Source organism: Sebastes fasciatus, chromosome 1 (assembly GCF_043250625.1).
Source record: "Sebastes fasciatus isolate fSebFas1 chromosome 1, fSebFas1.pri, whole genome shotgun sequence".
Classification (NCBI taxonomy): domain Eukaryota; kingdom Metazoa; phylum Chordata; class Actinopteri; order Perciformes; family Sebastidae; genus Sebastes; species Sebastes fasciatus.
The window spans coordinates 4,931,532-5,003,620 of record NC_133795.1 but is presented as its reverse complement, the minus strand read 5'-3'; the positions used below and the strand labels follow the sequence as shown (position 1 = coordinate 5,003,620).

Genomic DNA, 72,089 nt, shown 5'->3' with positions numbered 1-72,089 from the left:
ACAACACAGATAAAGTCTAACATGGAGCCCTATAGCGATATCTCCCACCTGAATATTTCTATAAGTGATAAACACGCCAAATTCCACTACATAAATGTTCGACAAGGTGACATGACAGTTGGATATTTACAACACGGTGGGTGAGCGTTCAGGCATGCATGAACACTTGTGAAAACAAGCAACTTTTGGAAGGACACTACAGGTACAACCACAAAGCGAGACTTTCAAGTTACAACACACTTCGAGCGAGGAGGAGATCAGGTTAAAGTTAAGGAAAAGTCAACCTGGATCGCAATGTGTGGTATGAAAATGAATATTTGAGACACCGCCGTGGGATTCTTGTTTGAACAAACCTCTCATCCCACTCCTTATGTAAAGAAAGCATGGTGTTACACAGTTTTAACACTTTTTATCACTTTCAATCCCAGCAGGAGGCCCTATAGTACTGAATGTATTTGAATTGTAAATTGAACTCCAGTGGGCACACTGGATGTGCTCGGTGAGGGAAAAGGATAGCCTCCTCCGCTGCTCAAGCAGGAGCACGCAGCATCTGTTGGTTCGGACCCCGGCTTGATTAGACACCCATTCCTACTGGTTGCCTCCTCTTTCGGAAATCCAGTTTTATGCAATGCCATGCTCAATAAAACCTTTCCATATGTGCATTATCCAGAACTAAAAACAAGGGCTTATCAAAGACTTCATGGACAAAGTGTGACAGAGAGAGTCTGAGCTTCCAGGTAATCCTACACTGATGTTATGGGTTGTCTTAGATGGAGTGGAAGAAAAACTCCCTCAGCAGTCACGTCAAAGATCCTTGTAGCCATATGCAGCCTGTTTTTTATACTCACTGTGCGATTACATACTTTTCATAGCAGGCACTCTGTAGGCCATGATTTTTTTTTTTTAAAACAACCTTTAGAGAGATAAGAAACGCTTAAACATGTGGAAAAAAGAACAGATGAAAAATGAAAGAGAGGGCCGGTGTTTTACTTTAACACCTGTTTCTTGGGCCAAAGTAATTGGAGTTATTTCATGCTGATGCACATCAGCTGTACATGGCCATATATTATTTCACAGTTCAGAGGCTTGAGGCTGATATCAAATCTAGCACTTTTGTTCAGGGTACCATGGAAGTATTATCCGCGGAATATTGTGTTCAGCGCTGCAGAATCAAACCAGCAGCCCACCGGCTACAACCAGCCTCTCGACCTCTGGGCCAGCCTGCCGCCTGTGATTTATTATTTCAGTCCAGGAACAAACAACCTGCCTGTCTGTGTACGGCTGTTTACTGTGAGAGTGCCTCCGTCGGAGAAATGTTTGCTCTCAAAATGGAGTGAGAATAAATAAGCGGTTGTTTCTACAGAGCGTGTCGGCGTCAGAGCGAGCACGGAGCTTTGAGAGACTGAAGCTTTCGGATTTGTACAGTATGTTAGAGGAAACTGATACGCTATCGACCGGACTGGTCTGTTTAGGAATGTTTTCCATGAAGCTGGGTGAGGTGGCAACAGAGGGGGCTTAGACCAGTCCATATTGGGTTCAGCCCAAAAGACAGACAGCGTCCCAGTGGAGATAAGAGTTAATCCCAGTCCTCCAACCTAAACTGTGAGTGAAGGATCCAGACAGACAGGACTGGAAGGCTCCCCCCCCCAGACCTGCAGGTCAAAATAGCATCTGAAGATAATTTCCATGCAAGAATCCCAAGCTTCCAGTTCTTCTTCTTTGGCTGTATGACAACAGCTGATAGTGATTTAAAGGAATAGTTTGACCTTTTTTGGAAATGTGCCTATTCACAATTTTGCGAATTATAGAGTTATAAATTGGGCTATTTCTTGGCCGGAGGAGGTGACTTCTTGGAGTCTAGTTCTTGGCTTTTGTACAGATTAAACAAACAAGATGCAACATGTTAATTAGTGAGCTGTAGAAGTGCTGGTAGGCATTTTGTTACCTCTGGACTAGTCTTGCATAGCCAGACCTAAAGAAAGGTCGGGTTACACCCATTGTCATTCTGGTGTAGGGGAAAAAACGCGCTGGCTTGTTTGTATTTCTTTAAGCCAATCACAATCGTCTTGAGTGCATAGATAGGATAAAACGTGGACGTAGTTATCGTGATTGGTTTGTGGACTGCTGTTTTGAAGCCTCGAGTTCGGCATTTTGGCCGTTGCCATCTTGTTTTTTTGCAACCAGAAGTGACACGAGAGGGTGGAGTACAACTGAACGCTGAATAAGACATTTTTAGGTGACCAAAATGTTACAATTGACTCTCATGAAATGAAAACACACTGTGAAAGGGTTAAAGTTCTAAGACAAAGATAAGTCCCAGGCCGGACAACGCCGTGGTAGCAAACTGTCAATCACAAGGTAGCCACGCCCTAAAGCATCCCCTGCTTTATGGTCTATTTGACTCTAAATGGAACCATAATTTACTAAATGAACATCATGCTGTATTGAAGAAGACTTGAAACTAGCGATTGAGACCATAAACTCATGTTTACAATGTTTACTGAGGTAATAAATCAAGTGAGAAGTAGGCTCATTTTCTCATAGACTTCTATACAATCAGACTTCTTTTTGCAACCAGAGGAGTCGCCCCCTGCTGGCTGATAGAAATAGCGGAAGGGGAGGAGTATAACCTGTGAAAGACGCGGCCAACGGGAGGCTTATCTACCTCTGGACAGAGTCAGGCTACTTGTTTCCCCTGCTTCCAGGCTTTATGCTAAGCTAAGCAAAGCCTGCTGGCTGTAGCTTCATATTTAGTGTAAACCGAGAGTGGTATCAATCTTCTCAGCTAACTCTCGACGAGAAAGCAAGTACGCCTATTTCCCAAAATGTCAAAGTATTCCTTAAAGAGAAAATTGGCAAATGCCTTGTTTTCTTTTAAAACTAATTATCTATAATAGAAGTGATGCATGCTTTGAGTGACATGAACTGAGTTGTCCTGGGTTTCATTGTTGAACCCTCTCACTCGAAGCCTTTGTTGTAAGGCAACAGAGAGATCGAGTTTTCAGCATGTGCGATGGGGGTGTTTTGTGTATGGCTTTGGAGTTGGGCCATTTAGTAATCATCACCACTCTTCTTTAGATATGTCAAAGACATGAGGGCCATGTGGGAAACTGCAAAGATGAGTTATTGCTCTTCGGGATGCCTTTTCATGTTGCGCTGAAACATGATGTACTTACAAAAAGAATACACTATCCATCTCGCTGTGGTTTACCATGCTCCTGCGACTCCCTCGGGAGTCAGTAATATTGTCAAAACCAAGTGTAGCCCCCGAATGATTTATACAGCCAATAGTATGGTTTGTTTTTCTTGCAAACATCAGTGACTTATTGTGCCTTTCACGAGGGGGGGATTGGAGTTTTGTGGCTCCAGCGCCTTGAGTGAATGAGTAACTTTTTAAAGGCTGTTTGGAAAGATCTCAGGGTGACCTTATGGACAGGTTGGGTTTGTCACTGGGAACCAACAAGACTACACCGGCCTCTGCTTGGACGCCAACGACAGATGGTGTGAACCAAATAACCACTCCGGCCCTGTCGGTGTGTTATGACAGAAAACAGCAGCTCAACCGTCACAACCTCCTCACAGGCATAAACATGTGAACGTGCGATTGGTACTGATTGCACAACACAGGTCTTAATAGCAGGTATTTCACTCCTAATTCATTGCTAACATGTGGTGCCACACAAGCAACGTCTCACTTAACCGCAATTGTTAATCAAATGCAGAAAATCAGATCCACAGCAGAGATAGTGACGTGCAAAATATTTGCTTAAAAAGATCTTTATCACAAACTGCTGTGTGTACATGAAGAAAAGCCAATAAATATTTTGCTTCATCTCTCACAGCAGGCTGTTATGAATCCTCTCGGGGAGCTCAGAAACAGGATGTGGGTCAGTGGAACCCGGATTTACCCGACAGCGAAACTGCACAAGTAGAGAAAATCCCCATTTTATATGAACTATTTCAAAGTCTCAAAACAAAATCTGACCTAAATCTGGAGTCACACACAGTAGCTAATAAAATCGTCATGGCAGAGACGTGCAGACGGAGTACACAGACACTGTCCCTTTGCCCTCTTTGGCTGCACTGTCCTTCTGGACCAAACAGAAATAATAATTATCGTTACAAGTTTAATTGGTGTTGCCACTACGGCTGCTGCTGCTATTATTATGATAATTATTGTGATAATTATTGTGAGAAAGTCTGTCCTCTACACTTTTCTTTCTTGGTTTGTGCATGAATGAACATGTACGTCCTTCATTATGATGTAGGAGCTGTTTAGATATTATTATCTATTATTATGGTTTGCTTTGCATGTCTGCCTGAGACTAATTTATGACTGTTCAATATTTGTAGTTAGTATAAGTAAAGTGATGTAACCATGTACCAAGAGACTTTTCCCATGATAGGAAAAACACAACCAACCAACCCCAAAGAATGAAAGAAAAAAGTGGAAATAGAAAGTGAAAAATGGAAACTCCCCAGCTGATGCTGAGCTATAACAGCTTATATGCAATAATGATTGATGTCATTATTATTTTTGTAATGAGTATGAAGTTTTGGGGGAAATTCCCATTGTACAGAAACTGTCTTCCTGCATCAGCATTAGTTATCTTGTAGCTGATAGTTGCTTAAAGGGTAACTTTGGTATTTTTCAACCCCATTTTCCCATGTTTTTGTGTCTAAGTGACTAAAGGGGAACAACAATTTCTGAAATTGTTCCAGTAATGAGGGCTCAGATTGTTATTATAAGTGTTTGACAACATTATGAAAAGGACCCTACAGAGTAATAATACATTCTTCTTACCTTTAGTTTTCTGTTTGTTATTGTGTCATGTGAATTGTTCCCAGAAGACAATGGTGGAAACGTGGGTGAGAGGTGGAGAGAGGATTGCCGCGGTTATCAGAGTTTGTTGTGTTGAAGTACAGAAAGCACTAAGCTACTAGTGTTATCTAAAAGATTTTCAATGTCGTGGCTGAATATTTAGCTGGTTTCGACAATGTGGATGTGAAAGACTGGATCAAACGAAAGGTAAGAAAAACATTTTATTCAGTCAGTGGCAAAAACAAGAACTTTAACCTTTAAGGACTCGCGGCTCACTTAGACAAGAAAAACATGGTCGAATAGGGTCCAGGTTGAAAAATACCAAAGTTACCCTTGAACACGGTTCTAAAAGCTATTATTGACTGAGGTTACCTAAGGTCAATGTAGCTTTATAAATGAAACTACATTAACATTAAAAAAGAACTGCAACAGGTGATACATTATGACTGAAATCACAAGGACTGATAAAAATGATGAAATCTTTTGTATCCAAAGCAACAACCTTCAACAACACCTCACCTCTGGCTGACAGAGAAATCTCAGCTTTATACTTTCTGTCTCATACTTTATTCTGTTTAAGTCCTGTAATAATCTTGCACATGTTGAATTTGCACATCAGTTTTCATTTTTATTTTAAAACAAAAATTGGAACTTGCACACTTTGCTAATGTACATAGTATGTTATTGTTATTCTATGTTTACATTTTATATTTTATATTTTCTAAGCTAGTTGTAGTAGTCTGGTATATTTATAGTGTATTCTAATATATTCTCTATATTGTGTATACTATAGATATTTATCTGTTGATATGTTTATTACGTCCGCCAAGGCCGAAGGCCTAGGAAGGTTTGTTTGTTGGTTTGTCTATTTGCATGATTACTCCAAAAGTCCGTGATGGATTTGAATACAATGTTTTAGAAGGGTGGGGTGTGGCACAATGAACAATCCGTTAGATTTTGGTGGCGATCCGGATCATGATCCGGATTCAGGAATTTGTTTAAGGATTCCGATCAGCCAGATCATTAAGACCTCTGGGTATAACACATGGGCAGTGTAACTGATGACTCATGACCCCGCCTCCTTCCTTCAGAGAGCGCGACAGAGAGAGAGCGGAGGGGTGGGAACGACGACTGTAGAGTCTGTGTTTTTTCACATTAACCTCGTGAAATCACAGTTGACTTCGACCAAAGCACACTTGGTGATTTTTGGAAAGAGTAACAATGACGGTTTAGGTGAGTTTTAATTTGTTTCTGTCCAGTTTGAATGAAGTGTTTTACGATGCTCCGCTACGTACAGCTGATCTCAACATAAACAAGAATACACGTGGATGATGGCGCAAGCTGCACGGAGAGGGGGGGCAATCGTACTCGGGCACCTTGGCCATTCTAGTTTCCTGTGTATTTACTGTTCCTGTGCATTGCCTGGATATCCTGCTGCTCTAACATAATCATTTCTCAATTTGGGATCAATAAAGTACATCTGTCCATCCATCCATCCATCCATTCATCTAGTATTACCACCACTTCTTACACATTTTATCTCCATAAGTATGTTTGTCTCTGCATCTTTTATTAAAGTTGGGCATAAACCTAACATTCAGTTAGATATGGCTTATATTATAACTTATTTTGTCAATCAAGTGCATCTTTAACGACAATGTAAATAGACAGGGCTATACTACTGCATGTGGTGAGCGATAATATACTATACATTCATTGACTTACAAGAGGAGTAAATGTGTGTCCGGGGAGATGAATGAGTTCTGTGAATGGATGTAATATTTAGTAGCGTATACAGCAGCGATCTGACCTGCAACTAAAACTATGTGGCCCCCTGATGAAAGCTTAAGTTTCTCATTTCATAGTTTATGTCAAAAAAGTTCACATGACTTCTCATAAATCTACTGTAGATAACAGTGTATACACAAGGATCATGTAAATCCCAATAAATATGACCTCGTAACATCATCTCATAGACTGCCCCCACACGAAGTGAAGCACGCACACTGAACCATAAACAAAGTGGGTCACTGTTGCTGTGTGGACAACCAATAACTATCAAATGCATCTGTAGTGTCATACTCCAACGCAGAACCTACATTTATCCGTACGTTAGGAGTCATTGTTTTGCCAAATGAGTATTAATATAAGATGCTGTTGGCCCAAACTTACTAATGGAGAAAAACACTGGCCAAGGGTTGAACATAATAGCTGACCCTGATATACAGATATATAAAGATATTACACTTTATAATAAGTAGTAATGATAGTGTGTAATCGTGTGTTTTCTGGGTGAATATCTACCTGAAACTATCAGCAGAGTGTGATTTGCTGTATATGTTGTATAAAGCCTTCAGCATTTTTTCAGACGGACTAGCATAATGCATTAGTTACAGAGGTTTCCAAAGCACAAGTGTGTAATATTAGGAACAGATGAGTCCCTCTGCGGGGGGGAGGAAGGGTGGAAGGCACTTGAGAATCTACCAAAAAAAAAAAGTTCCTGTGAAGCACTGCTGATTTTCTGGAAGCTCCGTTCCCTCTGGGTCCATAAATATCATTCAAAGTATACTCGGCTCATTTTATCTCGGCTTATTAAAGACTAAATAAACACACAAGAAAGAAGTTAACAGATAAACCACATAGAGTTTAATAGATATCATATATGATTTCATAGCGATATGAAGCATTTTTAACGTTTAATACAAATTTTTACCATTTTAAGATTTGGTGGTGACCCCCTGATCTTTACTTTAGTGCCATCGTCAGCCCAAAAAATCTCACTTAGAATACAAGAAATATCAAAATCTAATATTCAATTCTGCTGAATACGTTCATGCTCCCCAGAAGATGGCATCTTTCCAGTATGGACACTCAATAAGCTTTCCTACTTAGCAAATCTAATGGGAGTATTAAATGAACTGAGCATGTATAATAGTAATGGAAAAAAATTTTTTATTTGATGACCCTGTGGCCTAAAGACCAAATTATAATTTCTGGATCTGCTTTGCTGCAAAGGTCTGCAAGGTTAAAGTGTGGCCAGTCAGCCCATTGGCCACTTGTGGTATTGCAACAAAAAAATCCCCTACTGCTTCAAAAGCATTTCCACAAAGACTACTGTAACACTAGAACTGAAAACAAGGTCAGTTATTACCCTTTGTATCGTGAAGATTTGTACCATGAAGGTTGCAAGCCGTCGTCACCGGAAAAACTGCCATATATATAAGTCGTCTGTTTACATTTGTTGTTAGGCGGCGACCTCTAGTGGCCGTAGTAATTATGACGGGAGCAAAGGAGGAAGGTCGTGTCTAGAAGGTAAACCGCAAATTTCGAAATCTAGCAAAAACTTGCAAACACTCTCAAGAGACTCGCTGCACGACGACTTATCCTAACCTTAACTATTCAAGATCAATGCCTAACCTTAACCATGTCGCGAGAGTTTCCCAACTCGTGGGTTACCTTCTAGACACAACCAAGGAGGACGTCAGGTGACGTACCGTAGTATAAAGAGCGACAAAGTCTGCGTAGGGGGGAGGAGGGAGATTTTCACCCATGAGGCTGCTGTTTGTGTCCCGTGTTAAACTAAAAGTGAACAAGTTGAGTTATTTTAAGTTACGTAGCCTACGTAACTACATTACTACGCAATTACGTACGTAACTAGGTTAGTATGCAACCACATAAAGTAGGTGTACTACGTCGTGCACTTACGTACGTAACAAATATACTTACTTTAACCCAAACCATGATCTTTTCCTAAACCTAACCAAGTAGTTTTATTGCCTAAAGATTACCAAGTAGAACAAGCAAACCAGGAAGTGAAGAAAATGTCTTTGCGTTGGGCGAGACATTTTCAATCAAATGAATGGGCGCCATCTTGGAGTCCGTTATCCTTTTCTTATAATACATTCATTAAGCAGACACAGACAGTGTAGTATAGCGTGCATGTTCACTTTCTGTTGTCCATGTTGGAGTATATTAGAGACTTAATTTCGCCCTCAGGACAAATATTTAATTTTAATTTTTTAATTTTTTTGATCTAATTAGACAGACATCTGTTATGAACATTGCAGCCTCTAGAGGGCAGTAGCATGGCTTTACTTCTTTAGTCTGGTGTGTAAATCAAGTTAGCTCATCAAATAAACAATATTTACCATTAAGCATGATGTTAATTATGTATAAATATATAATAATCATACAATAAGAGAGTTCCCAAAATCCATTGCCCGCAAGTGGCCAAAAAAATCAGTTATTGCAGCTTTAAATGAATGATTACATGCATGTATTTTGTGACGCTGTGTTGTTTTCAGTGTTGAAGGAACAATGTGAGGTTTTGGAGAAGCTGTTCTAACACCTGACGCAGGGTGACAGCACAACTGGAGCTGCAGATAAAAGCTGCTATGCTGAAAGCTCGTTGATAATGAGAACAGCAACCATGAGCCGGAAAGCTGTGACTATAGTGTCGACAGGTCATCCAACCGCCATAGTTCACACTTTCTCATGCATGGTTGATGAGCACGATACGAGCATGATTCACCAACCGCTGTTGGTTGTTTTCATACTTTAAACACCAACCCCTTAAAATCTGACAGTTAAACTACAGAAAAGTTTTGATTTAACAGTCGCAGGAAGCTTCATGTTGAGTTATCTACTACAACACATATCCTAAAAGCAGGCTAACGGGTTAAAACTGAGAGTGTAATGCTGATCGGTTACTTCAGCTGACCCAGAGAGGGTCTCATGAGTCCCTGCAGAAAGCGAAGCCAGATTTCAACTCAACCGAAACAGAGGATCTGACGGCGCAGGAGGAAGTCACATTTCTGTGCCACTAGCTCACTGCAAAGTCTCTAGGCTAGCTGTTCAGCGGGCCACTCTGCTTCCATTTGTGTCACATCGTATGTGGCCGATTGCCGACGAACATGACAGCGCGTCCCCTCTGTATAGCAGCCGGAGTCAACGGGATAGGACACAGATGCTTTTCCGTTTCAGCTCTGGCATGCAATTTTAATGCATCTTCGGCAAACAGAGACAATTCTGAATATAGTTACCGAGCACTGTCAACATCTCTCTGCTTTTATTATACAAGAAGTCTGCAAGCAGCTCATTAGATTACTTCTATTTGAATATGGTGATGGTAATATAAACAAATGTATTAAGACCAATGCTGAATACAAACACCGGCTGCGAGCTTCTGTTATTACATCTTAAATATGAAATCTCTCTCAGCCGCAAAAAAACACATTTATTTCTGAGTGTACATTAAAGTTTTTTTTTGGCTTGAGTTCACTTCACATTTGTCCTATCTCCCAGGTATGCAATAATGTTCCAAAATAGGCCAGTTCAATATTAATATTTGGAGACTCATAAATCTAGTGAGGAGCCTTTTTTTTTCACAGAGCTAAAAATGAAAATAGGGATATAGAGGAAATGTTCAGCCTGCTGGTATCGTTTGCTCCGTGAATCTCATGACGATGCAGAGGATACAAGAGTAACACGATGTGAACTTTTGTTTTAAATGAATGATTTACATAGTTGGCTCCGATGGTGACTGTGCTCACCGCTAAGTTATCAAGTGAGACACAAAGGTGAATTAGTTTGGTCGCTAGCGGGACAATTTCACGCAGTTTAATCAAGACAAGTATTTGTATCATTGACTCTTTCCTTCAAGATGCCTGGGAAATATCTCTCTTCTTTTTTAACCCAGAAGATGAGAGGTGAAAAAAGTGGATGGTGCAACACAGCTAAGCTTCTCCTGTTTTTGGATTCTCCGGCTCTCCATTTCCTCGTACCGCATTGCACAAGGGAGACGTTTGTCTTCGGGGGTTTGCTGCCGGAAATCTCCTTAGGTTTAGGCAACAAACATTCTTGGTTAGTTTTTAGGAAAAGATTGTGGTTTGGTTTAGAATAAACCATTTCTGGGCTGACAGCAAACTCATCCCGTGTGCTGCAACATTTCAACTGCATGGTACGGTACGGTACGGCAACTCCACTCACTTGGAACCGTTCTTTTTTGGTGTTTCCATTAGAAAAAATCGCGAATAGTAATTACTACTTCTGGTACCACCTCAGTCGAGGTTCCAAGCAAGCTGAGCGGATACTAAAAGGTGGAGTTAAAACACTGCAGACCACTGATTGGTCAGAGAGAATCGTCACTTGGGCGACACGAGTCATCCAGCACAAACCTGCCATTTTTTATATAGCCAAGCTACCGTCAATAGCGACCCGATTTTTCCTATTCATTCGACACAGATTTTTAAAAATGGCAAACGGGAAAACACTGAAAAGTGAAGTAAGCGCGATTGGAGAAAATATGATTAAAAAAAGTTATTTTTATAAAACGGTCGCTTTATCGTGACAGTAGTACATGAAACAGGTAACCTGAAAACAATCATGTGCCTCTGTGTCCTCCGGTGCTCCTAACGGCATCTGCAAGATTTCACATTTTCACTCGCAAACTCCGACCAAATGGTCACACTAGGCAGCGCTGATCAATATTCTGTTACATTAACGCCTATTTCTCTCCTCAAATGTTTTCAGAATTATCTTGTAGTGCACGGTTCAGCTGTAAAATGAGAACGTTTGTGACGTGGCAAACATTGTGAAATGTGTTGAAGGAACGCCAAGTTCTGGTCACATGACTGGGGCACAGCCAATAGGAACGCTCTCTCTCTGAAATGACCTGTGATTGGTCAAAGTAGATTTTTTTAAAGCCTGAAAAGAGGAGGTGCGGAAGTCTAGTTATCTCTCAGAACACTTGAATTACAATATGCTGAAAGGTTATTATGGAATTTTTGCCCAATGATGCCAAAAATATACTGACTACTGAAGCTTTAGGTGGTCACATGTATGTAAATAATGTGAGGTGAAGATAATTTTTGCCAACACTTAGGGAGGAGGTTGGGATAGATGATTGGGTGGACAAATCGTATGACTTAGCATATACTGCTGTTTGTCCAACCAAACATTGGTGTCTTTGAACCATGACAGTTGCTTCCTACGTAGATTTAGTTGCCTAAACACAGCCAAACCGTAACCATAAAGTCAGCAGATCAGAATACGCTCATGAATTTGTTATTCTTTTTTTTTTTTTCTCAGAACAGTAATTTGTTGCTCTGGCAAACACCGATATGGCACCAGGTCAGAAAACACTCATATAGGTTGTTTTGAAAGACAAAACATGTTTTGGTGGGTATGGAGGATGATTGCAGAAAAGTCCTTATATATTAATATTAGCATATTTATTCCTTGCATAATTAATAATTAAATGTACAGAAGAAAGCAGAGGGATTAGCCTACATTGTCCATCGATAAACAAGCATGAGACCAGTCACTTCTTCTCAGAATAATTAAAGCCATTCATCCGAATATCAGTTCTCCCTCCAGGGAGTTTCTCAGAACCATTTCAGTGATTACTTAAATCAGAAACATACATTAGGTGACAAATAAGCAAGAATAATGGACTGACATTGTGTCATTACTGTGTACGTGATCAAGGACGAAAACAAACAGCCTGATTGGACCAGTCAAACCAGTTACTCCAGCAGCACAGCATGCGAGAGGGGTTCACTGAGGGATAACTCAATATACACGGAAACAAGGCAATGGCCTGTGTAAGTAACATTAGGAGCTAATCGGAAACAAGCCCCTTCTAATTAGCCATTACCAAAATAACAGACTGAGGTCATAGTTATTGCTTTCCCTGATGGGGAACACTGCTCTGGGTTTGACTCGATTTGAACGGTTGCAGAAATAAAGTATTTTTAGACTCTTGACTTTTAAATACGGCTTGATCTGAACAGACGCCCTCATAATCAAGCGATTGTTGTCTCTGATGTTATTTATTGTCATGTGAGTAATTACAGATTAAAGAGTGAATAGATGTTAATTAATGTATTTTGATTTATTGTTCTTCTCTCCATCTCTGGCTCATAGATGTGGTTTGATTTGAGACATCAGTTGTGAGGCAATTAATATGTTTAGGAATAGAAAAAAACTAACTAATTTTCTCAATCAGCTTTGTGGTCCTACATGAACAAACAATCTTCTGCCAAAGTTCGGCTCAGTGGGGATGAATTGTGCATCACTTGCAATGGCTATCTGCCCCGCCTGAAGGTCCAATTCACAAAAGATATTGCACTAATTATATATATATATTACAGCGCAAACACGTCCAGGAATGACATATTTTGGTAGGCCAACCAGGAAGTTAGTGTCTTCCTGGTTCCCTCAACAAAAAGGTTTTTCCATTGGCTTTTGGATTATTGCAGAAAATAAGCTTTGCGGCAAACAAACGTTTATGATACTTACATGTTTTGTTGAGCAAGATAATCTTCACAAAGGAACACCACTTTGACGCCAATAATTTCAATGTAACTGCGTGAATTGGACTGTTTTTGCAATGAGACTCATTGGCATAGAAAGGGACCAATTTTGCACCAAATCTCTGCATATTACCTAATTTAAATACATGCGATGTGCAATAGTACAGGATAGCCAATACGCTATTTGTTTTGCAGTGCTGTTAGGGGTGCATTTAACCCTTTGTGGGTGCTTTGAGCATTAGACCGTTTCTTTTTGTCTTATTTGCGCAGGTTTCGCGGCCTGCAAAAGCTGCACAATCCTTTTGTCAATTCGCCCTTAAGTTCTTGTCCGTGTATCTCTCCTAAGAATGATTTTTTTCCCCCTGAACTTTTAACTTTTACTGTTGCTTATTTAGTCATGAATATCTGCATGATAGAGACATGCTTGAAATCTGAAACCAAGTCTGAAGGCGCTTTAAACTTTGTCTGTTTAGTCATGCTGGCTTTCACCACTGATGTTAACTACACAGTTATTCTTTGGTTTATTCTTGAGAAAGCACTGTTGCTGCTGTCGAAAATAATATAGACCAACCTACGCAAAAGAGGATTTCTTTAGGAGAGATCTACCAGATTGATTGACTTATTTATTATTATTTAATAAATAATTTTTTTTAAAATTTTGCAAAGAAAAGACTTCGAATCCCATGAGCGCAGGGCTGATTGTACTCCTCTCAAAGTCCTACTTCAGATGCCTGAGAGGCAAATACCTCGACTCCACTCAGTCCAAAGGAGTCTTCGCTTGCCAATGCTGCTGCTGCTCTACCTGGCCAGATCAGATGGGAATGGAGATAGCGTCTCTGCTTATATTCTTTGGAGCGGTGTGAAAACAAACACACCTCCACTCCACAGCTGAAGACTACCTTTGTGTAAACGCTGTCCAAAAAAAAATAAAAAATCCCACTCTTTTATTTGTCTATTGTAGATGCTGGTTGTTGTGCTGTGGATCACGGTGTAAGATAAACCTCACAAAGGGAACAGTGTGTGGGCTGGGCCCAAAATAACATGCAGTATAGCTTTGGTTCAAAAACACTGTGTGCAAAAAATATGTTAATTCTCAGAACAAAACACAAGTATCCTATTTAGCATTCTGGTTTCTGACCTACTTGTTACACACAAATGAGCAAAGCTTGAATAACTTCTGTATTTTGTAGAAGAATATGAAATTACTAACCTTGAGGCTGTCCTGGTTTGTGTCTCTGAACACATTGTGCGTCTCTTTTGGCTGCTGTAATGACATAATGTAGAGTAAATGTGTGGCGTGGAGTAAATATTGATAAGCTAAGTGCTTCACAAACAGTGAAATGACAAATGAAAGCTAGAAAAAATAAAAGAATTCCACACATGAATGGGAAAGCAGAGTTGTGGAAATTAAACTGGGACAGATTGAATGTAAGAAAATGAGGATAACATGGGTCAAGCAAATAGCACAGTAAAACGAAAATAAGACAGAATACGCCCCCCCCTTTTTGACAGCTAGAAACCCTTCAACAAGACGATCAATAGACAAGTTAATGCGTGGTCACTTCAGTTTTGAGATGAAGCCTGGAGCTGATCTGTGCCAAAGTTTACTAGCGGTCAGAACAGTCCGAAAATCAAATCAACAGTGTTTGTTCAATTGTGTTCAAATTGCAATAGTGTTTTTTGCTACTGCTCTAAACATCCAATAGTTTCCATTAATTTCTGCATTGCATGAAAATCTATGGTAATGCAATATAAGAGCAAATTGATTTAAAAGTCTGCTTTGCATTACATCAAAGCTATAATGTAAAATGAATGTAATCTTGATGTTCCCTGTGATGGATTTCACAACTCAAGCAAGTATAAAGAATCAGCATAGTTATTTTTATCCTGGAAACCAATGGTTGCCTGGAATGGGAGGAAAAATACATCTGGAAATCTAAAATTGTATCACATGTCATGCATTAAAAATGTATGGTATGGCCCATCAAATCTTAGAAGGTTAAAGAGGACGACACCCATTACATATCTGTGTTTGAACCAACAAGTCCTCCAAATTGAACAACAAATTATGTAGTTTGTCTATACCCTCTGGAACAACGAACAAGTGTTGCCTGATCTGACCGGTTTTAGGATATGACAACGCTATGCTTAAGGTTTGGTCAGGTTTAGGTCCAAAAATGACTTTGTTAGGTTTAGGGAAGATGGGTTAAGATAAGTACTTTGCTAAGATTAGGGAAACCTCATAGACTGTATAAGAAATGGACGTAGTCACTATGACGTCACCCATTGGTTTGTGGACTATGGTTTTGAGGCCTCGAGTTCGGGATTTTGGCCGTCGCCGCCTTGTTCCTTTGGAACCAGAAGTGACACAAGACGGTGGAGCTAAGTACAACCCAACTTGACCCAACCCATTTTTAGGCGACCAAAATGTTACAATTAACCTTCACTGCAGAAGTTGAAAACATACTGTGAAAGGGTTAAAGTTGTAAGACGAAAACAACTCCCAGACCAGACAACGCCGTGGTAGCGACCTGTCAATCAGAATGTAGCCACGCCCTAAAGCATCCCCTGCTTTATGGTCTATTTGACCCTAATTGGGACCATAATTTACTAAATGAACATCATGCTGTATTGAAGAAGACTTGAAACTAGCGATTGAGACCATAAACTCATGTTTACAATGTTTACTGAGGTAATAAATCAAGTGAAAAGTAGGCTCATTTTCTCATAGACTTCTATACAATCAAAATTTCTTTTTTGCAACCAGAGGAGTCGCCCCCTGCTGGCTGTTAGAAAGAATGCAAGTTTAAGGCACTTCAGCATTGACTTCACTCTTCAGACCTGGACGTTGCCCACTGGTTAAAATTACTACTTTGTTTATTAGATTAGGGGACCTTTGTCGTCATGGTTACAATAATAAACACATGGTTAAGGTTCAGGGACAATCGTGGTCAAGGTTTTTAAAAAAATTACTAGTTTGAAGGTTGGTTTGTTGCTGTCATAATTACTACAGCCACAAGAGGGCGCTGGCACTTGAACATAAACGGATGACTTACCACATATAAAGTTTAATTTAAAGAGGAACTTAACACCCTATGAAAATTGTGTTTTTGCTGACCTCCATTGGTTTAACTTTTCACTTAAGGTTAAGTAAAATAAAGTGAGGTGTACTCCAAGACTCCGACATCATTTTTGGGTGTGGGAGAGGGCAGAAAAACACAACTTTTCAGCCGGTTGTGTTAAGTTCCTCTTTAACAAGACGCAGACATAGCCTTTAAACATTACAATACATCTTTATGCTCACAGTTAAAGGGTCGGTTCACCCAAAAAAAAACAACAACAACCTCTCGTCACTTCTTACAGATAGTTTTGGTTTGATTTGCTCAGCCTTTGAAATATACAACTGATAGATTTCTGCACAATGCAGGTGAGTGGAATTATTGTATTGTTTGTAATGTATTTCAAAAACTCAACCGTGTTTCTCCTGAATCAATGTCGTGGTTACTGCATAATCCTCAAACCTTGAAATTACAGTGACACTGTTTAGAAAAGAGATGTGGTTGTTGAATATTTTGAACATGTATTATTTCAATGTTGTGAGCACCACAGACTAAATTCAGTTCACCAGCATTGTATTGTGGAGGCAGAAAAAACCTTGACAAATAAACCCCTGCATGGATAGACACCACTAGAGGTTTTTCTAATTTGTGTGAATTGACCCTTTAAGAGGAAACACAAAAAACATCACGAGCCTTGCTGCTAGTAAAAGTTTGTGTTCGATGGGAAAGAATAACCCAATCTATCAGAATCAGGTTGAATGCTCAGCTCAAGCAGCACTAACACTGCTCACAGAATCACAAGTCCATCGGGACATCATTAGTTTCTTTGAGAATGGCAGCTCGAGTACTGGGATGCTTTTTTTTTCTTTCTTTTTTTTTTAAACGATGTGTGCAGCGCTGAATCAATAATACACTATTCATCACACTTTATTATATGACACCTTTTGACACGCTTGAGTGGTTTTGTTTTCCATGTGAAAAAGATGAGCATGTAATGAGCTTGATAATGATCGTTCAGGAAGCAATCTACTCTAAAGGAGTCTCAGAACTTTTCCTTTTTTTTTTTTTGCATTTTGTGCGCTTGAAATTAAAGTTCCAAATGACTTCCTTTTGTTTTGATCTAAGTTCTGTTATCGACACATTCATATTCATGATCTTGTGATGTTATACCTGAGAGGTGTTTTTTTTTTTTATCTATGCTGTAAGATGATATGCAAATCTTTGATGCGGAGTATCTCACAGATTGTTTAGAATTTGCCGTTTCATTCGAAGCCATAAAGTACGCGCTGGTCTGTGTGAGCTGTCCATCTGGCTGCCCTGGTGCCCTCCAGGTTGAATGTTGACTCTGCAGCAAGTCCAAATCAGTGATCTTCAAGGAAGACTAAATAAACTGTTGTGCTGTAATCCTTTCATGCCATATATAATAAAGCTCTGAGGCTGCATACACAGTCCTCACACCAGATGGGGCTTAAATGGCTTGCATATCCTGCCACTTTTATCTGGACGTTCTCCAGCGTAACTCCAAGTTAGCCCATGATGTCATGCTTCTCAGTGTTGTGGCCAGACAAGCGCTTTTTCTTGTGCAATATCTTTGCTCATGAGAACACAGTGAAACCACAAGAAAGGAACGATTTTGACATAAAACAAGTTTTTACAAAGTAGAACAGCCTCCCATTCCTCCTTACAAATCTGCTTCAATTCATTGACTTTGTTCTTTGAGTATTGTAGCAGAGAACCACTTGCTGTGCTCAAAAATCATAACATCTGTGGCGAATTTAAAGTTTGTGGCCTATAATACGGAGCAAATTCCCACAATTCAGTCATCGTGATTGAGAAGCGTACTGGTTGATGGTGACATGTATAATGGGCCAATAGGACCTACATGAATACATGTAATTTGGTAAGACACGATTATACACTTAACACAAGATTAAAGCTGAAGATTAAAGGCACATTCCACTGATTTTACTCATCATAAGTCTACTCATCTTGGAAAGCACTACTCACCCTATTCAACAGCTGGATAATGTCGCTCTGGAGGTCTGAGTCTGAAAAGATAACCCTGATAACATCATAGTGATGTCATTAGGTTGATCTTAATTTGGAGACTACAAAAGCAGAACGTTACAAACTGGCAGTGTGGACTTGGGCATTTACCAAGAGCCAAATGAAAGACGTTATCCAGCTACATTATGGGAATTGTAGGATCCAGCACCCATGGATGTATAAAGAGAACTGGATACAGCGTTGGAGGCGGGCTCCGGTTCATTCCTATGAGAGTCGATCAGTGGTGCATGACGCCAAAATGGCTCGACTGCCAAGTGATAAAGTACCCGGATCTTCCGGCGATCTTCCACATCCATTGGGCCCATAGAGCAGGCGCAGTATCCTCGGTCTGGGGCTCATTCACATGAACGAGGAAGGAAAATAACTCTGGATTCGGCTGTTAGGGCATTTTACAACTTTTAGGATCTAATGATTTAAATAAGGGCTATTAGAGTGTTCGTCCCGATTTACCTCAAAAAAATGTATCTGCCAAGTCTTTTTGGGCCCAATGGTATCACGTGACAGATATGGAAGTTATAATTCCACCGTTTAACCAATACGAAACTTCACTTCAAAGCTTGGCGCTCTTCCTGGGGGCTCGGTTTGACCCATGTTATAGACTATATGTCGGGTTAACCTCTGCTGCTTCAAATCTGACCATTCTTTTTCAGCTTGTGGCGTTGACAATGTCTGTCAGTCAGTCCACCACTTTGGTCCAGACTGAAATATCCAACACGTTCTCACTCCAAACTTGTCAAATACGGCAGCTTGGTCAGTGGCCCTATGCGTCACAGTATGACGCTCTATACGCCTCTAGCATCAGTTCTGCACCTGTCAATTTTCCTTGTGTCAATTTCCGCCTGTTACATGAATACATTTTCTTTTCACAATAAACTTCCGTTTTCACAGGAAACAAGTTGGTTAGGTTAAGGCAACAAAACTACTTGGTTAGGTTCAGGAAAAGATTGTGGTTCGGTTAAAATAAGGTTACATGTGTGACGTAGGTAACATATAGTAGTTACGTAAGCAACGTAGTAACATTACGTAGAGTTACGTAACTCAAAATAAGTCAACGTTGACTTTTTGGTTTCACACGGCCACGAACTCCGGTCTCCTGAGTGAAAGTCCTGTGTTTGTTGGACCCATCCATCTCCCCGACAGCCATCTTTATACTACGTAACCTGACTTCCTCCTTCACTCCCACTATAACTACATGGCCACATAGAGTGTCATAGTTTGACGCATAGGGCCACTGACCAAGCTGCTGTATTTGATGACTTGGGAGTGAGAACAGGCTGAAATATCTCAACATCTATTGGATGCATTGCCATGACATTTTGTACAGACATTCATGGTCCCCGTAGGATACATAGGATTTGGTGACTTTACCTCTAGTGCCACCATGAGCTTCACATTTGTGGTTTTGAGTGCAATGTCTCATTTGCTATTGGATTGCCATTAGATTTGGTTCAGAAATGTTGCCCTCAAGATTAAATGTAATGACTTTTATTATCCCTTAATGTTTCATCTAGCCCCATCTAATTAATACTTTGGTTTATGACCAAATACTTGCGAAATTAGTGACATTCAGACAATCAGCCACAGCTTAACTTTGTGTTTAGTGCTAATTAGCACGTGTCAGCATGCTATCACACAAAGACGCTAAAAATGATACCTGCTATCAGCATTTTCATTATAAGCATGCTGTTGTGTTGCATGCTGATGTTAGCACACAGAAGCTGTGCCAAAGTACAGTCTCACAGAGCCTGAATGTGGACTCAAAAGCTGGGAGAGTAAAGGGCTGCTATTCACTGTGAATGGGCTGCCCGCTGAGCTACAGAGATTTATAAGAGGCCCAGCATCACTAAAACCGTTTCACAATGCGTACCGCATAAAAAAAAAGACAGCAAAAAAAACCCCACTATGCACTCGGGAAACAAGCTGCACAGTGAGAAAACGTTCTCGTGTGTAGTATGGTGGCTACGTCAGAACACAACCGTCCAGTCGGAGCAGAGTGTTTAAGTTACATGCTCAAGGCAACACATCCACAGAGCCTTGTTAGTCTTGTTGAAACTGTTTTTCACAAGAAAACTTTTTGGAAGAGCAACACTAAATTTCTGGAATACCCCTTTAAGCACATACCGTTGCTGTCAGTAATTACACAAGAAACAAGGTGATCACCAAACCAAGTCCACCTAATAAATAAATAAATACGTTGCACAAATAAGCCAATATGTTGTAAAAGTTTCATATTTGTGGGACACGCATGCTAGTTGTTGAGAACATCTCCCACCTCATGAGGTTAAAAAGTGAAAAACCTCAGGTTACAAAGAAGTTGATCTGTCAAAAAATCAAGCACACACTCACAAAATGAGAGATCCTCTCCAAAGCAAATCTAATATTACCCATCACATACTGCGGGTAGGATTATTCCACCACAATTTCTCCACTGTTGATGTTATTCAAATAAACATTCTTGCCTCTTTGATACTAAAAAAATCATCATCAAATGGTTTAAGTAAACCATTTTGCTTGAGTGTGTAATGGATTAGCTGACCAAAAATATAGAGAAGACACATCTGTATGTGATAGAGTCACATTTTGTAAGCAAACAAAGTAAGATATCGTATGATGTTTGAGTTATCGATGCCAGAACCAAAAGATGATCATTTTTCCAGTGATTTCAGAACTTGTGGCTTTCACTGATTCACCGCGGGGAAAGTTCAGCTCGGCTCGGGTCACTCACATGAAGATAGCCTTCACAAGCTCTGTTAAAGGGTCTTATTATATGATATTAGTTCACGTAAAGGCCTTTACACACTGGGGGCATTTTTTTCATCAATATATCTTTTCAAACTGTTGTTTTTGTCATGAGTACTTCATAACACGATGATTACGTGGAAAAAAATCGACGTAAGTTTTTTCAGAAGCGCAACGGACATATTCAACAAGTACACAATAGTGTACAACAACACAGAGGCTCCGTAGTCCGAACAGTGTCCAACCTCCGGGTCTGAGAAGTTAAGCCAATGCGGAAGTGCCGTAAACTTGCATTCTCTCTAACAGCCAGCAGGGGGCGACTCCTCTGGTTGCTAAAAGAAGTCTGATTGTATAGAAGTCTATGAGAAAATGAGCCTACTTCTCACTTGATTTATTACCTCAGTAAACATTGTAAACATGAGTTTATGGTCTCAATCGCTAGTTTCAAGTCTTCTTCAATACAGCATGATGTTCATTTAGTAAATTATGGTCCAATTTAGAGTCAAATAGACCATAAAGCAGGAGATGCTTTAGGTAATGGCTACCTTGTGATTGACAGGTCGCTACCACGGCGTTCACCGGTCTGGGAGTTGTCCATGTTTTTTCGTCTTACAACTTTAACCCTTTCACAGTGTGTTTTCAGTTCATGAAAGTTAATTATAACCATTTTGGTTACATAAAAATGTCAGCGTTTGGTTGTACTTAGCTCCACCTTCTTGTGTCACTTCTGGTTGCAAAAAAAACAAGATGGTGACGGCCAAAATGCCGAACTTGATGCTTCAAAACTGCAGTCCACAAACCAATGGGTGAAATCACGGTGACTATGTACACTTCTTATATACAGGCTATAAGTCCGAAGCAAGACAGAAAACTTTATTGCTCCTTTCTACCTTGACAAAGGCAGCGCAGACCAGATCCACTCCTTCTGTTTTTACCTTACACAACAAAAGCTCTAGACTAAAAGGAAACTAAAACAGTTTAAAGTAGATTAGGCTATTCGACAATTTACCTCAGACAGACTGCCAGATGCTGCTCTGGGTCGATAGCATACCGGTTTTGGCCTCTGCCCAAAACTATTCAAACCTTTTGTTTAAAAAGCGCTGCAACTTTCGCAAATTTGCATCGCTGCCGGTATGAAAAGTTTTGTTGCAAAATATTTGCAAGTAAGTATTTTGCATTTTCGTGTTGTTTATTGGTCATGCCCCCTGTGTGAAAAGGCCTTACAACTGTCTTGAAGACACACTTCTCTCTGCAGGAGGTGTAGCAGGTCTAATATACCTGCTGGATGCAAATCAGTGTTTTCTCACAACAGAGAAGGTTTACTTTGTGGAATCCTAATTAGGTCGTTAAGAATATTTACACGTATCCAGGGACGCATGAGATTTTATTAATAGTAAATTAGTGTATATTGAACATGCCTGGAGAAAATAGATGCAAATTAAAGAAAAAAAAGGTCAGACGTTATTAGACCGTAACACAAGAAAACTCTCCCTCAAATCAATTCCTTTCAATAATCCCAATCAATTTAAATATCAACACCAATTTCACAGATGTTAACGAAACCGTACAAAACCATCAGTCACGCATCAATTCTCGAAGCGAGGAGTGAAGAGAAGAGGAAAAAGCGTACTGTTCTTCAACATACTGTAGATGCTGCCCTGCAATTAGTGTTTGAGATTTGGCAGCTGCATGGTTCAATGTCCCCCCCACCAACACACACACACACAAACACACACACACAGTCCCTTCTTTAATCTGCTTGTGCACGCTGAAACCACTTCAGCACTGAACCGCAGAGGAAAGACGTGGAGTCCCCGCGGTCGGAGCCTCATCGTTAACCTTCTGGAACGGCACCAGCAACAACTGAGCGCCGCCTCAACTGTCCACCGTTGCTTAGCGATGGACAATCAGCTCCCACAAAACAGACGCACGAATCAATAGTAGCGGGTCCCACATTTGAGATGGACCGGCTCTGCGTTCCCGCCAAGAGAAAACCAAGGGAGTTTTTTTTGTTTTGAATGAGCTGGTTAAAGATCTAATGAATCATGAATAACATTGAGTGCAAGAGTTGAAAAGGGCAAACATTTGTAACCATTTTAGAAGCTGCTGATGATGGAGCGCTACAGCGTGCGTGCACACGCTGCGTTAGATAAGGAGCTGTTAGGACTTTCCAAAGAAAGTGAGTGATTTGTTTCCAGAAATGACTTGTTTGTGTTTGTGTAGCTTCACCAGCAGTGTGTGGAGTGTCTCTCAGATGTACCCAGGGTTAACCAGACTGGTGAAAGCACCAAACCATCCGGCCCAAGAGTTTGTAAACTATCCCAACCACATGTGTGGAGCTGGGCATCTGCTGTAAGCCCCAGGGTGATAGCATAATTAAAAGGGCCCTGATGAATACATGACGTTGGTTCAAAATATGGTCCCCTAAATCCGCTAGAAAAATATACCGAACGGGATTAAGAACTGCGTTTTTTTTTTGCTTTGCGTGTCACATGTGTGAGCTCCTTGCTGAAGGAGCAGAGCAGTGTGGGATACGGGGGGGGGGGGACCTCTGCTGCATGACATATGTCTTCCATTACAGTTCATTTTCAAACATTTCTTCAGGACTTGTGGCTTCACAGTCTGCTTGAGAAGGAGGATTAGGCCCTCCTGAAATTGATTTATTTCTGCGCCCTAACTGTTTATTAAATATAATTGACCATCAAAGTTGTCACAGAGAGGGGGGGGGGGGGAAGGGAGCTGCTATACATGTACCGCAAAAAAACGGGGGGAGCTTTCTTTGAAAAGCTATTTATCTAAAGAATGTCTTCGTTAGAGGCTGGACCGGGAGGCAGAATATAGGTCATATTTCAACCACTAATACTACCACACTTGGTGGCTGCAGGATTAATTAGAGCCAAAGTCATAATAAATGTGATAAGTTGGCTGCAGTGAAGTAGGAGGCTTATTCAGCACTAGAAAAATGGGCTCCCTTAAATAACTCTCCCTAAATATTCATTTTAGTGTATCACATTATGGTAAAAACCAATTCATCTTCAAGTTGATGAGAATTTTACCAGAATCCCACTCTCATGGACATTTCGTTTGGATATGAGGTCGCAAAATATCAGTTAGTAACACTTTCTATGACGCCTATGTCTATAATGCATTATAAACATATAAGTAAGGGATAATGTACAGCGAGCTGGTCATTGTTGTGAAATAAATCCCGACAGGGGCAATGCAGTACGGTAGGTAGTAGGGTTATTTCACAAAAATTACCCTTTAGCTGTACATTATTATTACATATATTATTACACGGCTACTTAATGAAGAAATCATTAATTTGACACAAAAACGGTCCGCCGGAGTCCGACATCAGAACTGCGCCCATAGCAACGGTCTGCTATAAAGAAATAAGACTGCCGTGATTGACCAATCAGAATCAAGTATTCGTCAAAGCAGTGTAATAATGTGTTTGAATCTGCTTATAGCACTGTTATAATTATATTTATAAGCACTTATAAATACTCTTAATGCTTTATTACAATAACCATAACACATTATAAAGTACTTTATAATGACTTATAAGGTCAAGTATCATTATACTTTATAATTGCTGGTCACTCACTGACTATTTGTTGTTGTTGCAAGGATCATATTATATTTTTACCATAGATGTAATACATTATAATCTTTTTAGAATGCATAATGATCACTGTTATAATTCATTATAATGTGATTATAATTTACTCTAAGTGGTCATTGTTTGCTTTAAGTAAAGTAAACATTTTTTATTGCATGTGTTGTTCTTGCATAGATTTAATGATTTTTTTTTACAATCACCTCTTAGAGTAACTTATAATCACGTTATGATGCATTATAAAGAGATAATAATGTATTTACAAAGATGACAATTATAATACACTATGATCCTTGCAAAACCTTTGAATGCTTTATAATGTGTTGTGATTATTGTTATAAATTGAATATTTATGAGTGCTTATAACTATAACTACACTGTGCTATGAGCAGCATTATAAGTATGTTTATAACGCACTATAGACATGGCCGTGAGTGTTACCCCTCAGTCTGTGAATGTGACTGGGTGGGGGGGGAGCGTTTTACGGACGGATCGTGACTGACTGACTGACTGACATCAACCGTATCAGCACTCTGAGCGTGTCCCAGCCACGGTGGTCTGATGGCCATTATCTGGGTCTTAAACAGACGTATGTCTGGTGTCTTTTAAATGCCATGCAGATGCCAGACACACTACAAAAGGCCGTATATAAGCTGACAGTTTAAAGACAATCCCTCATTCATGTCTCAAAGGCAAAACGATGAAAGCCATAAAACAATTAATGCGTATTATGTTCCTATCATATCACAGATTGCTATCTGGTTTTCCCTCCCAATGTGTGAGCAAAAAACAAAACACTTAATCACTATTATTAACTAAACACGGCTTTTTGGCAGAGTATCAATGGAAATGGAGGACGAGCAGAGTGCAAGACCGGATGAAAACATGTAATTTAACAATAATGCTGATGTCAAAAAGCAAGTGTGTTTTCAGCATTTAAACAAAAAAAAACATCGACTTTCTGTCACATATTTTGTTGAGCAACAAATGAATGCTGATTGATTCCCACTTATAGAAGCAAACATATATTTTGGTGTGTTAGTTTGAAGAGTTTGGAAGATTTTCAGAAACATTTGCATAATGTAAAGCAGACTAACCAGACATTAGCCTGTTAACTATGCTCTTCACATCAGTGGTATCACTCTGAAAAATCAATTCCCAGCCTGTTTTCTGAAACCACGTCCCTCAAAACAGAAAGACAGAGCAAATAACAACACGTGTATTCTCTTCTACCCGCAGAGGATAGAAAGTAAACTTCTATTTTTATTACTAACTGTTAGAAAAGAAGCGTCTCTGCCGTCTCCTCGCTGTGTCCCTATCTATTAAGTGAAGCGTTCACTGCAGCTGAGAAATGAAGGTACAAAGCGAGACTATCTTTAAACGGCTGTGGTCCATTAGCAATACCTCCCCAACTCACAAGTAAGGTCGCTTAGATGTTGTGCTTTTTTTTCCACCCGTGCGTCTGATTGATGGAAGCTAATGTGCCTTTGGGCCACATTAAGAGAAATAAGAGACGAGCCCCCAGAAAAGCAGCGCTGTTTAACTAACACAGGTAGCGTTAGCTAGGAATAGCTGAAAGTGATGAATTGGGCATTAGGTTTTTGATGTTGTTTCGGTGCCCACTTAGCCGTGGCTCCTTTTTTTAAAGTATTGATTTCTGTAAGTAGAGGAACAGAGTCTCGGCAGAGGTATTGTGTATATCAGAGTGCCTTTTGTGCCATTGTGGCCGGTCAGACTGCAACTAAAGCAAGTTGAAAAATTGGCCCGTCCTGTATTTGATTGGTAATGTGGCTTGGATTGTTATACTGGCGTCCGTGACGAGCCATAAGCCGGTCTCTTTCTTTAACCTGGCCTTGTGAAAACCCATAAATTGAGTTAAGGTAAAGCCAGGCTGCTCTTTGAAACTTTCCCTTAATTTTTTTTCATTCTTCCTTCAACCTCCGAGACCCACAATAGTCCCGTTTTTGTCTTTTTTAAGGGGGTACAGGGGGTCTTTAGAGGGAGATAGCAGGTCGACAGTAGATGCCACATAGAAGTGGTGTTCATCATCTGAATGTGTATGATGGTCATTTCCATGCTCTGTTATGTCTCATAAGTTGTTGCAGCAATGTTTGAGTTGATACCATTTGTTACACAGATCTGGTGCTAAATTTAACAATTTTTTTCCAATCAAGGGTTGATTAAAAGGATCAATAATCCCTCCAAAATACCACATTAAGACACAAAGACCTGGAGGAACACCATAGAAAAAAGCCATGCCATGATTTGGTATCAAAAACTTCTGACATTTGAAGATGTGTACAAGAATTTAATTTTTCGGCGATTAGATGGCAAACACTTCTGTTCCGGAAACTGCTCAGGAACCCCCTTATTGTCAATCTACCTAGGAAAGCCATCCATCCTCTGAATGCTCTAGGTCTGTAGTTTGTGGCTGTAAAGTTCCATGACGCTGTGATTATCCTAGAGGTCACCACAGGTCATTTTATACAGTGAAGTCAAGTCTAAAAAAATGGTCTCAATACAATGAAATGGCTACTATGAGGACTAACATCATCACACATGAATACAATTGAGCTCTTTGGATCCACAAGAGTCTCAGCTATCCAGCAATACCCACTTTATGTAATTTCAAGACTGCTTAGGGAACCCCAGTATGCAGAAATATTCAAATACACCATTTTTAGAATAGGCGAAAATAACACATTTATACTGCATTCAAAAAACGGCAAACTGCAGCTCTAAAACTGAAACTGATACCGCCTCTGAAAGACAGTAAAGTCGGTCGGGATCACGGGTTTCAGAGGTTTAACTTTCCATCCCGTCTGACACTTGAGTTGAACCACGTTGAGCTTCTTTTGGCCTCGAAGGTAACAGGAGAATAGATCTACGCCTTTGAGTAACACGGTCGCCTCTTTGGTCTTAATTATCCGCATTAAGGACACATGACCGAGGGGATATCCTTTAGATCCTCTACCGGCTGTGCTGATGTGGTCAAAATGAGCTGTTACCCCTTTAAATAATTACCCGAGAAAGTCACATTTAACTTCTCACAATGATGAATACCATTAGGACTCTGAGATTTGGTGACAGCAGGGAAGAATCAGTGTGATAGATCCTTATCCATCATCATTATTTAGTTTGCCTTTTCTTTAGTCGACAGCCTCCGCTCCTGCCGTCGACGACACAGTAGCTAACAGAAACTGTAATGATCTGTGTCATTGATGAAAGCTCCCCACATAACTGAGCTGCAAGCGATTTCTCAGAACACTGACTCTCAATCATTTCCAACATCTGGAACAACTATGGAATACATAAACAAAGGGCTTGGGTGGGGAGGGTGGGGAGGAGGGTTGAGGTCGGGTGCCATCATCACAAGGAATTCAAAGGAGAGCGGGGTAGTTTGAGACAGAGTTAGTCGAGGGTTTACAAGACGGAATGTAAACAGTACTGACGGATGGGTCAGTAAAGCTCTCTGTTGTCCAGAGGAAGTCTGGTCAAGAGCTGCAGGACCCCCGCTAACAGACCAGAGTATGAGGAAATGGGATCTCTGCTCCGGGGAGAGCATTCCTCTGCTCGTGCTGCGCTCTTACAGTGTATCAAAGTCACATCTGAGGCTTCCCCTCTATGTTTTTCTTCCCCCGAACGTTCTGACCTATTGCCTCGCATGCTGCTGGGTTTGTAGATGATGTGCAAGTGATGTTCAAACAGAGAATTCCTCTTCACAAAGCCCGTTTCAAAGCTTACCTCACTTAGCCACGCTGAGGTTAACTGCCGGGGGACCTGAGTCAAATAACGCAGCGGAGAGACATTTGAGCCTGTTGCCAAGTGGGAAATGATGGATGGGAACACGCAATGACACAGAGATGATTAAAAATGTTACTGTGGTAGTATAAAATAGCTACGTGGCTTCAAAGAGAGGAACTAAATATAAAGCAAAATCAAACAAATGTACTGTACAGGTGCTGATCGCTTGGGGAAATTTTCTGCGAAGTGAAAAACAGAACAAAGAAAAATGCACATAAATCCGTGTTCACAATAAAAGGTGAATCAAACTGTGTATAAAGCAAGAGCTTTTTTTTATTTTTATCTTTTTATGTACATCCTTAAGCCAATATTCAAAAAGTTACACCCAGATTTATATCAATGCCAGCATCATGTCCCAAGGCAATGCTGATTGGTCCACCACTTTGGTCCAGAAGGAGATACATATTTATATTCTTGAACTCGGGGTACTATTTACATACCCAGGAGAAGAGCTTTCATGTCAAAAGCTAATTTCCCCTCCGGTTATAAATCAGTTCACAGGGTTGTGTAAAATCGAACCCTCAGGTTGACATATTAAACATCAAACTCGGGAGAAAAAAACGGCATGCTGCAGAGGAATCTATTGCAAGGTTGTTGTTTTTTTATGTGGCTGCTTCTTATTATCGTGTGTCCTTATCACAGCAGGCTTTTTTTTGAGAAACATCAACACCCGCTTGTTCCCAGGCCAGAAAATCAAATGGCTTATCTGTGTGCTGACTATCCACACACAGCGATGCAGGGATGCATGCGGGACAATTGAGGCACGTATGCTCCTGCAGCCCTGAAAGCTGCTTGTCAGGTAAGAGAGATCTGTGAAACAAGAAGCCATCAGTCAGGTCCTGACCTGTCTAATGAGACATTTCTGCTCCGGAGAAGTGTCACTGATATGAATGATGAATAATGTTCGGTGTCACTGCCCCTATTTGGTTGGCCTTGTCATAAAATGTAAAATGTGAGCTGGAGGAGATTCAGATTTACAATGGAACGGTTTGCTGTCGCCTTCACTGTGTGCAACACGAGATTGTCTTTTGATCGTTATGGACATTTATGATAAATCTGCAGTTGTAAATCATTGCACAAATGTGTTTCCCACTGATTACATGCCCTTTATCATGCAATAGCAATTTAACATGTGCATGTATAACCCTGGCATTTGTTCTATGTCCCTCACTGTGAGCAAAAATCCATTCAACTCGCATTTGCGGTTGCTTTTCCAACGCTTTCTGATTGTTAATTTTTTTTCAGTCAATATTTCAAAAAATTAACAACTCTCTCCAAAAATTAGAAACCAGAAAACCAAGTCCGTTATCTGTGAGACAAAACCTGGAGCTGCTCCGCTCACACAAAAAAACTGGGGGCACTGACAGAGAGTGTTTGTTTGAATTTTGACTTCAAAACCCGGCTTTACTTTCTTGCATTGATAACAGTTATGGAACAGGATGTGTTTACTTCCTTGTAAAATTACAGTGGCTACTTCTACCGCTCTTTCCACAAAGCTCTTACTTGTTTCATCAAGCATTAACTATCATCATCAATGTCTTTCAGAAAATAGACTGCAGTGTCCAAGGTCATGAATACAACAAACACACATTCTGCTTCATTTCCAATGCAAAGATCTACAGAAATTCTCGATGCATATGGATCAATCAAAACTCTCTTATACGACACTGAGAAAGCCCCACTTCATAGCCCCACTTCAAATCCTTTTATTTTTGTAATGCACATAATATTTATGCAACCGAAGAGTGCAACCGGCTGCTCTCTGAAAAGGATGAAACACCTCACAGCTCTAACTAATGCATATATTATGCGTGTACTATATATACACAGAGGCGAAGCAAATCTTCACTTCAGTCAGAAAGACAAATGATTTTGGATTTAACAGACAATTTGTTGTTCATGATCTACATAATCACAGCATGTTAGTAGCGATGCTCTTTCTTTCCCTGAAAACTTCACTTGTCATGGCAACAAGAGTCGACAGGCAGTTTTTGGTCATAAAGTATTGGACAAATTAAATTGTTGACGTAAAGCAGGATGTTATTTTACACAGTTCATAGTTATACCTAAGGAAAGTAATGCATTATAATTAGTGTATATAACCTATGTAATCAATTCATATGTACTCCACGTAATCGTGAGCCGGGACAGGTTACAAATAGTGTAAAGAGTAAGGCTTTCCCAAATACAATTTTTTGGGCTTCAAAGCTTCGGAGAGAAATATATTTAAAGGTATTGGAAGCTTTGTGGCGTAGTGCACAGCAGGCTGACGTATTCTTCTGTCTGTCTGTGGTACAGTACCACTGCTACACTACTGTATGCACATACACCTCCACACACTATATATATATTAAAGAAAAAGAAGCATTCACATACTGATTTGGAGGTTGATCACCATGGCAACAGTCAAAGCTTTAAAGCATTCGGGTCAGGTCTTTCACCTGGGAGATTTGTGTTTGTGTCCTGGTGAAACCAGAAGTCAACTTTGACTTATTTGTACCTAACTTCCGCACTTAAGTAAAGCCTTTTCCGTAGTTATTTTAACCCAAACGTTGACTTATTTGTTATGTAAATTCCACAGTTATGTAACGCCACTTCTGTAGTTTTTTTAACCCAAACCACGATCTTTTCCTAAACCTAACCAAATAGTTTCAGCCCTTTCTCATTCCCAGGGCGTCAAATACCGACGCTTTGTCACTCTGATGTCACTGATGCATAAGGCACCCTTTAGTGTCTGTATGAGACGCACCGGGCTTTCAAGTAACCCATCTGCGTCAATATTAAACGATCAGAGAAAGTGATGACGTAGTATTAAGAGCGAAAAAACACACATAGGGTGGTTGGTGGATGGGTCCAACAAACACAAGGCTTTAACCCAGGAGACCGCTGTTTGTGTCCCATGTGAAACCAACAATGTCCTGTTTGTCTTTGCGTTCACATTAAGTTTCAATTTCACTTTACAAACAAAGCCATTTTTAAGCCAAACCATGATGTGTTTTTCCTAAACCTAACTAAGTGGTTTTGTTGCCTAAACCTAAGTGTCATAGTTGACGCGCTGGGATACCCAGTGCATCAGAAAGTGATGCCAAGAGGTCCTGACAAAGCGTCAGCATGTGATGCACGAAAAAATAACAAAATAACTTTGTGTAAGTTATCATACAAACTGTTGCGTAAAAACGACACAATATAAATTAATTCTGAGGGGGTCATGAATGCCTGCACCAAATTTTATGGCAATCCACCAATGATTGATGAGACTAAAAACTGCAAATGTGAACCTCATGGTGGCACTACAGAAAAAAAGTCAGAGGATCACCAAAGTCACGAGGATTCATCTTCTGGGAACCATGAAAGTTTGTAAAACTTTGTGCCAATTCAGGATAAGTGAAACTTTGACCACTAGCTGTACAAAGTGTGATGACAATCCATGGACTATAGTTGTTGTAATATTTCAGTCTGGACCAAAGTGGTGGACTCAACATAGGGGACAGCTTCTCTGATGTTCAATCCTTTTTTCTTTTTTTTTTTTCTATTTCAGGCCTTCCCCACCTCATTCCCTCCCAAATCTATAACACGCACAGTATGTAGCTTACATCATAAATGCCAACCATCTCCTGTGTGAGAAGAGAGGAAGTGGTTAAGATGGGAAACAGATGTAGCTTGAGAGAGTTTAGTTGTTGAGGTGGTTGACAACAACACCACTGTTACTGGCATAGACTGATGTACGTTTATAGTGGTAATAAATGGGAAAATAAGTCAATATCTTCCACTATCAGAATGTGTTATCATATAACTGTTGTATGAATGTTTGTGAAACTTTGAGACTAATGTATAATGTATACTGTATGTCAGATATGCATGTTTGTAAAGCATTTTACCCATGAAGCGTAGATTCAGTCACATTTTAATGTCCTGGGAATGTCCCCCCCAAAAGCTTTGTCCCACTCAGTAATGCATTTTAATGGTATTCAACTAAAAAAGTGCAGTTATCTCTCTCATTGGGGCATCAAATGTACCAACACAATCCACAGTGGACCATCTACGTTAAATATAGACACATGGCTATTGTGATTGCCTTTGATCATTGCCTTGATTTGAGAAACGCTAGCTCATGATCGACACCCTGAAGCAGTAATCTTTAGCAGATGTCCTCTAATGCCTTGTCCAAGAGTGTTTCATTTAACGCTTTCACAGAACTAAAATAGAACATCTATCGCCACCAGGGCAAAGGGTGGATTTGAAGTTGTCATTTTATTCGTGAGAAAGGTTTTTAAGAAGTACTTCCCTTTGATTAGAAACCAATTCTTCTCTTCATTCTGGGAGGTGAAGTCATTTCTCTCGACATTAAATTCCATTTTCTTGCAAAGTTGATGGCTTGGAGCCAGAGAGGCATAGTGAGAGGAATTAATTACATAATTACGTCTATGTTGAAGTGGCTTTTTTTATTGACTTATGTGAAATTTATGTGAGATCACAGTTAGATCCTTTTTGTTTTTTACACTACAGCCTCTAATTTCAGGTTGTCTAATTAAACATGGATGGAAAAAATGCATTTAAAATATTAAAAATCAGCTTTGCAAATTATTTTTATGAATGGGCAACACAGCATGAATTATTTTATCTGTTCAGTGTGCAACAGCAGTGCACATTTAACAAAAAAAAAATCAGACCACTGACAAGCTTTTTGCTTGCTAAAGAAGACCATGACATGCGATTGAAAGCTCCAGAAAAAGCGGTACACTTTGGGTTGAGAATTTTTTTGGTCGACCTGCAGGTTTCAAAGGTCAGAAATGAGCTTTTACACTCAGATACGAGGTAGACATTAGCTAGAAAGCTAACGTTAGCCAAAGACTGTGGCTTAAAGAGGACCTATTATGCTTATTTTCAGGTGCATACTTGTATTTTGGTTTTCTACTAGAACATGTTTACGTGCTTTAATGTTCAAAAAACGCTTTAGTTTTCTCAAACCGGCTGTGTCGCAGAACCTCTATTCACCCTCCGTCTGAAACACTCTGTTAGAGCTCCTAGCCCCGCCCCCCTCCCGAAAAGCCCAGTCTGCTCTGATTGGTCAGCTGGCCCACTGTTGTGATTGGTTAACGGAACCAAACTCTACGGACTCCGCTTTAGCTCCGCTCTGATTCGCTTCGTTCGAGGGCGTGCCAAACTAGCCGCTAGGCAAAGTGTGTTACTTGGTGACATCACCAGGACTTGAATCAAGGCATTTCAGGCTGTTCAGGAGCAGTGTTTCTGTGGGGGAGAGTAACTCAATATGGTATGGACTTTGGGCTTTGTAACTTTGCAGACCTTTTACATGCACAAAAAACTATATAACACACTAAAGGAAAGGGAAAGAGCACAAAACCATAATAGGTCCCCTTTAAAAGGAAATTATTTCACTGGATATATGAAAATAAATACATTTTCTTTCTATGTAGACAAAGAACCAAAAGAATTCTCACAGACATATTGTCATGAAACAAACAATATATGAAATATAATCATCTTTGTTTTTGTTAAAGGTACAGTGTATTATTTACAGAGCAGATCTGTGTGCTGTTGCAGGATACGTGATATTTCACCTTAGTTGGACTTCAAATGTGACTTGCATTTTGCTGATTTGCGTTCCTGTCAATGAAAATCTTTTCCCTGTCCTCAAAGAGTTGCTTTGATCTGTCGCGGGTAAACCATTCTAAAAAATGGACCAACCACCATTTCAAACATGAAACGTCGGAGGCCAGATGCGGAGGGTTTTGACGCTGCCCAGGCAGGTTTACTGATGCAAGGTGATGTGATCCCCTTGAGCTTAACACCAGTATGAGTCTGCTTCCTGTGTCAGCTCCTCGGACCTTCGCAGCATCTGGTCCTGTTTAGCATCAACACTTGCAGCACTTCCATCAGCCGTATCAGACGGTCGGCTACCTCCAGGCTCGCCATCTTTATCAAATTTCCAATCAAGTCAAAGAAGAGAGCATTAAAGGTGTCATGAGGGAGAGTTCTTTTTTTGCTGTTTTGACTGCAGTCTTCCTCGGTCTGGCAAACTGCATTACAGACTGTACTTGTGTGCATTGTTTTAAGAGCTCTTGGCCATACTACACTAACTTCCCTTCTGTTGTGGTACAGTGCTCAAGTTGCCAAGGCAAACATTGGTTTGTGCTGTCAGCCATCAGACTGGCAAAACACTAATGCACACTGCTATTCGGTTATTTTGTGGTTTGTGTGTGGAAATGTCATTGTCTTGTGTTCTGTTGCGCTGCAGGTCAGTTACTCACTGGGAGTATAACAACGACTGAACTGACCTGAGAGACTGCAGAGAGGTATACTGACTGTGGCCCAAAAATGTCTCTTTGGGTTAGTCTGACCTGACACGTTTCACCGCAGGTCACAGCGCTGATGAGTCGGAGGCAGCAGGGGCAGAAAAAGAGCCCGAGAGATGGGTTTCCAAAATTCCTCTGCCCTTGACTGTGCGCACTCTGTCAGCGTTGATTCGTTCTGTCATGCTAACTCGTCTCATGACGTAAATCTCCAAAGGACGACTGCGTTGCTGTTCTTTCTCAGACGGCACCTGGCTCGTGTCCTCGCTGACTTTATGGCCGCCACTGGGAAGTATAGACGAAGGCTGCTGTGTTTAGTATTTCGTAATATGAAAAGCTGTGTTTAAGATGCTGGCCTTATGACATGTCTTTCCTACGTGAATGCAAAAAACAAGCCACATTCTTCATGAGCTGAACAGCCGCATTTAGCAGGAAACCCTTTGTAGGGTTTGAGAGGCTTAATCAAAGAAGATTTGCTGCTGTTACTTCACCGAGACTCGTACATATTAGGCATCCAGGTCAACATCGAGCTCCAGCCACCTCCCCTGAGCAGCTCGCATGTGAGCGGAGATTGGACAGAGCAAAAGACAGCTAAATTAGACCCTGCAGATAGCGGTGGAGGGACTTTCCTCTCAGAATCAGCGGGGGAAATGAGGAGTCAGAGAATCAGATGGAGTAGATTAGCGGTCCAGAAGCCAGTGCGGCCGGGGGAAAAAATGTGCCTCTGATGATAATGAGTCTAACAGGGCATCCACTACACCCTCACCGCCGCTCTGCTTCCCTCGTGATGTTGCAGCAAAGGTATTGACCAAGGCGGGCTTTAACCAAAACTATATCCTACAGTAGTCGTGTTGTCGCTGCCGCTGCGTGTATTTCCGTCCCAGAGGTACACTACAAACAGCGGAGCTCAAAGACGTCTTGTGCATCACTCAGAATCAAACGGCATGTGCCCGACACCATCCAGGCTTTGTTTACACATCAGAGAGTCTCCTATCAAGATGGAGGAGGGTGAAAGGAGGAAAAAAACACAATGTAAAGTGGAGCTTATCAGCAAACGGGCTGTGATTGTGACAGAGCTCGTTCTCGTCTGTCCTGGAAAGCTCTCAAAATAAACAACTACTGACCTAAAAGCATTCTCCCTGCCATCACCAGACATCACATGGCACGACCCAGCAGAAGTCCACAAACCACTAAATTACATACATAATATTCCCTCGGCCGGACTCTTGAATGTGAATGTGTTGTAAGTGAAAAATCAGCGAAATGTTGAGAGCCTTAGACAAGCCGGCACCAAATAATTGAACGTCACGACTCAATTAAAAGTCATGTCAGTGTAGGTTAGCAGCTGAGCAGCAAACTTTGAACGTACAGTAAAAGAAAAAGAACATCTGGATGGACCACTTTGTCTCGTTAACATGGATTCTCCGCACAGGTCCCGGCTTCGTGTTGTTATTTACAAGTCGAACAAACTATTGCACAAGCCAGCGTGAGAGCGCAAGCCCCATAATTGCATAAACTACTGGAAGAGGAAATGTAATCATATACAAAATACAAATTATGGCCCAATAAAGATTAGGTAACAGCATGAACGTATTAAAGTGCTGTGAAAACGGAAGGATTAGCGCAATTACGCTCATTACACAACATCCATCTCTCTGACCTGAGTCTGGGCTAAAAAACACTGAGAACAGGAAGGCGGAATCCATAAAAGTGGAGGAGGGAAAAGGGGAGGATTGTGAGGAATGCTGGAATCTCTTAATGCACACATCCAGGTCGGAGGCAGAAAATAGCAACATGTCTGAACAGCAATGTTGGAGGAATCCTTGAGTGGAGCTAAAGACACAGTCGCCAAAGAACTCCCTGTTGCTGCAGGGCTGCTATAAAACGATATAAGTGACACCGACGAACACAATGGAGAAATGTCAAGTGAGAAGACAATGTTTTTCAAAAGGGGAACATTACTCAATGAACAACCTTTCAGATGATGAGGAGGCTCGGAAAATTTAAAAAAAAAAAAATACCCTGGCGTCGATCCAGCTATTTGTTGTTTCTTCAAATTAAAATCAGTTCTGCACAGTTACACAACAGGGAAACCTTCCCAATCAGCGATGATAATGACAAAACATTATCCTTTATTTACTTTTGGAACTTTGAATGCTAATTGCAACACTGGTTACGTGACCATCCATGCGAGTCGAAGCTTCTGAACACCTTGAATTTAAAGGGGACCTATTGTGCTTATTCCTTGGTGCGTTATATATAGTTGTTTGTGCGTGTAGAAGGTCGGCAAAGTTACAAAGCCGGACGGAGTTACTCTTCCCCACAGAAACACTCCTCCTGAACTGCCTGAAATGCATGGCTTTATGTCCCGCCTTTTCTTCTGTAACGTGGTGATGTCACCAAGTAACACATTTGCATAATAGAGTGCTACAGGAATGAGTCCTAAAATCCCAAAATTAGTTAGCATTTTAGCACTTCCGGTTCCCTCACCTCGAAGTCAATGGTTTTGATGCATAAGAGACAAGCTTAAGAGATTTTAACGTTTTGTTCTACGACATAAAATACGTCAGTAAAAACTTCACTCTGGAATTTTCGCCTTTACAGCCTCGTTGTGTATACTCGCGCTCATGCGACCGTGGTGTGGTTTGTCTATCGCCTAACGTTAGCTTTTTACGTCTGCCGATTGCATTCACGCTTCCAAAAACATAAAAGTGGAGTTCATTTGTGGAGATTATTTTATGGAACAAATCCCGTAAGTATTATAAACGTTTGTTTGCCAGAGAGCCTATTTTTGGCAATAATCCAGCACCCAATGGAAAATTCCTTTCTTCTTTATGTCAAGGGAACCAGGGCGATGCTAACTTCCTGGTTGGCCTACAAAAATAAGTCATACCTGGAGCACTCTATACCTGCCTAGCGGCTACTTTGGCACGCCTTCAAACAAAGCTCGTTAGTCCAAAGGGTTTGGTTGAAAAACAGGTGCTGCAGCCGGTATGATAAAAAGAAAGCGTTTTTTTGAACATTAAATTATGTAAACATGTTCTAGTAGAAACCCAAAATACAAGTATGCACCTGAAAATGAGCACAATAGTTCCTCTTTCAGCAAACTCCGTCGCTGCCGTCGCTTTCAAAAAGCTTTAGATAAAACTCGACTCCATTTGGGCGGATGTTGATGGGGTGATGACGACCGTCGTTATGATGATAATTAGAGAGGCGACAGAGGTGGCGATGAAGGCGGTGGTGGCGATTACAAGGGCTGATTGGGATAATGAGGACGATAATGATGATAACAATTATTACAACAATTAGCCGATAGAAAGAGACAGGCGTGTTCTCGCATGACCTCATCTTGTTAACGCCTCATTAGGGAATATTCAGGTTACGCTCAATTGTGTCAGGGCAATTATTTTGAAAGGTTATACACACATAACGAACTGAGTACATGTGGACACAGATACAGATGCTGCTCAATAGAGGCTTGTGTGTGTGTGACGGACCACGAAAGGATCACAAAGTCAGCTCACAATCTGTATGAATTCCAGTTATTTGGCGCATGCAGAGGCACCATGGCAGATTTCTACGAGCAGAAGTCAGCCATCGTGCCAAAACAAAAGAACTGGCTTCCGCGACTTAATTTAAAATGTGTGATGAGCGAACAATTTGTCTCTAAGTGGATCTCATGCTGCTGCCTTTAATCACAACTCCTCAAACTACATTTCCATTCCCCTCTGTCTCTCTCTCTCTCTCTCTCTCTCTGGCCCTGTGAGATGACAAACCTGTTTTAAATGGCCAAGTTAAACAGCAATGAACCGACTGAAAAAAAAACGATGTCCTTCCTGAATGTACAGCTGAATCGCTGGAACAGAAGGACGCTGTAGCTGGTTTTTATGTTTTGACCCTCTCTCAGGCTGAGGCATTTAAGCTCACGCACATCCTTCAGAAGTTCAATGGGAGAAAAAGTGAAAGGAAATCTGAACACATGACCCTCTTAAAAGATACGCCTCAACTGGCCTTTTGTATTGGCTTCGCTTGACAGACACCAGGTGCAGAAAGAAAAATTCTTAGGGAAGAAGGGGGGTGGGGGAGCTCCATTGGATTTAAAAGGCTCTGAGATGGGTTTCACATTAAAAGACATCATCGATCATATCAGACATTTGGAGAAAAGTATGCAAATCACATAACATCACGCAAAAAGGGACCCTATTTTTTTTTATAAAAACAGACGAGCAGCTGAAGAAACTATATTTGATAAATGGTTCTTAAAGTTGAACTGAAATAAAATACATTTTATTTTGCTCATTTGGCAAGAAATGTAATAACCTAAAATACATTTTAATTGTATTTGTTTTTCTGCAGTAATGGCACCCCAACATTAGTGTTCTCCAGGGGGGCGGAAGAAAATGTAAAGGTAGGCTACAGGTAATTTGTTTGGTGCAATATCTGTGTTAACCAGGTTAACCAGCTTGGGGGCTGATGTTGTTGCTTAGCAAGCATCTGTGATTTCTACATCTCCGTGACTCCATAGATTACTCCATGGCTTGATTCGAATCATTCAAGTTTTGACAGTCCGGTCATTTGAAATCAACACAAATGGACCCACGAACGGGAGACAGCTAATGTTAGCTAGATCACCTTCTTTAACACAGCACTGAGTGTGTGGATTTTGAAATAACATGAATAATAAGTAACGTCTAATGAGAATTGGTACTGACATTAGCAATCTAGGTTAACTAGCTTCCACTTTTCGAGTTGACGCTAGTAAGCATAGCTTTCTAGCTTCCACTCTTGAGTAGAAACTAGTTAGCCCCAGCAAAGTTGACAGCAAGACGGGTATTCCCAAATGTTGAATGTTGTAAAGGGACAGACATCTTAAATGCTTATAGGCGGTGGTGGTATATGATTATGACATCAAGTCAGTAGTGCATCACAGAAGTTGACAGCTCGTCTTCTAGCAACACTGGCACTCAAATATCCGTCAACCGCTGCCATGGGGAAAAGCCAACCGGAGGCCTGAAGCTTCTACACTGTTTCCACAAATGTGTCCAAAAATGGTTTTATCCTCTTTTGAAAAAAAATGTAATGCACAATAGCTGCATTGTCATTATAAATGACTAGTGCAGTGCAGTGCAGTAGTGGGGCATAGCAGTTCAGAGCGTGTACCCGTTTAGAGTGGGCCGATTGTTTGGCCCCCTGGAGTGCTGCTTGCAGCGTTCTTGATAACAGGGAAGTGAAGAAGAGTTTGGTTAGAACGTTAGTATATCCAGCATTCAGCAGCAAAAGTGAACTGTAGTCAATGAGCCACGGCCTGTAAAGACTCGACTCAGTCCACATAGCCCCGAAGCCCACCTGCTGTACAGAGCGCCGTTAGCTTATTTATTCAAAGTTTATGAATATTGGACCTGTCTGTTGTGTGTCCAAATTGCACCAACTTTGACACTGCATGTCCTTGGGTTACTGGCTATACACCCACCAAGTAATAAGAAGATCAGATGAATGGCTCTTGGGATATGTGAAGGACACACACACACACATACACACAAACAAACAGACAGATAATACTTGCTTTATAGTTCCTAAAAGAAGTTAGGAGTTAGACTTAAAAAGGATTTTCAGCATGAACTAACAAAAACATGAGCTAGAAGATGTGCACAAATATTCAGACACCCACACACACACACACACTCCGAAGCGAAAAAGAAAGACAGGCTCTAATAGGAGATAATGGATTCTGGGTCAACACCTGGTAATCCTTACATCAGTGAAGGGGAGGGCCTTGACATTTTCCAGAAAGTGCCATACAACATGCCTATAATAAGAAGGTCAACTATATTTCAAATCGGGGCAGGCTGGAAAAAAGAAAGCACACAAACAAGAATATGTGAAGCCTTTAGATTTGAGATTGAAAAACGAACACATTACTCCGAATAATACCGAAGGCAACGCTGTAAAGAAAGAATAACTTGTGAAATCAAATTGCGTGTTTTCATCTGCGGCGGCCACAGCCTCTGTTGGAAATGTTGAATGGATCTTTTTAATCACTGGGTTGGTGATTTGAACTTTCTAACCAGATAATCTTGTTTTGGCAATGGCAGTAAAATGTTCTGCCTCGGCTGCATTTATAGGCTGGCTTTTGGTTGTGTTTGTGTGCGTGCGCGCGTGCACGTGTGCAACCACAGTCATTAAATGAAATAGCATATGTAGTCGATGTTACAGATGATTTCTCTATTTATAGACGTGTATGGAGGATATGGCTGAGTTGACCCAAAAGAACTTTTTTCCTTCAGGATGGTCTGTTCTATGTTCAGAGACAGCAAATTTTGGTTCAATTCCTTTGTAGGCAAATTGAAAATCCCAGTGTAACTCTGATGCCAAATTAGAGCAAACAAGCTTCAAAGGACAGAGAGCTAGCCATCTCAGCCAGTAGTGTTATTTTCAGTCCCCGGCCCAATCTGATTGGCTGTGATACGGGCGGGAGAGAGTGAGGGGCCAGGGATGATAGAGGACTCCTGTGTTCTTTGCTGCGAGTCTGGCAACACAATAACGCCCCCTGCTGTCTGACCGATCCCACCCCCCACCCACCCGTCACATACACACACACACACACACACATCACACACACACCCTGCTGTTCAAGCCCCCCAGGCTGGCTACTGAGCGTCTCGCCCGGCATGGTGTGCGACCTCAGGACTCAGCCGCTCTCCTCTTCATGTAAGACCCATCACAATAATGAACTCCCCGACCCCTCGACCCCTTTTCCTCACCACACAGACTCTCACGAAAAAAATAAATACACAAACTCGCCAGAGCTGTGCATTCCTCACGGTTTGGCTCGGAGAGAAAAAAAGAAACCCTCCGAACCACATCTGGTTTTGCTTTGCTGAGATCTCTCCCCACATTCAATTGGGTCTTAAAAATACGGTTTCAAGTAATAAATGGAGGGTTGTGCTGCTTATTTGTACACTGTATGATGAAATTACAAGGGCTGTAATTGGTTACTTCCATAATTGCGTTGAAAGTAATTTATGTTCTGCCGTAGGGAGGCCAAATGAGATAAACTGAGATGATAATAGCAGTGGAATAAGTAAACATTTATTGGATCTTCTCTGTGGATCCTGTCATTTAAGCTCCAGGAACATTTGTGCAAGCAAGCACTGATGGAATTGGTTAGGGCGGTGGCATGCTGGAGCGTGTGCATGTGTGTTTGTGTGTGTGAGACACTGACTCGTACTATTATTAGAGAGCCACTGGAGGGCAGTGAAAGTACTATGTGTGGCCGGCAGGATCATCACTGTTCAAGTATGTGCATGTAAGCCCGGTAAACAATCAGCAGGGTGTGAAAGAGAGGTCACGCATCATTGGCTTATAAACACAAACATGGAGCTCTGCCTTGTCTCCTTCTCTGTGCTTTCCCATGACCTGCTGCCGTGCAAATACAGGAGGGACTGCAGAGCAATCGCTGGAAATATTCAAACTGTGATGGACACATATGAAATTGGCTGTGAGACTTTGTTGTTTGTGCCTGTGATACAGCATGTGATGTGCAGAAGTAAAAGGGTTCAGTGCTACAAAAGCTTTCTGAGCAGAGAGTTAACGTTATGGCCGCGCCTGTACAATAATAACAGCTTGTTGCCGCCGTTTCTCCGGGGACCAGTTTCTTTTGTATGGAAATTAACTGAGACAACTGTAGAAGGGAATAATCCCGCTGTAGTAATAACAACATAATGGAGCCGTGGAAGTTAAACAGACGTGCCGTATACAATGCCGCTGTTGAATATATCTTTCGTCAGGCCCTGTATTGTACGTCCAGACTTTCCACTGATTGGCAGGCAAACAAAACAGTTTTTGGGTAACGGCAGTAATTGTATTGTTAAAAACCCACCAACAGGCTGCAGCTCTCCATGCAAGAATTATCTGTCTTATAGTGGAGGAATATCACAAAGTGTGCCAAATGACCGTTTACAATGCCACCACGTTTTGATGTGAAACTCTCAATCTGAGGACTGAATAAGAGAATCTTTTTGAAATCGAGGGCATTTTGGGTGCCGGATCACATTCCACACAGTTGACTACACTGCTTCCCGAGAGGACAAAGGCAGCCCCATTGTATTAAAAATTCAAGGCCGGTGAGGTGAAATTGCATTTGGAGTCAGGGCGCGCGGCGGTAGGAGAACCCGTGGGTTGCTGGGTAAACTGGATTTACGTTTGGAACCTCAACAGTTAAAGCTTAAGCCTGCTCTTCAAAAGGAAAGTGTCTTTTTAGTGCAAATCGCAGCACACCGCTCAGCGGCTCAGGTCACGTGCCGACATCTCGCATTATAGGTCACACATGGAACGACCTCAACTTTCACGAAAATCTCACTCTGACAGCGGCGGACAGCTGATCAAGTTGACACCTTTTTTTCCCCTTCCCGGCTGTCATTCACCTGTTTATTCGCATTACATCAGTGGGCAACCCCCTGTGGGACCGCATCATAAAATTGACAGGTAGCATCGCTGTTCTCCTCCAGCCTCAGCTAACCTTGCACATTCCCACCCTGAAAACACTGTTTGCATTGATTGCTTTTGTGATATCCTACAAAAACCCAAATGTCCTTCAAAGTGGTTTGGCTTTTTATTGTTTGCTATTGCGATGCAGATCACCGCAGAGCACCCTGCCCAAGCAATGACCCATTAAAGATGTGAGAGGATCCATCTGGCAAGGGGGGTATTGGGAAAAGATTTTCAAAAACTCTCAATCTGGTTATGTAAAGGCACACGCAGCGATGCTTTCGGGTCATCGTAGCAAGCGTGGCTGCAGTGCAATCTAATGTGGATCCTAATAACACCCTGGTGCCCTTGAGGTAGAGGCAAATGACAAGCATGCTGCAATTCAGAGGATTATTACTATTCACATTACTAAGGTCCCACTTATGGGAAAACATGCATTTTTCTTTGGTGAAATTCTATCAGACACATTTAGAAACACAATCAAATATGAGCTGATGGTGGTAACGGTGTGAGTTTCTGTCTCACACACAGAAGTCATTTTGCTATGCTATGTGTATCATAAAGAGAACGCGGCGAGATCAACAACAACGGATTGACAATGGTGCCAAGAGGATATCTCAGGGCCAATTTGCTGAAGAAAGATCCGGCATCTGAGCAGCTGATCCCTTCAGATACTGTGAGCACAAAGCTCATTTTCAGCTCCTTACAAAGATATTCCGCCTGCCCAGGCTTTGTGTTTTTCCGCATTACCTTCCCAAGGTCATTGGGGGGAAACCGTCGGCATTCAGTTTACAACTAACAGGTTTAATAAGACGATCTGAAATCCATACTTAGTTACGGAGGAATACGAGGCAGATGAAATACTGTACTGTGTGTGCGGAGAGGTGTTTACATTCTCGAGGGGAGAGAAGTTGTTTTGCAGATATTGTAGTAAATCATACATATTCTAGTAATCCATTATGTCATAAAACGTTTCTTTTTTTTTGCAATGAAACATCTATGCATGCAAAAATCTGCACGTTGCATATATTTATGCACTCTCAATTTCTCAACATCAAAATAAGGTAGAAAAATTAATAAAAGCAGAGGTTGAAATGATGTTATTTTTACATATTTTCTAAAGCAGCTATGTCCTGTGATTTGATATGTCATGGAAAGTAACATCTTTACCAGTATCTACTAAGCTACAGCAGCGTAAGCCAAAATATTTTAAGTGGAAATGCTTTAATTTAGAAATCCAACTGAAATGAGACGCACTGTTGACAGATGTGTCATGTTGAGGACGGACTCACAAACCTACAGTTTGTCAGAGATTGAAATTAGTGTATGAATGTAAAGTCTTTAAAGTATCAAACACTGACCTCCTGGCTTGAAAAGTGGCTGTGAAAAGGTTTAGTTTTCCTGTTCACAAACAACAGAAGATTGCGGTCAGCGAGCTTTCCTGTCAGCTACAATGGATTTAATTAGATACAAGTTTTCTACAACTACTCCTGCAGCATAATCCACTTCTCCACTGTCCATCTGTATTATCAGTATGTTCCAAATGGTCATTGTTTTGCCAAATTCGGTTACATCACCCTCCTCAACGCTCTGTAGTGTATGTAGCCATATTTTAGCTAAGTGATGATAATTGCAATATACTGAGCATACGGATGAAAAGACAAGTGGATTGTGTTGCAGCAGAAGTTTGAGAAGTTTTTGTGGACATTTTAAAACTCATGTCTGCTGGGAAGATTTGTAGTCAACATGGGCTTCGTCCGCCAACTGTTGAAAGTTACTCTACTCTACTGACATTTGTAATAACACAAATTACCAAAAATCGTTTGATGGAACATTACGGAACATGTGGAGTACTAAGTTTTTAAAAACAATCTGATATTGCTGCTTATTCATTATATCTGCTTTTAGTGGCCCATAATGAACACTATTTCCCATAATCCAAAAGTCTAAAAAATGACTTCAGAATGCTGCATTCATGTGGTGTCTGAATAATCTTCTAGAAAGTCGAGGTCTGGCCTATTTTCGCCGTCAGCCGCGTGCGGTTCGCAACAACAGACAGTTAAAGTGATCTATTGACTGTGTATTGACATCATATCAGCAACATAACTACAGTTCCGATGTCTCTATCTGTAGAAAATGTTATAAAGTAAAGACTTTTATTTAAATCAACACTCCCTGCTTTCATTCAAAATGAAAGCCCTGAAGCGTTTTTTCTGGGGACAGAATTCCTTCATTTGTTAACATAAGGATTTTATTCTGAAATATGTGCCGGACAGTGTTGTAGAACATGCAGTGACTTGGAGAGCTCCATGAATAAATAACGTGTGGGGTTTTAATTGTGGATTATTACTATTATTTACAAATTACCACACGTTTCCTAACCTTTCTCTGTCTAAAATAAATATAAATGACATTTATAATGAAATGAAATGGCTATTAAGAAAGGCAAACTATGTAGAAAGAAAGGGCTGACAGCAGCAGCTGCAGCGGCAGAAACGCAGCTGAAACGCAGCTGGTGTGAACACCCGATGCGTGACTCACGTAGTCGCCATGTGCTCCCGATGTTCCCAGTGTGGACGAAGCATCACTCTGGATATGGGACTCCGAGGAGCACGTGAATGCAGCAGAAGAGAGCGTTGGTGGATGTCATAGGTATGGACAAAACCATTATGGGAGCTGTAGTTTTTTGTATACTAACAAAATGAATCATTGTTTAACTTTAAAATCACAAAGTTTTCAAATTCTAATAGCAAGTGCTGCATTGTCTTTGACTAATGAAAGAAATTCTTAATGAGAGTTTGCATTGAGTTACAGAGGCCAGTGGAACAGAAGCTCGTCCGGACGTGATGCCGTTACTTCAGCTCTCTAATCAAGCCAACTACAGCTGCTGCTCTCTCCAGGAAGACCCCGCTAACTGCTAACTTTTTACAGCCACAAATCCTTCTCGAGCCTACAGATGGTGAGTGTTTTTAAACTCAACAGATCAATTCTAAACATAAAACCTCCCTCCGTGCTTTTATCCTCAGATATATTCTCTAACGTTAAGCTTGTGTACTGGGTCCATAAATGTGTTTACACAGGCAGTGAGAGACCTACAGTGGATGATGTGTAGTTTCCACCTTTGAAGTGCCATGCTTCATCCCCGACGCCCCCCTGGAGAATACCGTGTTGAAACTAATGAAAAGGGAGAAAACGAACTGAGTTGTGCTAAGCGTTCGTAGTATGATGAGCGTCTGTCATGCATATACATGAGAAATCACACTAACTGGATAGGATATGCGTGAGACACTGTGAGGCACACTGACCACACAGAAACCCAGAATGTTGAGGCCAGATGATGGTTTATGGTCGAGCTTCCTGTTTTGCGTTTTATCTCAGATTGCTTTCAACAGAGCCTCTCCTGGGCTGTGCCATGCATCTGCCATGCTATCAATCTCCCGTCTTCATAACCAGTGGCAGTGTTAGGGGCTGTCTGCAAGATGAGCACAGAGGCTCAATGGAATAAAGCTGTGAATTTGTATGTGGCTGAGTGGGTGTGTTTGGCTACGTTCGGCTCAGTTTTGAATCGCTGCTTATATCTGATGTTCTTGGATCGCTGTCCCATTCTATTCTAGGATGCATCTGATACCAATATGAGCTGACAGCGATGTGGAGAAGATGACAGACAAAAGATGTCATATTTGTATTTGTACTTATACATCTCTTGCTTGTTTGAACACATTTTGGTTAAACTTCAACCTCGGACTCAACTGAGGCATCCCCCCCAGATACTCAAACAGGTATTTGACTTTGCTGCATCTGTGTATATTAAAATTATACTCATTATCACCTGATAGATATGGATTTAAGTGACCGAATACAAGCTATGCAGACTGAAAGCCCCAGAAATTGATTTTTACCACATTTTATGCAGATCAGAACTGCTCATTATTTTTTGTGTTCATTTTTCGACATAAATAAATCAGAGGGTTTCCTGGTGAATTTATTTTGATTATTTAAAAAAAAAAAAATTAAAATGAGATTTGAAAAATAAATAAATAAATAAATCAATAATACAAAAACCTGGCTATCAAATATTTCAAAATACCCTTTAGGGTGTTTTCATGCCTCATTTTTATATTCAATTAAAGATGAAATCAGTGATTCTAATCCAAAACACTTTTTTGTCTCCTCTGTTCTGTGTGTGCACTGAAAAAAAAAAAATCCTGTGTTCATACACAGCTCGGCTCTGTAAATGGGAAATCAGGACAAGGGGATTGACGTATAAAGAGAAAGGCAGTGGGAGTGAGAGGGACAGTAAATATAGCACATGCTAATTTTCTGAACGAGCAATGATAGAAGGGGGGTATTTGTTTGGGTGTTGAGTTCAAATCAGTGTCCGAAATCAACTTTTTGACTCACCGGTAAATCCACCGGCCAAACATATTTTTTACCAAAATAATAAATAGTTTTTTTGTGTCACATATACATCTGTTTCAGTACATTTCATTGAATTAATAAGGTATTATGTTGAATACAACCTTAGAGAAGAGGCCAGCAAAATAATTTAAATATATTGACGGTTTATTTATTTAAACCTGAACACTAGGCTTGGGCTGTATCTATTTTTTTATACCATCCTGACGTTTCTCTGGGTATAGGCTACTATACTGTATATGATGATATCTGTGTAAAAAAAAAAAAGGCTGAGCAAAACTCGGAGGAGTGGCTTGTCACTAAAATGAGAATAGCTGGTCCACCTTAACGGTCAGCCCACCTGGGCCGTTGTTGTCACTAACTTTGGGGCTAACCTCCTTCACTTTAATCAGCAGGTAGCAAGAAAGTCATGGGAACTTGGCTCGTGTCTTGAGGAGTTGTAGCATTTATTCACCGACAGTCTGAACTGTACACACGCACACTGCGCTTCTACGTTCATTAACATTAACTATAACATTACTGCTAATTTCATACTCGGCGTCAGTCACACGCTCGCTCCTTCTCTCTCAACCAAACTCGTTAACGTTGCAAAACATTAGCTGACAGAAACCCGTCTCGTCTCGTCTTCACCCCAAAAAACACATGAACTCTCTAGTAAACAAACACAATGTGTGACATGCGTCCGTTCCCCCATCCCACCTCTGCTGAAATGATATCTCCGCATACTCGCTAAGGTTAAGCACACGATGTGTATGTGTGTGTGTGTGTATCGAACTCCAACAAACCTAATTTAGTAGTTTTATTGCCTAAACCAAAACAAGTTGTTTCTTGTGAAGACAGAAGTTTATTTTGAAAACACTGTATCCATGTAATGAGCAAAAATTGATACGTGTTGCTGGACATTCGTAGGAAAACTTTTAGTAAGAAATATACGAACCGTTGTACAGTGAAGTGCACTGATCTTTGTCTATTTGCAGCAGGAAACACAACAACTTTGGATATAAACTCCAGATAAAATTTGTTTAAAATCCAAATGCACCTTTTAAAAAAAATATATATTTCTGTAAAAAATGGTGCAAACCAAAAAGCCTTCAATATAATAATGCAACGCTGAGCAGGTTGGCTTCATTCACACCCAGCAGAAATCATTAGATCAGTGTCATCATGTCAGATAGAAAATACTGTGACTAAATAACACTGTTTTCCACAGCGTGAATGCAGTCTTTATTGGAATGCCAGCATGTGCAGGTGTGTGTACGGTGCACACATTTCAATAACAGAATACGACCGCCCCTGCCTTTACGCCTGACGAAGTAAAAAGCACAGAAATGTAGGGCATAGCTCTTAACCCTTTTGACAAGCTGAGTTAGCGAACATCAAACTGGCTGTGCTTTGGCACAGTTATTAAGCAAATGTGAGGAGGGAGCTCCTCCCCTATCTTTTGAAGTGTCCAAATTATGATCGAGGGAGAAAAAAAAAGCCCTCCCAGGCCTTGTCTGATAAAGCAAGATTGAAACCTTATCGATTTTCGGGTTATTCGAAAGCGGATATAAAATATCCAGAGCGGAGAGGACTCGGGGAGTGCTGAGCACAGTTGGTTGAGACACTGGATTCCTTCCTACTCTTGTCACAGCATCCTTTTCTGTGCCCCGGGCCTCCTATCGCCACGCACTGTGGTGCCGGCAGTTAGTGCGACAGCTGGTCTCCATGCTTGCCTCCACTCTCTGTCCCAGAACACCCAGCTACTACGGTCTCTCATCAAGTCCTCTGAGCCAATCCGGGCTTTCATTTCCTGACAGCTGACAGCTGATGTGCCTCTACAGATGCTAGTTTAAATCATTCATATGGCTCTCCGCTGCTGAAGATACATCATGCTCCTGGGAAGCACTGAGATGTCTTTTCCTATCATTTTTTGTTGTTTTGTTTGTGGATTGGACCTTACCTAGTTCATTAGTCAGCCAGTGGGGGTATTTTCAGATTGGGACTGCTTCCATCAGCTGTAATGCAGATATGACACAGCGCTCATAAGCCTGATAAAGCCATGGCTCATAGCAGTAGGCTGCAGAGGCTCAGGGAGACTTCCTACTGCGGAGTCACGGGGCTTTGGTAGTTTCCACTTGATTAAGCCCGACTCAATGTACTCGGCTCTTGCTTTAATTTAAAAATTGCACGGGGAAAAAAAATTTAATGAGAAAGTCAAATTCATAGATATGATGTAATTGACTTTGCTGAACATCTAGGAATCCGAAGGAGTTTGATTAGTGGAACCTAATCATAGTTTAATTAGTGGACTTAGACCAGATACAGCTTCCACAGAGGATCCTACGGAGCAGCGGATCAAGAAGGCGGCGGCAGCGGCAACAGACAGTGATTGAGATGTCATTTATGTTAACATCTCATCGTGCTGCAGCTCTCCATCTCCTCTTTCCCTGATTTCATCTACTCTCCATTCTCAGATTTGTATTCACCATTGCACCCTCTTCCTTGATTGCAAGCTGCTCCGCTAATAGAGTACATTGTATCTCAAGCGGCTGCTGACAGCCAAAGAAAGCTCTCAGCCTTATACTTATCTTGTCAGGGTTTTTCCGCTCCATCTTTACCTCATGTTTGTTATATACCAGCGCGCCTTTCAAGGTATCCTGGAAGGCCTTCTTCAGCATCATCTGCTGCTGTCTGGCCTTCTCTCTCCTCTTTTTTTATCCACTGATGTTTTCTCCTTTCTCACAAGGAGTATTTGTACTTTTTGTACAATTTTTCCTCAAATAATATAGTTTTCTGCATGGCAATTTTACTTTGAATTGGAATTGCATTGCAGGAAAGTGAAATGTCCTTGGTTGGATTCATGCCCAGGATTTTGCAGTTACATAAAGAGTTCATGCCTGAGACCACTGGGTCACCAGAACTCACCCTTTGTGTGACATTTTAACTTGTGTTAATGTTATTATCCACAGGGAAGGACTGCGAAAGGTCCGCAACAACAAACTCTGCTTCAGGTGTTTTGAAGGCGTCTTTTTCCCACATGATTTCTGCTAATTTACATCTGTGCCATGTGTCGGCCTCGCTTTCATCCGCAACACGACACTGTTGATCTATGTCACGGCGGGCGTGGATAGATTTTCCCTTCCATTTTCTCCTTTGTGATTGTACACAAGCCACCGATAGCTAATTCCGAGCCCAGTGAGGTGCAACGGTGCACCGCTGCTACCCAGTTAACAAGGTTATTGATTTGGAAACCACCCTCTAAGTATGGTCGCTCCTCAAAAAAACACACTAATTGCTATTTATTCCTTACTTTAATGTGGCATAGTGGCTGATAATCCTTACAAGATCCAGCAGACTACTTTAAACTTGGCACATCAAAGCGAGGAGAATATGTTAAGAGGGATACTTTGATGAAAAACAATACCTCAAACAAACACAGCTCGCTCCTATTCCCTTCTCAAACAACGGACCACCTGTGCCTGCTCGAGGAAGAAGGAAGACGCGGCGCCGCGGCGAGAAAATTAATCTCCCGGTGACGGGAGAGCAACCGTGTGTTTTCTAGTTCTCTCTGCTGAATTTGAGGCAGCCCAACAAGTATGTCCCACATACACAGAGCAACAATCATTTATCTGCGTGCTTCTAACAAGACATCATAAATCTCAACCCTGTAGCCGCTTCACAAGACAACACCCGCAATAGAGTGGCATCCTCCCTGGCGCTCCCTCCTCCCCTCGCATTAATCTATCTGTGTGCATGCACCCCGGGTCATCCATTAACCGTCCCAGTTTCTGTCTCCCCCATTTTACTGAAAAAAACCCCATCCTGGCAGGCCTCTCAGACAGTCAACATCAAGCTCTCAAAAACACGGGCACGTAGTTCAAGGTTCCATCAGTTGTGGGACCACCAAAGATGCGAGCGCGGGGTGTATAATCGAGAACCGGAATGAGCCTTCAGGTGATTAATCCATAGGCACCCTGCTTCTTCCAGATGGCATTTCACCGGGGGGACGAGCATTAAAGTCTATGGACCTTGCTGTTACTGCCACCGGTCTATCGCCGCCTCCTCGGTTAAAGCCGCCCGTCGAGATCCATTCACCCCTTGCCCCCCGTGATGTCACTCCCGCCCACTCCATCCATACAGATTTATGCTTGTGCACATATGAAGGAGGTATTGACATTTAAATCAAGCAGAAGGATTAGCGGGAGCAGACAGCTGCTACTTAAGATAGACACTTATATCCATAAAAACTAGACATGTATTACAGACCTCCAATATTCAGTGTTTGGTCTGAAATCGGCACCTCTGAGAAATGTTGGCCCTGGCATCCCCGCTGCGTGTCATGCTCCACATATTGCACATTTTCCTCGACACCTGTGACACACATATATATGAAGGGATCAATGATACTCCCTGGTGGAAGGTTTAATAATGAAATGTAGCATTCATATGCAGTACATGACCCGATACTCGAGCTGTGTGGCTGCCGGTAAGCAGAGTGGTGATTGTCATGGGAGGGTCCGTATTGAACCTGATCATCGGCACTTTACATGTTCTGAAGAAATTGCTTTCCTCCCGGCTGAAATTACAGGCAGCTTATCGGGTGCATACTTCATATAGTGTTGGCAGAAGTGGCTGGATAACCCTATAAATCACCATGCACACATGGTTAAGCAGCGAAAGCTCCCCATAATTTGTCTTGGTGAGAAAGTAGGGTTTTTTGTTGGATAGCAAACCATCTGGACAACCGGAGAACATGTCCAAACCCTGTCTCCTCGAAATTACATCCATAAACTACTAATTTGCAACAGCAAATATGTGTTTTGAGAGAAACAATGTCGCCCAAATAAAAGGTTTAATCAGCATAATAAGGAAACATTTTTATGAATGTGTCTGCAAAGACGGCAGATATTCATACTGAATGTATCAGAAAAACATTGACTTTATTTCTGTCTACTTTTAGATGGATAGTTCATGGCATCGAGGTTCGTTTGATTTCACTCATTTCCTCGTCTGCATTGGAGTGATGTATATCTCATACCTGGCTGACGTACCTACAGTAGGTGCTTCCAGTCCACGGACCCAGCTGGGAAATGTCTGCACAGTTTATAAAGACGTCCTCGTTTACACTGTATTCCAACCGAGAAAACTGTCCATACCACGTTGGTGAGAAGCACCTTGACTTCCCATTCTTGACAGGGAAATAGCTTTAAATCCATTGCAGATAGATCAGCGGTAAACCCGCATCAGGCTGACCGGAAGAGAGCACTGGCACCCGGGGAGCAAGTGGCCGCCGGGCTGGGATGGGCTAACCTTCTTGTTTGCTAACGAGTCTGAAGAATCGGGCTGGTGGACTCAGCTGGTGGAGGTAATGGCGTGTCTTCTTCCTCAACTCTTAGTTTTTTTTAAAATAACACATTAAATAACTTTATTTAGCTATTGTTGTGGCGGTTATGGTTAGCTAGCTAGCTGGCTAAAAACAGTCCAAAGTGTCTGCCTGTCAGAACCGGGTCGGAACCATGGCAACCAGTTAGTTCCGGCTGGCTGCCGACAACTTGTTTTAACAGTTTCATTTTAATCAGAAGACACTTTAAACTCACACATACAACTCAACAAGAAATCAAGTTTATATTTATTTCTTTTCTTACATACATTTTTTATATTTTTGTAACAAAATATATTATTGATCAAACTTGGCTGGGTGAGCCAGTGCCTCCTAGGTCCAATACTGGCCACGCGCCATATCAGATCAAATAATAAATAATGTATTTGTTTTTTTCTACAGTGTCCACTCATAACAACTAAAGCATGATTACTAACTTCAAGGTTATGCTATGGTTGGTTAAAGTTACAATCCTTAAGATTTTCATAACATCAAACCCAATTTTTGATTGGGAGGCTTTTATTTTGCTATAGGTACATATTTACATCCATTAATCATACTCATAGACTTTATATAAAGATGGATGATACGTCTCCACTTCCTCCCACTGTATAGAAGTGAAGCCAAAGTATCCCGTATACGGAAGCTGCCATCTTATGCTTTACGCCGGGGCCACACAGCGCGCATCATGCTCGCGTGACGGCAGCGTCACGTCATGGCCGCGTCATGCCCACCTAGGGTGTTCACGCTAGACGCGAGTTACCCACGTCTCGGGAGCGTCCCGGAGCTACCTGTCAGCTGTGTTTTTGCTGTTGCTGACAGCCCTTTCTTTCTACATAGAGTTTGCCTTTTAATGGCCATTTAACTTCATAATAAATGTGATTTATATTTATTTAAGACAAAAAAGGGTAAGAACTGTGTGGTAATTTGTAAATATTATTAAAAACAAGCAAATAAATTCATACATAAATATTAATATATAGCCCATATAAATCCCTCTTTTCTGTCAGTGAAGAGGGATTTATATATATACAATGAGGAGGGATTTCTATGGGCTATATATATATATATATATATATATATATATATATATATATATATATATATATATATAAATCCCTCTTCATTGACAGTGAAGAGGGATTTCTGTGGGCTATATATTAATACAAAAAAATAAATAAATACATTAGTAGTAAGAGAGAGCCTACAGCAATCCCTCTTCACTTTGACTGGCACAGTTTTAAACAACATTTCCAGGGGGTTTCGGGTTCCTGTTCTACAGCATTCCAGGTTGCGGCTTTTATCGAAAACGACTTAATTTACATCTGGGACGGGACAGCAATTTACATTATAAATGCTGATGTTCCGACATCTCAGGCAACTTGGAGCTTTTCACCACCTTGTTGCTGAACTGCGCCTTGATGGAGAAAAACACCTGAAGTATTTCAGAATGATAAATATAAGTAAAGTGTTTTTTTTTATTATTATAAAACAAAGCAAAATAAACAGTTTCGTTATTTGTTAACCTTTAGAAAACGAAAATTATTATTAAATATCTTTAAAAAAATTAAATAACACCTCTAAAAGAAAGAACAATAAAGTTACGTGGTGTTTGTTGAGAGAGAGAGAGAGAGAGAGAGAGAGAGAGCGCATAGGAAAAATACTGCCAACTATCACCTGATGTTCTTATAACCTATTAACCCAGTCTATTATATGTATAGCATATGTAGGGTTTCTGCTATGACTACTACAGTGTTTACATAATTAAAAGCCTGTACTATATTAACTTGATGGAAACCTGCAAGCAGACAACTGCTTTATTTAGAGTATTTCAGAATAAAAGCATTGTGTTAATGAATGAATGATTCTGTGCACTAAAAACGCTAGAGGACTTTTATTTTGAAATCTAGATAGGAAGTGTAAAATATTGATGGTCAGTGACATATTCTACAGATGTCTAGACATGGAAACTGTAGTAATCTTGCTCATATACTGTCAATAGATCACCTTCACTGTCTGTTGCTCCTGGGAGACGCAGCCGAGAGGTAAGCGGCAAGCGTGAAAAATAGGCGAGCCTTCTATTCTATAAAATAGACGCACGTCTGACGTGCGTCTGACGCGCGTCTGACGTGCGTCTCATGCGGGCAGTGTGTCCACTCTAACCTGTTAACATGGACGCCGAAATAAAAAACAACACGCGACGTTGCCGTCACGCGAGCATGATGCGCGCTGTGTGGCCCGGGCTTTAAGAGGTCATTTGGAGCCAGAGTCTGGTGCAGTAGTGATCGGGCGGTGGAGCCACAGTATCAAGGTCCCACCCATACACCCACCCGAACCAATTGCAAGCTGAGCACGGCCAAAGCTTGTCAACGAAAGAGACTCACAGCTGTCAATCTACCTTTTTATAGTAAATAACTAATTAAAACCAAATTTATCAGAAAAGTGAACAATTGAACATACATCAGCGTGAAAAAATTACTAAAATGACGGAAACCATTTTTGGGAAACATATTTGACTTGTACTTTGATTTTTTTAGTTTGGTGCATGTCCATCCGCTAACATGGAGGGGGCGGGGTTTATGACCTAAAGGCCTACTGCAGCCAGCCGCAGGTCTTGTCTAGATGGTATCCTGCAATTTGTGAAATTCTTGTGAGATGGTTAAGGTTAGGCATTGGTCTTGAATAGTTAAGGTTAGGACAGGTCGTCAGGCAGCGAGTCTCGCAAGAGTTTTTGCAAGTTTTTAGGATTTGTGGGTTACCATCTGGACACGACCCCAGCCACCAGGGGACCAATCAAAATGTTTTGGGCTTCACTTTTGGGGAACTGTCATCATCCATCTTTATATACAGTCTGTGGCTATACTATAGTAGTTTGCATTGTTGGTGGCAGAGTTAGCCATGTCGCACGTCAAATGGTGTGCACAAGTTATTCCCAGGAAATAACACATGCATGAACTGGAAGAAGCCTGTGCGTGCGTACATTCAACATAACTTGTGCACATGCATAGGCTTCTTCAGAATTTCACGTAATAATGGAATCTGGAAAATATTTGTATAGAGCAATTTATAAAGAAGGCATCCAATTTTCATGGCCGACCAACTAGGGAAATACATTTTTTGACAAAGTAGCTGCTCAAAGCATGTTTCCTACCCCCAGTGACATGTTAGATTGCACAGCACTCTGGGACTTGTACGTTTTTAGCATTACCACCAGTGACCGTCACTTTATCAACTAACAGAAACCTTCATGAGTTTAGCTTTGAGGTTATGGAAAGGTCGTGGTCTGGTTTACTGATTGAAAACGTCAACGTTGACTTGAAGGATGAGACGGGACGTGTTTACTTACATTTAACCTAAACCACAATCTTTCCCAACCATAACTATGCATTGTGTCTTTAAAATATAATCTTCCATGTTCACAGGAAACATACAGTTTCCACTCCCTACATGCATACAGCCTCTTTTCAAAATAAACTTCCAACATTGGTTTACTTAGTTTTTAGGTTTACTTAAGTAACAAAACTACTTGATTAGGCTTAGGAAAAGATCATGGTTTGGGTTAATATAAGTATGTTTGTTACATAACTTGCATTGGTAAAATACGGCAGTTACGAAATACAAAACTAAGGTGAAATAAGTCAACATTGACAGTGGTCTCCTGGGTGAACCCATACAGATGCTAAAGGGGGCCAAATTAGTAGAACATGAATGTAATTTCCAGGAGACAGAATTGCAAATAGTCGCATCCAGTCCAGAGTCACAACCTGGTACATTATGCAAACATCACACAGGAATAATTTATCTTTTTCTTAGGTTGCCATTATTCTAATAATGCCCAGAAGGAAGCAAGCCTCCCTAATTAAGTCAAAATGTATTTTGCGGCCGACCACAATCCTTTGTCGAGTCAGAGGGCGAATCCAGCGGTGTCATTTCTTGATGTTATTGTGTGGCTTGGGAGAAAACACAGGTGTGACAAAGAGGCAGAGTCTAACATCAGGGGAGAGAAGAACAGCACATCTGTTGTGGGTCACAGTGCTGTCAAGCAGACAGACCATATGGGCTGCTTCCGCTCGGTGCCATCCATATCTCAGCACCACTAATCTGACAGGAATGACACCTCCGGAGAGGCTGTGAGCTATGTTTTAATGAACATTGTACGTTATTAAACTCATTATGTCTAGACTCTCCTTGCCACTAAGTCTCCCGCAGCCTGCTCCTCCGTTGTTTGTCTCGCTCGCCTTGCATGCATATGAGTGAGCATGCGCGTGTGTCTTTAACCTTAAGATAACAACATGTTCTGTTGTTACATCGGCTTCGTGCAGATTGCACAATGTCGGGGCATAGCCTAGCCTGGTTCTCTTGCACCTTTAGGCACCAAATGCAAATGTTGGCATTTCCCAAACAAGGCGCCGAACAGACGCGTTGCTAAGCACATTAGTATGCATAAGTAGTTGCACGCAAATGCTCATTTTATATCCTGTACACATGTCATGTCAACCCTGACTGCTTTATTATTGCATAAAGCATTTGATCAGTGTCATTAGCCCCCTGAGATGTATATATACATTAGATGATCCAAGGGAGAAATAATTACCCCTGTGGATTGGTCGATTTTAGCTCCGTTTGCTGGCATGTATGGATTTTCAAGTGGAACCTTCCTTGTTGTAATTATCTTTGCAAATTAAAAGACATTAGCAGGCGTCGTGGTAGTTGTGCAGGGGCATATAACTTCATTAGCCCAAAAGAGGGAATCAGCACTACCAAATGTGTAATTTGCAGTGATGGATGTTTCAGGAGTCATTTCAGTCGGACCCCACATCTCGCCTGGACGTGTGCTGCCTCGCAAAATCCGGAAACAGACAGCACTCTGTCTATGAACTGAAGAGAGAGAGAGAGAGAGATATGACATGGCACAAGACGGGAGAACAAACAGGGAAAATGAGGAATAAAGAAGGAATCCGTGGTACGGCTTGGATGGGTCCTCTTGTCAGTGGATTGTGTTGATTTACTCGGTTCTATAAAGTCCGGGCATTCTGGCCATAAAATGAAGCTCTTACCCTGATTGTTTACATAAATCTGGATAAGGCTCGGGACATTTCACACTTGGTGAAAATGAAACCCAGCCACGGCAACTAACTCAAGTTCAAACTGCAAAAATCACTCAGGTTGACTTTCTATTTTTGAAGTTTCGTATTAATTAATGCGTTGATTTGAAAGATAACACCAATTTCGTCATATTTCACACATCAAACGGGGCTGTGTTTTGGATAGCTGAAAGAAATCTCCCTTAGGATTTTTTTTCCTACCATATAGTCTTTTTTTTAAACACACAGACAGAAATATTCCTTTTTTCGTACTCCTTTTTATCATTAGAAAAAATAGACCGAACTGGTATTAAGTCATAGGTCTAAATGAGCTTTAATAATGGCCACCATCATTTAATTCTTCGTTGTTCATACCTTTCCGCCTGCTTTGCCTCTTTGTCGACACACCTGAGTAAGACTGTAGCAGCTCAGGCGTTTCAAGCGGCTCCTCGGTGCTGTTGGGACCGCGAGCTCTGATCGCTTCCTCTCAGACCTGCGGTTGGGTAATCAAAAAGAATCCTTGAAATTCCTGAACCGATCACACAAACGCTCCTGGTACGCAGCTAAAAATACAGATTTCACTGTCCTTTTGTTACGGCGTTCTCTTGTTGGAGTTTCAGAACAAATTTCACTTGTGTATCATCAAAAGACTTTACAGTATATATTACATTATTTAATATACATTATAAAGGTTTATTTGCTGGGGCCATTTTTTTGCATTGGCATTACTACCTATAGAGACGAAAAAGCCCATTTGGTAGCATATTATAGCATCCCTACTCTACTACTATGTTTGGTATTGTGTGATTTATTCATTATCTGATTTATTTGCTTTATCTAGAAGCGGAGAGGGTTAAGCTGTCTGTTGCCTTCGGCTCTATAACCAGGAAAGTGCTTGAAAGTTAAAGGCAGACATATGTAAGGTAGCCCAGCAGAAAGCCTTCTATTTTAAGCTTTGAGTTGTTCGGGCTTCAAGTGGCGCATTTGTTAGTTGTGCTTTTCTTGTTGCTGAAAGCCTGTGTGAGCTTTGCTGACTGCCCATTTGATATAGCTGATACAAGTCAGAAACAATTGCAGTGCAGCGTGTCGCTGGGCATAAAGATATTGATCAACAGCCGAGATGAAGGTGCTTTAAACCTGGACATTCATTGTGATACTGGAGTTTTGCAGAGGCTTTAAATGTGATTTATTACCAGCAGCAGAAAAGCTCCCTTATGACCTTAAAGATTTGATTCCTGGGGTCATTTAGATCTACCTCCACCTTCCCTTTAAGGTCACGGCTTCCAACGCTATTTTCTCATTTGCATTTTAGTATTATCACAATTTAAATTAAAAGGAATTGCATGCAGTAACATCAATGCACGTCAATTTAAAGGTCTGGAACAGGTTTCAGATTATGTAAACGCGTTACCCACTCCTACGCTTGAACGGCAATTGTTGGGGTTCTGCTTATAGGATTGTCTATCTCAGTTCTGTGGCATCAATTATGTCCTAAAAGTCAGTGGTTCACAACCTTTTTGGCCTTAAAGTCAAACTGAAGTTTTATTTATTTCTTTGTAGTGAGCAAGCCGTTCTTACTTCCAACGTGTCAAGTATTGCCACTTGATCAGTGCCCCTCAGCGCCTGATACCGACACACCGAGGCACCCTTTAGCGTCTATACGGGGCGCATCGAACTTTCAGCTAACTCCGATGTAAACCCATCCATGTCATTATTAGACACATAGCAACTGATGTAGTTTGAATAGCAAGAAATTCCGGGTGGGAGGGAAGGTTGGACGGGTCAAACAAACGCGGGATTTTCACTCAGGAGACTGCTGTTCGTGTCCCGTGTGAAACCGAGTCAACGTTGACTTATTTTACTGTAGTTTTGTGACGTAACTTCCAAACATTACCAATGGAAGTTATGTAACAAATGTAGTTCTTTTACGGAACAAAAGTACTGATTTTAACCCAAACCACAATCTTTTGTGGAAGTTTATTTTTGAAAAGAGACTGTATGCATGTAAGGAGCGAAAAACTGTACCTTTCCTGTGAAGTTTATTTTGAAAAGATGCTATGCATGTAACGAGCAGAAATTTGACACGCTGTCCCTGACACGTCCAAAACTGACGCTAGAGGGGTACCTAAAGCGTCATAGATTGGGCCACTGACCAAGCTGCAGTATGACGAGTTGGGAGTGAGAACTTGTTGCAGTGACAGCTCCTCCTACATTACTGTTCGCCAATGATTTTGACTGACAATGTTGGTTTGATTGGTTGCCTGTGTGGTCATGCACAAGAAATTGTTCAGGCAGGCAAATTGTTGGCCTGGAGTGGCCGACATTGTTAGTTGTTGCTTAGTCCAATGTGTGATTTATTCAAGCATTCTCTACAGTACTAGTACTTACATTACTCTATGTTTTGATTCAAATTAAAAGGTAACAAACCTTGTGTGCTGCGGGTACAGCCACATGAAAGAGATATGATAGCTAGACTCCTTTACAGTGGCGCTCAGCAGGTGTCGAAAAACACAAAAAGGAAAAGTGGTAAAATTAGGCTAACTAGCTTCGACTCGGAATGTGGAAGTTGAATGTTGGGCGGCTGTGGCTCAGGAGCTAGTGCTAAACGCCATCCATTTACCATTTGGGGGGGATGTACAGCTTAAACGCTAAGTGGATGTGAAAAACAAAACACCTCATTATTGTTGAATGCATGTACGATTATAATGTGCTCCATGGCTGTTTCAGACAAAACATACAAGAGTTTGCAGACGGTAGCGCACAGAATGAAAAGCAAGGCTGCTAATAGGGATGCCACGGATGTAAATAATTCCTATATCATGTCACAGTCTTGTGCCTTGTTTGCCCACCGTGCAGTAAAAGAACATAGTTCTAGACTGGGAGAAAAACATTGGCAGCGAACATAATCCGTGCTGCGAAACCATTTAGTGGTGTATTTTCTTTTCTTTGATTTATCTGAATAATTTTTTGTGAGCCTGAAGAGAGAAAATATCCAGTAATTCAAAAGTAAAGAGCAAACAAAAGAGGAAAGTCTGAAAAAGTAAACACAATTTTGTATGGCAGAATTTTGTGTTTTCTACTTTAATCTTCTGTACTTGTGGGGGTCCTGACCTCCAGGTTGAGAACCATTGCTCTAAATCACGAGGCATTCTTTCATTTATTTTGCCTTTCCCAGCATGCACTGAGCAATAATAATAACAATCATAATCATATTTGGTTGACGGTACCAGCTCTTCTCTGCTATTCTTACACGTTATTGACATCATAAAAAGACACGCTGATATAAATATTGTTCCTGGAAGAAGAAAAAAAAAAAGCGAGAGAGAGCTAGAGCAATAAACAGACAGAGACTGAGCTGCAGAAGGTGAAGGGGCTGTTTCTTTAGATGGACAAAGAAGGAGAGGAAGTGTGCGGCGGTAAGAGAGCAAAATGCTTCATAGCCTCAGGGGTGTGCGCGGCTGAAAGAGACAGCCTAATGGAGGGTCCCTGTGAGGAGTGTTGACAGTCTATTTGCTTCAACCCAGTCAGCAGCTCTCCATACAAGCCCTGAAAGCAGGTGCACTGTAAAAGCCGAACAAGGGGGGATGTTGTACTTGCAAACAAATATCTCCTAATTAAAGGCAAGCATACACATTTAATGAGACTGAAGTGGTCTCATCTTCACCTCCCGTATGGGTGTCTGCATAATGTCCGTGCTGCACTAATTATTGGCGGCAGCGCAGCAGGAGAGAAACACAGAGACAATGAGAGGGCGAGTAAATCTCTGCAGTATTAGAAAGCCAGCATTTGGTCCCCGCTTTTATACTCAAGGGTGGCGAGGCTTCATAAACAGCCACAGTTTATGTTTATTCCCCAGGGGCAAAGCTGTGAGTATGTATCCGAGCTTTGACATAAGCCATTATTGTTTGAAGTATTTAGAATGTGGGTCACATACCGGGGCAGTAACCTTGGAATTTGGGGAGAAAATAAAGACCTCTTTGATGCCGAAATTCACAACATCGCCACTGCATAAACAGAGGATTCATCTCTTAGACATCCATAATGCATGAAAATGAAGAAAAAGTGGAAATTTAAAAATAGATTTGCTGTAAGATGTTATTTGAAAGTGGCAAAATGAATGTCCCTCTCCGTATAAAATAAACATCAGAGATACGCTTGGTGAAATCTTCATAAGTGTATAAAAGTTTAGCGGCCACATGCTGCCTGACAGGTACAACGGGCTCGGCTAACCGATGAGAAATAATGCAACATATTTTGGCAGCCGCTTCCATGGAACCCAAAATCATTTTGTCCTCCCAAGGCAGACCTGCCTCGGGAGTAAGTGTGCACAGCAAGATAGCGACTGCAGTTCCTTTAATGACCCCGTAGCTATATTTTTAAGAAGAGCTTTCTATTTTAAGCAAACCACCACTGAGCTAGGATGCATGCTAGTCAGTGCTGGATGTCAGAAAATACCCAGCTAGAGCTATACACTGTGAGCTCTGCCACTACACTTTCACTATTTTCCTCCCCACTTTTTGCTGCTGAAAAGAAAATATTTTTAAGAAAGCAATGGGAAGAGTGAAAGAAAGTAGAAAAAAAAACCTCTCCAGATTGTGGCAAACAGATATGAAGGAGAATTTACCTGAAATTCAAAGAGAGCCAGGCAGTAATTTCTCTCCTGGAAGCTATGTGAGACCTTGTGAGCTCTCTGAAGGATTCCATCTCTAATTGTTGGTGCATTTATTAAAATGATTCCAACCTTTAGAACGTGATCTATACCATGGCCTCGGAAATTAGCTGTTCCTGATTGGCAGGCAGTTGTGTTGTCATCATCGTTCTGCAGGTAATCATAGCAACGGCATTCCAGCATTGTGCTACATTACCAGGTAATTTTCATTAACAATAGGTTGCGTTGCTTCAAACTAACTTTTAAAAACGAGTTTGCATTGACAGAAATGATTCTTTTTTAGTTCTGGTGCATTTTGTGTTCAAAATGTTTTGGTACAAACAAACCAAGAAGCCACACGGACCGACAGGTAATACATTCATGACAGCTTTGATGACTGTCATCCTGCAACAACAACACGACATGGTGGAAAATCATAACCTGACCCACCAAATGGTTTGTCACACAGAACCATCTGAGAAGCCGTCATTGGAAACTTTTTGAAAAAGGGCAGGCACTTTAAAAAAAAAAATACTTGACAATCACTAGGTCATTGGATGAACCATCTGTCAATCAAACTCTTGCCGAAGCCCCACGGGAGAAGGTCGAAAACATCTTTTCCATCGAGAAAAGCTGTGGCTTTCTTTGCTCTTCTTTCAATGGAGAAATACACTCCAGCTCTGATATAACCGGAGACAGTTCAGAAAGGAGACGGTGCACTGAGAATTTCAGTTTCCAGTATCTGGGACACATGGGTTTCACATGTCCTGAGTCTATTACCTCCAATGGGAGAAATGAACATGAACACAGATTATGACTGATTCTTTTGCCCCGTAGTCACCAAAGTAAATATTGGACCCGTTTTTCACAAGCCACATATTTTCTGAACATAAAAATCACAAATCAGGAGAAAATTAACTTTGTTCGAGACCTTTCTCTCCAGTCCCCAGGAAGTGCGCCCAGCTTTGATGCCAATTTTTATAGTGGCCAAATGGCGGTACTACAACTTCCGTGTCACGTGATGCCATTGGGCCGAAAAATACTTTTTCCCACAATTCCCACGATTCTTGCGTGGTCTCATGACATCGCAAAAATCCAGTTGCCGTGCAAAGTAAGGAAAATCATATTTTGGTAGAAAGTCATGCTGAACTTTTATTGCTTCTTTTGTGTTTATTGTGAGTAAATAACTGATTGACAAACAGGAAGAGTAAGGGGATGAACAAGAGACGTCTCCTACAATAATATTACCGGGTGAATAGCAACAGTTCCTATAAATTAAAAGACAAATTATGTCCATGCCCTCTAGAATGCGGCATAAAAGCGTTTTCTGATGTGACGCCGCTATCGCCAGGACGACATCATTTGTCTCCGTCTTCTAAAAGCTTTCACAGCAGCCTAAACAAACTGAAGCAAACAGGCTAATGGAGTCCGGAGTTAGTTTAAACCTCACCAACAGCTTACAGTTCAGAAAGGAGACGGTGCACTGAGAATTTCAGTTTCCAGTATCGTGTGAAAGCATTCTATAGCTTGTCTGTGATAATTGGCCGTGGTGGTATATGCGAGAAAGAAATACTAACTGGCATCGCTCCGCTTTACATCTTAGCCACTGTCGCTTATCATCACAGTGTCTTTTGTTTTTTTGGGAGTAAAACAAGAGACCAACGGACATGAAGAAAACATGTAAATAAGAATAAGAATAAAAATAGTAGTCATGCCAATCTTGTTATCTCTCTCGAGGGGTCACAGGATAAATCTTAGAGATGATTAACAAGACAGGAGATTTCAAAAAGGATTTCTGCTGCACGAATTGTTTCATCTTTCAGACTTTTCTCTAATCAGTTGTTCTAATGAGATTCTGGATAGTTTTAAAAGCTATTAAGATGAGACTATCAGGAAAAGGGAACACTACTCTTTGGGTTGAATCAGAAACAGAAATACTTTATTGATCTCCGGAGGAAAATCAAAGACATATAAGATATAAACATACATATAGGTGGATGTATGCTGGTACTGTTCTACTAATTCAACGAAGATCTGATCCTGGATTCATCACAAGCAAAGAAACATTAAAATGACCATTTTTAGCACGCAGTTTGGTGTGATCTTTTCTCATAAAGTAACAAGAGAGCCGGAGACAGAGATAGAACAGTGTGTAAGGGAGGTAAGCCAGCTTCAGTTTTCACAGCCGGCTTGGGCAAACACAGCCAACCAGTCTGCCCTCTGCCAGCCTTTTGTACTCTTTTTAACTATCACCATTTATGGCACCAACTGGGAAGGCAATGTTTTGGCCACCCTTTAAAAATTCATCCCATTAAAGGATATTGAATGCCTTTTTAAATTCTAATCAGAAAACTAATCCGTTGTATTAAGCCCCAGTTGGGTTTTTAAGGTTCCTCATTTCAGATCATTAACTTCTCAACCCATGTTCCTCCATTTTTTTTTATTGATGGCTCTGGTCACACTCTACACTGCTGAGATCTATCCTATCCACATATGATAAGATTATCCAAATTAGGAAACCATCTGGTGCTCAGTGCTGTGCTGTTGATAGTTATTTTAAAACAATTCAAGAATACAAATGGGGGGAGAGAAAAAAAAAGAAAGAAAATGCAATTTGCATCCTACTTGGGTAAAAATATCATTAGCTGAATAATATGAAAAGATTGAATGTTTTCTACCTAAAGTCTGCCCGATGCATTATGTGTTTGACATTAAAGTGGTGCTCGGGGAGCCCAAACCCAATCAATCTCAGCAAGGCAGTTAGAGAGAAGCCAATTGCTTAAGTGTTCAGATTTTTTGATTGGAGTCCCAGGTGACCCGCGCTGTCAGTAATGAGATATAATATGTGCAGCCCTGGGAGACTTCTATTCACATAATGCCTGGGGAGACAAGAGTTGCAATGGCATTTGAAATCTAATTGGAAAGACTTTGGTAGTGAATAAAGGGGGACACTAGGCACTCTTGCCATGTGTGTGACACAGTGAAGCATAACAAAACTATTTAAAACAGTCCCAGCATTGCCTTGTTTCAGATCTAAGTTGTCATCGCTGGAGCAAAATAAAAGCTGCTGTTTAAACAGTTGGTATTCATATATGGAGTATTAGAGTAGTTAGAGGGTTTTTACTTCAGTCTCATGCGTCAGGATTGATTTGATTCATCATTTACAACAGGAGTTAATTAGGGTTAGGGAGCACAATTTCTACCGTTTTTGTGGGAGAATAAGTTATGAGAATGTAAACCAATCAGCAGTGATCTCTGACAGCCTTTCACATATCTACACTGTAACCTTTGATCAGCCTGGTTGCCATACAACAAAACTGCATTGTCAGTTACGTTTCTAGATAAATGTATTTTCTCCTAGATTATATTTTTGACAAATCACAAATACGTTTCGGTGGTCGGGGTGGATGGATGGGTTTTAATTCACTTCCGTAACTTAAATATCATAACAAGCATACTTATTTTTAGCCAAATAATGATGTATTTATTAAACCTAACCAAGTTGTTTTGTTACGTTTTTTTTTTTTGGTTTTGTTTAAATTTTCAGCGTTAATTATGTGTTTTAAATAGCGACCGTAATTAGGGAGAAAATACTTTTTCCCTTGGAAACGTAATTGAGAATGCAGTTTAGTTTTATGGGAACGTAATTTTCTTAGGAGACTGTGTTGCACTGATTAACATGAAGTTATTATCTGCTTTTCTTCTCGTCTGCATGTGCTGTTAAAGCTGAAGTAAGCGAGATTGGAGCAAATACGATTAAGAAAAGCTATTTTTATAAAACGGTCGCTATACCGTGACAGTAGTACATGAAACAGGTAACCTGAAAAAAAGAGGCTAGATTTTCTAAAGCCTGAAAAACAGAGCCATGATGAGGTGCAGAAGTCTAGTTATCTCTCAGAACACCTGATTTACAAAATGCTGAAAGGTCATTATGGAATTGTTGCCTCTAACAACTTTTAAATTAGGATTTGTGAGGAGGGGGGGCCAGTGAGTTGACTATGGGTGGAGTGGTTTCCACACACTAACCCTAATGCGCATACTGTTTACAGTTTTTATAGGGACTACTCCTTCAGTAGAAAGTAGTTCCAATGAAAACTGACTAGACATTATGTGGATGTGGATTGTCCAAAGTAACACTGTTTCTGGAAAGAGACGTTGCTGTTGAATTTTCAAAATGTCATTTTATAAATTTTTTTTAAAAAAAGCTCTACCACAAACTAAATTCTATTCACCTCTTGTGAAATTTCAGAGACAGATATCTCAAATTAAATCTAACTGTCCATGGTCAGATACCACTAGGGAGAAGTCAGAACATTTTCATTTTTATTTTATTTATTTATTAATTGGTAATTTGGGTAAATGTTAGGGGGAAAAAAATTGTGAAGAACTATGAAGTCCCAAAAGACAATAATGAAACACCCCAAACATAAAAGCCTATACCCAAATACACTGCCAGCGGCAGACCTGACAAACACTGAAATTCCTGTCCCCGCTTAACAATAGACATACTGTATGTTTGCACTGTTATTTCTGTATCTACAGTCATCTGTAGGCTAAGTACAATAAATCATGTTTTCATTATTAGCCCCATTATCTGTTACCTTTTTTTTGTATTTACTTAAGTGATTAAATATGTTCCATGCTTGCAGTAATGTCACTAATGCAAATATTACTTTGCATTTAAGCAGCAAAAACTGAAAACTTCCTGTAATAATCCACGTGACACACCAGAGGAAACAATATGGGCTTGTGCTGAAAATAAAAGCCGACAGCTTTGGTGGTGCTGGACTCATCGTGAGCACAGCCGCTTGATGACTGATTATACAATGATTTCATTGTATGAACTTGACTTACATCATCATCTCGTCATTTTAGTCCAATAAATATGAAAATCACTTTGATGGTCACATTTTTACTTCCTTCCAAGGTCAAAGGAGGTCATGTTTTCACCGGCGTTGGTTTGTTGGTTTGTCTGTCTGTCCGTCTGTTAGCAGGATTACTCCAAAAGTTCGGAATGAATTTGAATGAAATGTTTTGGAGGGGTGGGGTGTGGCACAATGAACAATCCTTTAGATTTTGGTGGCGATCCAGATCATGATCCTGATTCAGGAATATTTTTAAGAATTCCAATCAGCCTGAGCATTAAGACCACAGGGTATAACGCATGTATCTGATGATGTGTCGATGACGCATGACCCCGCCTCCTTCTGTGAGCAGAGAGATAGGTGTGTGGATGTGTGGCGAGACATCGAGGTGCAGGACCAGGCATCCGCCGATACGTTACACGGAAACACACCGTGTTAATAATAAGCCGACCACCTCACGGTACCGTCAGATCCGTGATCTGTTTTTAAAGTCACGCACCTTGGCGGAGGTCTGCGATCTCCGATTGCCATTCTAGTTTTTGAATGCAAACACTTTGTTCTGTAAGATCAGCAAGTCCAATTAGTTGATTATATTCCTCGTAGACGCCACCATGAGGAATTTGTATACGGTATATGTGGACAACTGCGGTAGCGTTTGCCACTGCACTACCAAAAAGCATCTGGAAAAAAAATGCTGTTTGTGGTCTAAGATTAAAATTACAGTATGATATGGATAATACCGTTTATTAGAGGCCGTAATAATTTCCAGTTAATTTTACTGTAAACATTTTACTGTGCATTGTCAAAGAGGTGGCACCTTCTATCACTGTAAGCTTTTCATTATTTCCATCCCCAGTCAGGGCCAATAGAGACCATCATGTCTTTCATATCAGTGCAGTAAAGGGAGCAATCCGAAAACATTGCTGAATGGTGAGGCTGCATGTTACTGTGTTACCGAGTCTTTTCTCTGAGGCACACAGCACTTCACTCTGCTGCTCCTCCTGTCTATAAACACTATGGCACATCGCACTGTGGGAGTGCACTTCCAATCAATTTATATTTATCTGCTTCTGTTGAGCCACGAGCAGACATTTCTCAGATGTTACAGCTCCAGCAGCATTTCCAAAGCCGGCCCTCTCTCTACATTTACCTCTTACATTTCATCTCCGTCTGTGGCTCTGTTTTTTTTTTCATCCGCTCCTCAGCAGCCTCGCTCACTGTGCGTTTATATTCATAGCATGCGTATACGCGCACAACTGTCACATACCTGATTTAAATGCATCTCAGTGGGAATAAGAGCTCAGGAGCTACTGTAGGTCTCAGTCTGGCTGCTGGAGAGAGTGACGGCCGGGTGTGCAGCTGCTCTGTGGGTTGGATTGAGTGCATGTTTTGGGCTCATGGCGCTGGGGGGAGGCTGAGCCGCTTCGCATGGTGAGACTGGAGGTGGTGACACACGAGACGGGGCCATGCCAGCGTTCTGGCTGCACATTAACAGAACCAGAGCCATGTTCCAGACGAAGCATTAGCCTGAAGGAACATAAATCTGTTGTCCACAGACCTTGACATCCAATTAACTCACAGACAAAAGGAATATGAGCTGAGGTTTTGGACACCAAAACTATAGCCTTTTTTTCCACTAAGGTCATCCTGTTACACGGCAACCCTGTCAACATTTCATGCTCCGGTCTTTAAAAACATCCTCCTGTGAGAGCAAATTTGTGTTTAATATTCTGCTGTCATACGACATGCATTAACTGAACCCTGCATTTAAATGAACTTGAAAAGTATTGTTTCCTTAATTTGCATAGCGCACAAAATATTACTGTAGTCCTGTAAAGTATGAAGTTCATTAAACATGAATTTTCATATCCTTAATGCGACAATTTATGTGTTTGCACGAGCACTTATGAGATGATAATTGATAAAAATCCCGGGCACGGGAAGCAGAGAAGTGTGCTCAGCTCGCCTCATGAACGGATGGTCTAGTGGTTGAACTTTATTTTAAGTGGACTGAAGTCACAGCAGCATTTTGCAACCTTGAAAATCAACCTTGACAGAGATTTTTTCAGACAAGTGCACTTTGCATGAGGAAGATTTGATACACTCGCAGATGTGTGGCGAATGCAAATGTTTGCTTAAGAGGAGCCGCTCGGATCCTTGAGAGCGCAGCCTGGCAGGGTTTCATATCTCAAAGGCATCTCTGGGTGGAAATATCGTACAGAAGTCTCCACTGATCACAACATATGACATCCACATGCATTATCTGAGCGCGCCGTGAAAGCCATTATTCCCAACAAATCCGCACTTTTAGATCAGATTTGTTCCTGCTCAGTGCCGCAGAACAGATAGCACTGTCCTTGGTTATCACATCATATTCTTCCTTCAATACATCACAAATGGTTAAATGCCAGATCACATCATTTTGACAGCCTACTCAAGCATTTATAAACCTATTCATACCATCTGCTAGCAGCATGCAGCACTCTCTGCTAGCCTTGCATTTACCACACTGCTCTGACCTACAGCCCCCATAGTCATGTTCAACCCCACGCTGCCATTCATCCATTGTTATTTCCATGGCTTACAGAAGATGCCTTTGGACAGTCAGCTGCCTCGAACATCAATGGCTGGAAATGACAATGAGGCCACTGTTGACTGGACAAGAAGAGCTGCTGGTCTGGAACGCATTCTTGGCATTTTAATGTGTGATAGGATTTGACATCTCTGGTCAAACACTGGACAGAAATAAAATGTGGATTCAGTGAATTTTAACCTATACAGGACTAAGAGTCAGCAGTAAACGCCAGTCCTCCATTCTTTTGAATGTGGGTAGTGCGTTTAACCCATAGACTGTATATAAGAAATGGACATAGTCACCGTGGCATCACCCATTGGTTTGTGGACTGTTGTTTCGAAGCCTTGAATTCGGCATTTTGGCCATCGCCACCTTGGTTTTTTACAACCAAAAGTGACATGAGCTAAGTAGAAACGAACGCTGAGCAAGACATTCTTAGGTTCGATTATCTGAAAACACACTGTGAAAGGGTTAAAGTTCTAAGACGAAAACACAGACAACTCCCAGACCGGACAACGCCGTGGTAGCGACCTGTCAATCACAAGGTAGCCCCGCCCTAAAGCATCCCCTACTTCATGGTCTATTTGACCCGAATGGGACCATAATTAACTAAATGAACATCATGTTGTATTGAAGAAGACTTGAAACTAGCGATTGAGACCATAAACTCATGTTTACAATGTTTACTGAGGTAATAAATCAAGGCGTATCTTCTTTACTTTATTGCGGAATCTCTGTGTAAAAGGGTCTAGTGCTTATATGCTAATGTTTAGCAGATATTATGTCTACCTTGTTCACCATCTTAGTTTAGCATGTTAGCCTGCTAACGTTATTTTAATTAACACTACACACAAAGCACAGCGCAGGCTGATTATCATTAGTTTTGAAGGTATTTGGCCCAAAGTATGGCACACATTTTGGTCAGATTCTGACACTTAATGGACATGTTGGGGGTCACCAAAGTCAGTTATGTCAGTCCATCATCACCAAAGTCAATTACACACATGCTCTGGGCAACGTATGTATATATATATATATATATATATATGAAACTAAATTGAAATATCTCATGGATTGCCATTCATTTTGGTACAGATATATATCTGTACCAAAATGAATGGCAATCCATCCAATAGTTTCAGAAAGTAGATCACTGTGATACATAGTAGGCTCTATGTGCAGGGACACGCTGCTACTGTAGCGTGGAAAGGAAATGCCAACCAGGAATAGTATGTTTCCCAGAGTAAGATAAATAAAGAAAACGGACATCTGAGTGACGCATTCACACGGAAATGTCAGCCAACGTGCGTCTAAAGAAAAACCAACACGCGACAACGTAGAATATGTAATTTTAACAAGTGAGAGAAAGTTCAAGCCGTGCTAAAGGTCATTGCAACGAGTGTGGAGACCAACGGGGATGACATCTGACAGTATGCTAATTATACTGCTGCTGCTGCAGCGGAGGCTGCAACACCACTGCAGTGCTATTTTACTGCTTACAATGGAACCACTACTGTCAAAGGGGGTTCACAAATGTACTTTAAAGCTCCATGTGAAGACTTTTCTTACAGTAAAATATTAACATTTCAATTTTTACCAGTTTTGTAGTGGGCCGTTTTATTATAGGCAGTTAAGGGGAACTCCATTAAGTTTACACATCAAGATCAATTTAATTATCAAGCGGAGGACTGCGACTCTAAACAGTAACATTTCTTCTGTGGCTCTGGAGGAGCTTTGTCAAGTCTGAGAAATAAACCCTTGTGTCATTGGGGTTATCTTTGCTTATATGCTTGAGACTACAGTTTTTTAAAGGAAAGTCTTTGTTTCAAATGTTACGAATTGTCATCGCTGTTTACCAGACAGGAAGCGTCTAACTAAAGACAAAGCTATTGAGTTGCAGTATGGTGTTTTGT

The 72,089-nt window shown here is 41.0% G+C and overlaps 2 long non-coding RNA genes across 2 annotated transcripts; both read right to left on the bottom strand.

The window, feature by feature from the left end:
• Window positions 1–13,787: 13,787 nt before the first annotated feature.
• On the bottom strand, window positions 13,788–52,000 carry LOC141777044 (uncharacterized). Its single transcript, XR_012595836.1, has 3 exons — window positions 51,891–52,000; window positions 14,348–14,401; window positions 13,788–14,049 (listed from the first exon to the last, which is right to left on the bottom strand). It is a non-coding gene; the product is annotated as an uncharacterized LOC141777044 (long non-coding RNA).
• A 4,210-nt stretch (window positions 52,001–56,210) lies between these two features.
• LOC141777040 (uncharacterized) lies at window positions 56,211–63,976 on the bottom strand. Its single transcript, XR_012595835.1, has 3 exons — window positions 62,713–63,976; window positions 58,464–58,581; window positions 56,211–57,882 (listed from the first exon to the last, which is right to left on the bottom strand). It is a non-coding gene; the product is annotated as an uncharacterized LOC141777040 (long non-coding RNA).
• Window positions 63,977–72,089: the final 8,113 nt, after the last annotated feature.